This window comes from Tinamus guttatus, unplaced genomic scaffold (assembly GCF_059628265.1).
Source record: "Tinamus guttatus ecotype Peru unplaced genomic scaffold, ASM5962826v1 Tinamus_guttatus_pri_ptg000033l, whole genome shotgun sequence".
NCBI classification, from domain to species: Eukaryota; Metazoa; Chordata; class Aves; order Tinamiformes; family Tinamidae; genus Tinamus; species Tinamus guttatus.
Window position 1 is genome coordinate 5,436,776 of NW_028288567.1, and position 70,453 is coordinate 5,507,228.

Consider the following 70,453-nt stretch of genomic DNA (forward strand, 5'->3'; position numbering starts at 1 on the left):
TATCCCATAACTCATGTGTACCATTCACACACTCTTTGAGTTAATATAATTACTGAGGATCTCTAACAGTTTGAGTATCCAGTTATTATTGCTGATGAATTCACAAAATTATTTACCCTTCACCCATTCGATCACAAAAAGGTATTGTGTGTCATGTGTTATCAGCTGGGAATGAAGAGTTAATTTAGACTGCAAGATGCCTGGATGTCAAAATAACATAGCTACTTCTTTTTTCTGCAAAGATAACGTACATTTGATCTTCACTTCCTCCTGGAAGTCAAGAGCTTTTCTCTAACAGTTCTTATTGTAAATAAGTTCTTTTCACTTTCCCCCATGCCTGCATGATATTCCCTGCTTGACATCAGGGAACCATTCTGAAAACGTAGCATTAATGTGAAAAAAGGCCTCTTACTCCAAGTAAAATATTGTAATAGCTCCTATTTACCTTTACAAGATGGATACTAAATTAAACTTCTATAACTGAGAAATTGTTCATTTGCCCCAAGTAAATATTTGCTCTGGAGGAGAGAAGGCCCTATCCTTAGCACTTTGCCTAACTATGCCGAATGTGACTTACAGAACAAACAGACTGTGTTTCAGTGACCTAAACTCAGCCCACAGAGATGAGCTTTTGAACATCTCAAACCTGCTATACTTCTGGCCTACATCACAGATACACTTTCCAATTAATAGAATTATTACTAAATTATATAAACTATGTTGGGAATTAAAATGAATTGGATGAAGTGTGTCAAGAATCTGGAATAATCCCATCCAAAGGAATAATTTTTACCACAGCCATAAGCTACAATTCTCTCCATAAAAGTATTCAATATTTAAAAACTTTGAACCGCTATTAGTTCTAAAGGTACACTGTAAAACCACTCGATCCTATATCTTTAGAGAAATGGAATCATATACTCTTATAAAATTTCCTAATTATTAAAGACAGAAGAATTCTGCAGAATCTTCAAAAAAAAAAGGAAGGACAAAATCCCATATTTCATAATATTGCTTGACACATCCACAATGCCTCTTTTTCTTCTCATCCACCTAATCAAGCATAAGAAAAATGGAAAAACAGGGATAAACAGGGAAATGTTCATGGACTGCCATGCCATACTCCTAAATCCAAAGCATCTGTCACTGTTTTTGCACCCTTACCTTTAGAACAGTGAGGAATTTATCGGATAACAGCAACTAATAGTCCTGGCCCCAAAAGCCATTATACACAGTTGCTCACAAAATTGTGACTGCCTAAATAAACCCACTGTGGCTGGGAGAGATGAGTGTTTGTCTCCAATTACAGGGTGAGAAAGAATTGGACCCTTTTGGTCCTAAAGCACCAAGTGACAAAACAAGCTAATTCATAGTTAACCAATGTACTCTTAACAGATTTAATGACCTCATCACTAAGATGGCATTTCTTAGCATCCATAGCTTACTTGAAGATAACCATAAGGAATTCCAGTAACATTCAGAGATTTGTATATTAAAAGCTTTCCTGACAGATTTATAAATTCCAGATACTTGGTAACTGAGGCAGACAATTCATTACTCAGCCACAATTTGCTGACAAAATGTTGAACTAAGAGCAATCCTTACATTTGAAGAAAGCACTGGCAAGCTCAATCAATTACACTTTTCTGGCTCTGGTGCTCTCTTGCAGTGGTTGAATTTATATGGTAAAAGTCTGCTGTCTCTTGGAGAAGCACAGTTGAAAAAAATGACTGATGAACATAAATGACCAAAGCCCAAATTCTGACACATTCTAATTACTACTTCTGGAAGTGAAAAAAATCTCCAACTACAGCTGTTTTAAAATGCTGTCAACATCACAGTGAGACACATTTTCTCAATAGTAAGGGTGCTTGTAAAGCAAAACTCCTGTACACACAGTTCAAAAGTAAAAGAAAAAAAAAAATGAGGCTGCAAGTAATTACTAGCGAAGTGTTAACTAGGACCCAGGTAAATACATTTTCCATCCTTTGCACTGATGCAAGTGCTTCCCCCCACCCCAAATGAGATGTGAGCGCAGATTGGTGCTCCAACTGCAGCTTTTTCTGCAGAAAACCACCAGCCCTTTTCTTAAGGCAGATATCTATCCTTATGTACACTAAACTCATACTCAACCAACTACTTAACCAACTTTAAGAAGCCTCCTGCATGAAGTGGAAGTACAGCATACAAAACACTCTGGCTACCACAGGAAATGGCAGAAACATCATTCTGAGCAGAGCTGGCAGCTCATGTTGGAAGCTCCTTGAGCGCGCTCCGCACAGCCCCCCGGCAGCCCAGGCAGCGAACAGGCTGCTCGGATGCAGGGGCCATACCTCCTGCATTGTTCTGCAGCCACCAAAGAGGGGCATTTTAATATCTTAATCTCCAGAACGTATTTACGACCTGCAACTGCAGTGTCAGAGAGGCCCATGACCGCACACACTGAGCCCATTGTTGGCAATCCAGAACACAGAGGGTCCCAAGTGATATCAGGAAGTAACTGGACTACACTGGGCTGCACTGGGGTATGGGTGGAGAGCGATAGCTGTTTGTTTTGTATCAATCAGTTCATTTTGGGCCCTCATCACTTTTGGGCAGTCTTCTAAATTTTAATAGCCCTTAAAACATGGTAAGGGAGAATGGGTGGAATTAATTTCTAGTGGCTTTGGGCTTCCACAGAAAGAGAACTTGAATTGATTAAAAAAGAATTCCCAGGGCAAATATCATTTAAAATGAGCATACATTGTAAGTTATGTGCTAGTTTACTACACAGAGCAAATGTTTGCTTTTGTTCTGCAGCCACTTAAAAGGGACACTCAAGGATCTGAGCAGTGTTATCCCCTCTGTCTCAATCCCACAATCCTTCCCAGAAACGCTCAGATTCCTGTAGAGCAGGCTGAGATGCGGACCTGCCTCTGCTGCTTTCAGCTGAATCACCTGGACTTTTCCAGAATTTTGATGCCTTTCAATCACATTTATCTGCAAAACCAGGAGAGAAGATAACCTTTCATAAATTGAATTTCAGAAAAGGAAAAATCCCTATTTTTCTTCTGCTCTTTGTATGACAGCATACAAACTAACACCAAACTAGTTTAATATTCCAAAGAATTAAAACACTCTGGCATACACCCCTTAGCTAATGGACTTATTATACTGGTGTCATTTGATGGCGTTCAGCAACTTTCTAAAAACCAGGAATACAGTCTGTGCTCTTGACTGAGAGCTGGAATAGTGCAAAACAGAGGGAACAGCAACAGCTTAAATACTGAATCTGCTGACGCTGACATGTCATTTCGAAACCCATGCTATTCCTATCTGTATATTTTATTCCAATTCATATCTTTTTCAGAAATGAAATATCTATGGTTATTAGGAACCCTCATTCCTATTACCCTAGGAATATATAGGTTAAAAGGAGATACCTACTCCTCAGAGTAAATAAAAATGGATGTCTAATACAGAGGGAAAATAATGAGAAGCTACAGAGAGATTTTACTCACCCACACTCTTCTTTCTGAATCTTAGGCATCTCAGTAGATGAACTTTTACCTGATTCTGCTTTCAGCCAAGTCAATGACAAGATGCCCAGGCAGCTCTGTCACTGCCAGTTGAAGTGAACCTCAGAGATAAGGATCCACACTCCAGTGACTTTCAAAGGAACCTGGGCACCGCACTTAATTGTCTCTGGAAATCCCAGCTACAAAAATGAATGTATTCTCTCACTTGTGCAATTGTCATGTATTTTCGGAGTGTGTACCTAGAAATAAATCAAATGACTCACACAAAGCTTCACAAGAAGCCAAAGCTAGAGTTGAAAATTGTCTCCAAGATATTCTGGGATCTGAATTCTGGCATTTCTTTTTTGCCTCTTCACCAGATCAAGAACTGCACTGACACAGTTTAATCAGATGAAAACTATATATTTCAGGAAATATTCTGAATATCCAGGTTGTTTGTACCTTAGATGGGCTTTCATAGTTCTCTGAAAAAGTTCTAGAGTTCTCATTTTATCCAAACTGCTTCAAACCCACTACAATACCAGATCTAAACTTCTGTATGCAGAAACTCTGGTTTTCTGTGAAGAGGAAGGAAAGAATGATGACTACAGTGCTACAGAAGCCATATATTTTCACTGACGCATGTTTCCCAATCTACTATTTTTTTTTTAATCTAGCATAAGAATAAGAGCACAAAAGAAAAATCACTGGTAGGCAATGCAGCAGGAAAGAGCTGCTACACATAACAAAATGACTGAATAGTTTAGAAAGACTGTTCAAAGTACAGATAAAGTTGCTTAGTAAAATAAAATCTTCAAAGCCATAGTGATGTGATCTAATTTAAGGCCAAGCCTGCAATACCTTAAATTCTTACCACATTAGGTAGTCATTGCCTACATGATTAATAATTAATTAATTAATTAATAAAATCAAGTATTCTAGGATTGTGGTTCAAGTTTTATTATGTCAGGCCTCAAAGTTAGGCCCTTAAAAATGCTAAGAATGCACCTGTAAACAATGTTCTCTCATTTTTCAAAGGGTAGCACCACATCCGAGTAGCAACAGTAGTGGGCTACAGCCACAAAAATACATATCCTTCTTTCACGTTCTAAGTGGTGTCAGAAAATGACTTGCACTGCTGAAGCCCTACCATATGTAAACAGTTGTATGAAGGAATCAACAAAAAACAATGTTTATAGAATTGACAACTTTCTGTGGAGAATCCTTCCTCACTCACTTGCTCTCTCGCACATATGTTGTCCTGTGCTGTCAAAGGACTCTGGTGAGACCACAAAACTTCTGAGCATTCAAATTTCTGCAGCAATTAACAAACGCATGCAAAATGTATGATCATATCCCTCTAAATTACAGAAGAAAAGTAAATTACACACCTGACAAATTGTGTGCAAATTGCATGATTCATCTTAAGCAAAAATTAAAATTAAAAATGGCAAAATTATTCTATTTTACTATCCTCACAGCATTGCTAGACAATTAGAAATGACATTAAAAGTCAGCCTAAGTTAACCAAAGGAGTCAGCCACAGCAGAACTCATGCAAGCTCCTCCATAGAGTAGATATTAACAAAATAAAGGCTGAAATTCTCAGCCTATTACTTCAGCTACTGATGGCTAGCGCAGCTCTTACACTTTAAGGACAGCACACAGGAGAAGGAAAGAATAGTTTCTCTGTCCTCTCCTACCAGACTTTTGGTCCTTACTGACTTCTTGTAATTTTAGCATCTACTATCAGATACAGTTACAACAAATATTTACTTCTAAATATCACTTTCTATGAATAGAGAGTAATTTCCCGATCCAGTTATTTCAAATTAATTCTACAGTGAAGTAACACCTCATACTACGCAATTTCTTCACAATACCTCCTTTGAAGATAAATAAAACATCCCCACCATTCCAGCTCTCAGTTTAGACAACACCAGTGTTACTTGATATGACTTGCTCAGGAACAGAAATCATCTTAAATTGACATTGATAGTTCCCCAAGTTGACAAACACAAGCTGCTTGTGTGCTTGATCTTTTCTAGTGAGCTATGTTTGAAACAGGAAAAGGGGGATCAGATTGGAAAGTTGAAGAGATTAGACTTTAATTTTGTTTTCCTTATTTTCAAACTAGCCACTAGGATCAGTCTCGGCCTGCTCTAAATTATGTCCAGCTGTCTATCACCCCCAGGGACAATTCCAGCAGCCAGAATTAGCTGGAGTACAGTGACACTTTGACCACACACAGTCTTCCTTCAGCCTGCCTATTCCTGGGATTTTGAGGACGATAACGGTGGCAGCAGGTTCTTCCAGGAAGAAAAAAATGCAAGCATGTAAGCTGAAAATAAAAGCAAGATAAAGAACGTATGAAAACTGTGTTTTTACAAGAAGCAAAAACTGACATGTAACGAAGAGTTCACTTAAAGGTAGAAAATACAGTGCATCATTTTCCGAAGGAGAAGTAAAGAAGGAAGTAAATCAAAGTAATGAGGAGAGTCTCTCAAGGCTGTTCCCAACAGGGAAACAACATGAGTAACCGTTAGTTGGCCTTAGCTATGCAATATTGTACAGTCAGCAAGAAAGAATGGATTGTTTGACCAACTCTTCAGACATGCTTTAAATATGTAAAATAAGTTATTCTACTGCTGAAAAACTGAGATATCTCAAGTATTTTTCACCATTTCCCAGGGTCTAAATCCTTCTATTCCTACATTAGGCATAAATACAATTGCTTCAGTAGGAAATATCTGAACTACAAAATTATAGCCTTATTCTATTACTTGCATTTAATAATTTAATAAGCCTTGGCAGACTACACTATTCTGGTAAACACATGAAGAGAACTAAAGAACCATTTAAAAAGAAAAACATACTTAATGTATTGTATTTCATAGAGTTATTCTCTGGCCAGTTTGCCAGAGTTCTTTGATTTAGGATAACAATTTTTCAGGATTTTTCAAAGAGATCAGCTTGTCTAAGAGGGGAAGAAAAGATTGATTCAGGCCCTTCACAGGGTTTTTACCATATTAAAAAGGTAAAACTTTTAAAAAAATCAGGGCCTTATGAGTTCAGCTAAGATAGATAGAAGAATGTGGGAGAGCTGCACAACCACAGCACAGCACTTTGACCTAAGTAAAAAGTTGAGGCCTAAAAACTATAGAGATTATCTTTCTATAGAAAGAGTTCTTGGCACAGTTACTCGCTTCTCACCTTAGGCATTCCCACCTACAAGAATTCCTAAATCTCTAATAATACCTATCCATTCCTCCTTCAATCCATCAGCTTTTCTAGTGGGTGAAGAATGGCATACTATAAACAGAAGAAGCTCTTAAAGTAGTGATTATTGAACGCGCATGGTTAAATTTCTCGCCAAGTCTCCTTCTGGAGACTGGAAGGAGATACCTTCCCTATCTTAACTACTGTAGCCTGTTCTCTTCTCTACTTGACTCCCCCAGCCTTAAAGACTGTTTAAATAGCTGCTGCTAATGTCTCTCTCCCTTTGCCATCACTCTTTTAGCATTTCCACGATTCTCCCTCAGTTCTTGAACAAATATGAATATCCTGAATAGGATTTCATATGACCAAAGTAAACCAGTAGCAAAAATCCAAGTAATTTAAGTAGGCACAATCAAATATCCCACCTCTTACTATCACTGACAAAATTCATAACTGAGGACCATCTTATCCCACTGAACACTAAATATCTGAGAAATATTCATTTGTACAATGTGACTGTTCCATATGTGTGTGCTATCTCACCCTCTCCCTGGAAGGGAATCAGGTTCATTAAATATTTTGTTCAATGCTTTCATAATCTAGCTTTATTATACACACAGTTATTTTGTGTCTATCCGAAATAACTGAAGGACTACAAGAAGCAATGGCTATTTATAGCAGAAGGCTCTGATAATCAAATGGATTCCTATATTTTGCATCCAGATGGATCTTCCCATATTCGATTAGATTTTTTTCATTTACCTGGAATCTATTTGTCTCCTTTAGATTATAAACCCTGGCTGCTCTTTAATCATTCCCCCTTTGTAACTGCTCTTTAAAAGGGCATTCCCATCTTAATTAGGATTTCTAACTGCTTTCAGACACACGGTTACTATCAATCACAGAACGTGCTGCTGTGGCAGCCATTCCAACACAAAGGACACCACATAGTTTCTATTTACTGGATTTAGAACAGAGAGAAAAAACACATTACTTGTACTATTTTAAAATTCACATGGATTGCCCAGTCAGATAAACATTCATCATTATTGTTTAAAAAGTCATAGTCCGGCTTAAATTAATATATATATGTATACATGCTTTTTTTAAAAAATAATAATAATAATTCCAAGGAACATGCACAATGCCGTTTAAAGAAGTTGAGCAAAAACTCTACAAAGACTTATTAGCACTCTTAGCTAATAAGTTGACCACTTCAAGAGAAACTCCTCTGGCAAAATAGGATTATACAAAAATTACTTTTGCAATTAACAAAAAAATAGAAGATGAAGAGCTTCCACGGGCACAGCCCTACTTTTGATGCCATGTAGACTGAATTGAAGCTATAGAGGCTAAAGCACCCTACTCACAAATTAAAACATAAAAATAAAATATATAAAAAAAGAGGAAAAGAAAGGAATAAAGCTAATTCACACTTTTTTCCTTACACACTCAGGAAAAGTGAAGAAAAGATGTTGACCCCTTCACTGACCCCACACAAGTGCTGGGCCAGAGCCACCCTGAGGCTCGTCTGCCTGCCACCCCAGTGCGGCCCATCCTCCTCCAGCTCCCAGGAACCACAGGCAGGCGCTCCCCGTTGCCCACACTCGGGGCAACCGTTGGGCACCCCTGGCCGCCACCTGCCATTACGCGCCCGCCGCCACCGCGGAGCCCCTCACGCGGCGCGGCCATCGCGCGCCCAAGATGGCGGCGGGACGCCCGCACCTGCCCGCCCGCTGCCTCCCTGCGCGGAGCGGAGCGGCGCGGCGGGGCCCGCGGCCCCCGGGCCGGCAGCGGCGGCGAGGCCGCGCCCGGGGCGCCCCGCCCAGAGCGCGGAAGGGGCCAGGCGGCCGCGGGGCCGGTAGGGGGCGCCCGGGGCCCCGGCGCAGCCGGGACCGTTTCTATTTATCCGCGGGCACGCGGGGGGAGGCAGTGGCGCCGCAGCGGAGCGGGCGGGCGCAGGCACGGAGGAGCCGAGCCGCCGCCGTGGGGAACCGCCGCCGGGAGCAGCTCCAGTGGGCGCTGCGCGGCGCGGCCCCGCACAGAGCGCCGCGGCCGCAGGTAGGAGCGGGCGGCGCGGGTGCTGCGCCAGGGGCCCCGGGCAGAGCAGGTGCCCGGCGGCTGCGGGCAGCGAGGCGGGGGTCGCGGCCGCCGCCGCCGGGCGTCCTGCGGCATCGCCGCCCCGAAGTGCCCCGAGGTGAGCGGCGCTGGGGGGCCGCAGCGCGTTGTGCTGTGGCTGTTACCTCGCCTTAAAACTTCTTTCCCTCTCTCTCTCTGTCTCTCTTTTTTCCCCCTCCTTCCTTTTCAGCAGAGCAGTCCCGCGGGTAGGACGCGCTGCCCGGCCTCGCCGCTCCCGGCACTCGGAGGGGCTCCGTCCCGGCCTCCGCACGCAGGTAGCGAGCAGCGGGAAGCGGCCCGCGAGCCCTCCCCGCGCTCGGCGGCTGCGCCCGCCCGCCAAGAAGCGCTAAAAGTGCGCCCGGTTTATTTGTTTTTTCTTTTCTTTCTAGGTCCATGATGTTGACAACTATGTTCTTGGCTGCTTTCATTCTTATTACAGTACACTCACAGGAAACTGAGGAAACCATAACGTACACGGTAAGGTTTAATAGCCTTTCAGGTAATTATGGCTTAGCAGGGATGCGGCTCTATGTGACCCTGAAGGAAAACCAAGTTACTTGCCAATATACGACATGCAATACCGCGCTCTCCGACTTTGAACGTTAACTGGAAATTAATCTGTTCCTACAGGGAAACTCTATTTTTAAAACTAAAAGCTTACAAGTTTGGAAAAAAAAATCAGCTCTAACTCCCTGTTATAGCTTACCTAGGTGGGCTTGATGAACTGAACAAGATTCTAAGTTTTGTGGGATTGTTGGTTTTGCTTGTTTGTTTTTTAAAAGAACTTTCCTAGCACTGTCCTTTTAAATATGTGCAACCTGACAAACAATTAGGTCAAGCATTATTTTGTGTTTTCGCCTGGGTATTTCAAGCTGTTTTTTAACAGAATGCAAGTACTTCACGATTCAGTACTCTTAATTAAACATCTAAGTTATGGAGCAATCGGTTTCTGAGCTGCTTTTGAGCAATTTTTATGCATGTCTTGAAATAAATTCTGCTAGAATACTGCTTATAACCAAGAGATGGAGTAAGAGATTTAGAAGGCCTTTTTGTAAGACTTTATTTTCCTTTTTTTTTTTTTTTTTTTTTTTTTTTTCTGCCAGTGTTCACTCTCTGGCTTGCATAATGAATGTCATAGAAGGAGTGGTGGAGTGGCAACTACATCGACTTGGGCCATGTGAAAAGATGCATTTTTACATCTGATTACAGTTGTAATGCCTGCAACTTGCTTCATATGGGTGCATCTCTAAATATGCATACAGCCATATTCTGCTTGTGTGGCATTGCACTAATTCTGCACACATGCAAGAAGTTAGAGAACCACAGCCAAGGACCGAGATTGTGTCTTATACAAGTAATCCCCCTGAAGTCAGCGGGATGGCTCAGTCTAGTAAATAGTGCAGAACTGGACTTAGCATAAAAGACAGACTTCAAAGAAATCTCAAGCAAGCATCAAAAATTCAATCAAAATATTTTAACTCTGTGCTTTAGAAGCAATAGACTTTTAGGTTGTATGTACTTAAACTTACAGACTTGTGGGATTTAAAATCTGTATATACAAAGAGTGGGCACTGAAGACCTAAATGCCTTTTGCAAATATGTTTGAATATAGAGATCCCCTTCTTTTCTGTTTATATTACATATTCTCTTTAAAAACTAAGTATCATTTTTCTCATACACTTATTTAGCCTACACCAATATTGTATTTTTGGCATGTCTGGGTGACTTAATTGCCTATTTTCAGATAGGATTTAGCATTTAGGCTTTTATATGATTATTTTATTTGGGATCATGCAAAATTACTTTTAAACATACCTTTTGGAACCTTTGCTCTTAGAATGCTACCAGTTCTCATAAAGATAATGTATTTGTTTAGGCCAGATTATTTTCTATCATAAAACTCCTTTCTGCTTGAACTTAAGAGTTAAACTTAAATAGATACAACTTCTGTTGTGCATTATTAGGAACTGGGTGATTCGGTAAATGCATGAATTTACTGTTTTCCTTTGGGTTTGTGTTTTCATAGCTACAATAACTTTACTGTTGTCAACTCAGCATGTAGTCATTCCTTTAGAGATTGAGAATTACAATACAATTAGTTGTTCACTTACCCATTCCTAACAGTGGAGGCTTTTACTTCCAACTCACTGCTGCATTTGGCAGATCACTGGTGTCACCTGCAAATGAAAAAAAAATGTTTTTTTTTTTCTATTGCTGAGTCAGTGTCTATTAGTAACAAGTTTCTCAAAATAACTTGAGGATAATGGAACACGGAACAAGTAGATCTCAGCATCAGAAGGGCAAACTTGTCACTTGTAGAATTCTTCTGAAGCAGAGGAGTTTCAAAAGATTTAGTGACTGTGACTAATTATGTTAGTTTAATTCTCTTTTTTTTTTTTTTTTTTTTTTTTTTTTTTTTCCCTGAGGGGCCATTAAAATAATATCCTAAACAGCATAACATGCATATGCACCTACATAGTACAGCTCTATTGGTTCATTGTTAATTTAAATGTCTTCTGTATTTGGTAACATTCTGACAAACAGTTTCTGTGACTGTCATGTGATGAAAATTATGTTCTAGATTAATGCTTTTGGGCAGAAGGAATAGGAAGATACCTATCCAAATTGCAGAGCGTCATATTTAAAATTATTTTAAAGCTGCGAGTTTGCTTTGATGTGAATATTTGCTGAGTATGATCTTGTTTGATTTTTGCGAAGTCTTATTTATAGTACTGCTGCTATAAACTTTTAACAGTTTATTGTATGGCTCACAATATTAATTGTTCTCTCTAAACTGTATTTCCTGAAATCATGTGATTAAAAAGCATGTGAATGAATTTCCAGCAGTCACAGGATCTCTGCCCACTGCTAGAGTGCTAAAGGGAGAGAAGTTGTAGTAGAGGGGGTTAGAGCCTTATTGGTTTCTCTGCCAACTCTGTTCCAGCAATGAAAGGTGTTCACCTCCTGGATGGCAGTGAACCAGATCAAAATTCACAAAAAGTTACTTTCTTTCACAAGGAGATTGATACTGGTAGATCGGGTCATTCCAAAAGTCCACTTATTCTAGTACTCTGTCTCACCCAATGACAGATGCTTTAAAAAATGTGTATAGGAACAAGGCAGAGAAAAAGTGATGCTTTCCTTCCCTTGCCCCATACTCCCAGCAAAGCCTACCTACTCGCAACAACCTCAGGTTAGGAGGTTCCTTAGACGGAGGTTGTCTCTTATATATTCTTTTTATTCTTTCTTCTCAACAGTGTTGCACCTCTACCTTATCAAGATACAGAAACATAGCATTTTCTCTAATGTCGAAGTTTGAGTTCATTGAAACATTCTAAATAAAAATTCTCATTAAATAACATTAAGTAGTCATTTATTGTTTTTTTTTTCTTTCTTTCTTTTCCATATAGCAATGCACAGATGGCTATGAATGGGATCCTGTTAGGCAACGGTGCAAAGGTACAGTAAATCATTTTCAAAAAGAGACTTGTCATTGGTAGTCTTTTAATGTTATCATTACACATCCCTGTTTTGAAAAAAAATGAGTGCTTGCATGTGACTGTATCATTTGTATTAATGGCTGTTGAAGAAGGTTCTACAGTTAAAAGCATGACTTGTGTTGTTGCTAACCGCAGATATTGATGAATGTGAAATAGTCCCAGATGCATGTAAAGGTGGGATGAAATGTGTTAACCACTATGGAGGATACCTCTGTCTACCTAGAACAGCCCAAATTATTGTAAATGAGCAAGAAGAAGCAGCAGCTGAATCTACTAGTGGTCGAAATAATGTAATTCGACGGACTCCTGTAGATCCTCACCGTGCCCCTCCAAACCCAACTCATCAAATACAGTGTGCAGCTGGCTATGAACAAAGTGATCACAATGTGTGCCAAGGTAAGCAAGCTGCTGTATGCTTTACTTTCAGTGTAAGTGGAGAGTATGTGATAACAATCTGTGCCTGGAAAATGACAATGTAAAACTTCTGCATTTATTATGAGTGTATTATTGTGCTATTATATTGGCCATGTCTTTCATGAAGATGTATAAAGTAGGTGCATGTTGTTGTTTAAGGTAACTGAATTTGCACTTTCTTGTACCTTTCCACTTGTTCCATCCTCAGTGAGGTATGTCCAAGACGGGCAGTGCTTTGAAGAAAGTAGGCAACACAGCAGGATGCAACATAGACAAATTCCAAAGACTCGAACTGTATTTTTTCAGTTAGTGAATGCTGAATAGAACAAAAAAAAAACTGTATGAAGTTTGTCTTAGACTAGGACAGTGTTTGTTTGTTTGTTTGTTTGTTTGTTTTTCTTATGCAGATCATAAATTTGTGTGAGGGATATTTCTCAAGTGGTAGGAACCAAGCATCTGCAGAGATCAGGCTCTTCTGACCTCTCTGACAGTAGCCCTACACAGGCCCCATCAGCTTCCTTCCACTTAGTTTACTGAAACTATGGCAATGAAGAGCTTTCATCTGAGTGTACATACAGCACCCAGTGCCAAAATTCTCAGGGTATTAGCAATGTTAATTGTATGCATTCAGGAATCAGACTTGCAAGCACTACTGTAAACTAAGACCGTTTCATTTATTATATAATATAAATAGTTTACTCTTACACATGCTGAAGTAACAAATGCTTCGTCCACTGTGGTTTTTTTCCCTTTCATAAAAATATATTCTACTCCTTGTTCATGAGCTTGGCTTTCAAGCAAGTTAGTAGAGTGGCCATGCAAACATCAGAGGGCAAAGTTTGACCCCACTGTTCATCTTTTCCATTTTGTGGCTCATAACAGTATAATCATATAAAATGGTACTTGAGTGGCTATAATCAGGGCAAGCTGTATTACACAGTGGTAGTTCCATTTTTCCCTGGTATTCATGCATACAGAACATTATTTATCACTAGTAAGTAAATTCCCTGTCATTCTGAAGTATAACTTATCCAGCTTCCATGATGATTACTATTTTTGTAAGCCAGAAATGTAACTCAGAGAATTTGCCTATCTAATAATGTTCAGCATTTCTGTTGCTCTCATTCAAGAATGTCAAGTAATGAGTCACCAAAGGAGGTCAGTACCCTGATCCCCTTAACCTCAAGCTTTCACATGAGAAAATCGATGCAGAATGAGGCTTTTTCCCCAACTTTAACTTTTCAAACTAGTGGCTGAACTGGGGACAGAACACCAGACTCTGGGGTCCAGTCCCCCCATTATATTACACTGTTCTGTGATGCTCATCTTGACTGCTGAATTATGATTTTAAACTGCTTCAAATATAGTATGTAACTATATTTTTACTTTGTAGTATTTGGAATTAATGTGAGAAGATTTTCAAAAATGGAACAGCTCTTACTACAATGTTTTCAGATAAATAAGTGAAAGCATAGGAAAACTAAACAGTTTGTAGTACTAATGCCTTCCTATATTCTAAATAGCAGTTGTGAGTTCAAGTTAACTTTTTAAGACTGATGAGACTGGTTGGGGAATTTTGGTTTTGCTGAGGAGAAGATTGGTGGCAATAATTCCTTTCCTCTTCCTGCCCCCAGCTTTCTGAAACTTGCAGCTAAATATTTGTATACAATTTATGAATATTTGCTTAATTACAACAACAACTAACAGTTGTTATAGTACTAGAATTTCAACTAGGAGACACACAAACTATGGTGAAATATTGGACTTTACTGAGTCAATCAGAGTTTTGCTACTAACTTCCCTGTGCCAAAATTTCATTCTAAATGCAGAAAGTATGGAAATACTAGTGCTTAAAGGCTAAGAGGTATTGCACTGAATGAATTCCAGCTGCAAGAAGGGCAGTGGACAGTGTTCTTGAAAGAAGGGATAAAAGACTTTGGGAGTACTTGTAGTCTGCATTCAACTTCATGATCCTCATGCATTTCACTGCTGAAAATATCTTATAAAAGATAATCTTGATCAGCAATGGTCCCACTGTGGTTTTATTTAATTATGGTTAAAAGACTCGGCTATGATAACTGCTTGAGGCTCCTAGGGAGTGTAACTTACACATATAGTCACACTTAAGCTTGTTTTATTGTTTAGTAAATCAAATATGAAGTCCAGCTCCTTCTAATTGTTTGCAGATGTATGACATTTTCCTTCCAGTCCAGCAGCACTAAGTATTTTATAACCAATGTGAAAGTGTGGAGACCTCTGTTTAAAACAATAACATACTCTGAGGAACTGTATTACTGACATCATGCTGGAGTATGAGGGGCCTTCTGTTTTAATTACAAACGTCCACTCCCTTCATAAACGTCGCACAGTGAGGGTACAGTGAGCCAAACACTCATGTTGGCTCCCGTGTGTGGCGTAAATGGGCACAAATGACGTTAGTCGCGTTTGACTCTAAGTGGTTTCAGTGGGCTGCTGAGCTTAATCTTTGGGTAAGACGTGACACAGTGTGTCCAGATCCTGTTTCAATGGATGTGAATGAGAAACATGCAGGGGAGGTGGGTGCTCCTCTGCACTTTGGAAGCTATATGCCTGACTTAAGAGATATTTAACACTTTTCTAACATCTGACCTGAAGAAAACAAGTGAAAACTAATATTTATAAAGCTTTGTCTGCAATGTATTGTGTTATTTTAACAGAGACCATATAACACATTAATAACAGACATCAAAGTTGATAGCTAAACCTGCTGTCTTGCAGAAGACAGCTCTAGCAAAATGATTGTGATTTTCCATCATATACATGAAAGTCATTTTTATAGCTACTGTCAATCAGAAACATGTTTTTGTATAAATGTTTGTCAGAAGCTTGTGGGAAGCAAAATCTTTCTGGGAAATTCTTAAGGTATTAAGTCTGAATAGTAGGTGAAGGAACCTCCAGAGCAGATGGGAAGATGAAGGGAGAATATTCTGGACGAAGATCTCTTTATGTAGAAAACACATCAAAGCACTGAATTTGACTTTGAGCAAAGCACCTAAATTCAGAACTTAGTCATGGCTAACTTTATATTTTTTTTTCCTCCTGAGTTTTGTATAGTTCCTGCTTCAATTACTTTTATATTTGCCTTTAAAACAAAGTGCTGCTGAATTGGTGACCAAGTACTTTGCTGTGTGTAGCACCAGCCAGCCCTTTCAGGAGGCCACTAAGATGCTCTCGTCTGTTGGTGCGAGAGTATCCCTCCAATTGCGAAAAACTAAAAACGGTATAAAAAATATTTTCTTTGAAGTTGAGTGGAATTTTGATGGACTTTTTTGCCTTGCAGTGAAATTAATGTTTGCACTCTCTATTACATGCATACAAGAAGACTGAATTATGTTTCTGCCATGTAGTTCAGGCACTTGGTGATTTGCAACTGCTCCTACCAAAGTCAAAGTCAAACTGCCTAATTAATTCAATTTTGTCAGACCTAGTCTGTAAGTAACCACTAGCTTTTCTCAGAATGTCATGACATTTAAACAATTTTAGAAAATACCAAGCAAAGGCACCAAAATGCCTGTAGTCTTAAGAAGGGAAAGAACTCTTTTTTCCTTTCTATCACGCTGGTTGTACGAGCATTAAAGTAAATAAGCTAAAACAACCTTCTTTGCTGATCTGCTAAACTCCTAACTTCATTTCCTGTGACTTTTCTGGTCCTGCACACAATCTCTGTACCCCTGTAACCGTACAAGACATGGAAGAGAGGTTGGATGGATGAGAGATCAATTCTTGCTTGTATGAAGAAGTTAAATAAGTTATCTAGATTCTGTGTTTTGGGGGGTGGGGAGGTAAGGGGGAGCAGTTGGTGATGTTTTGTTTCTCACCCAGACATCATTTTGTGTAATACACATCATGTCTGTGCAGCTAGCATGCAAAGGTGGCAAAAATGGTGCAAAGGCAGGGTGCTCAGCAGAAGCCGTTAAGGTGCAGGAGCCTGGGCCCCTCTCCAGGAGCAGGCCTGCACGGACATTCCCACCTGGATGCGGAGTACATCTCCTAAGGAGCTGATGAACTCTGCTTACTGGGCTTCGATTCACATCACACACAAAACAGATTCTATTCAGATGAAGCTAAACCTGAGCTGCTCCGCAGGAGTGTCACTAAGCAGGACTGCACCCTCTGACAAGCGCTCAGGCCTGCAGGCGGCTAGAGAGCATCAGTGGGGCCGCTGCAGCAGCCGCGGGGTCCGTGCCGGGCCCTGCCGTTTGGCAGTACGGACGCCTTGTGCCTAAGCTCCTGAACAGCAAAGCCTGAACACAACTAAGAGCTTCTCGGCCTATACCCAGAACCATTTTATGCAGCCTTTTATAAAATCATACCTGTACTTAGATTGTAGCATCTCAAGTTTGTTTGTTTTTTTTCACTACTTGTACTTTTAGGGGTACTTTTAGGAGTACAATTGAAAAAAAGAGCGAGATGCCAAGCTTAGTCTAAGAGGCATTAAAGCAAGGTATTTTTAGTTTGGTGGTAGGACTGGGGGAGAGGCTGTGGGGAGCAAAAGGAAGGTCTAACTGTCTCTTCTGGGAAGACAACCCAAAGTCTTCTTCTAACTGCCACTGGTTCATCGAACAGCTTATTGAGGCAGAGTTCATATGTTTGCTCCTGTACTTCAGTAAGTGGAAACCCATAGAATTTTGCAGGTCAGAGGGGAAGCCGTGAAAGGATACAAGCTGACATTTTCACAGCTTTTTGTACTAAATGTTCATAGAAGCTAATTAATGTATGTGCATGTGGATCCATCATGCAGAGATCATCTTTCATCAACCCCTCCTGAACTAATTCTTCATGCTGTTGATGTGTGAACTTGCTGCTTTTGTACTGCAAAGAGTCCTTGCTAGAGGATCTCTTTAATTTGTATTGGGAAACCAGGGAGGAGGGAAGGGAAGGGAGGGGAGGTCACCAGAAAACATCTTGTTTTAAGGACCTATTTTTGGGCACTCTTAAAATTTGACCACTCTAAGTTATCTTTCCATCTGTGCTATTTGCACAGCTGTGAGTATCATGTCAAGACCTTGGATAGATAATCTCTGTTCTGTCTGACCATTTTACTGTGAACATCCATCACAAGCATAAATACTAGCAGCTGCTTCACTTCCTTTAGTTACTGCTTTTCCATGATTCTGACTCCTGCAGGAATATGCTCAGGACATTGCCACCAGGGATTTGTAGCACATGCCAGCTGTGCTCAACATTGTGATTCAAGCAAGCTTCAGAAAGTTGTATTACCTTAGCTGCTTGGATTGTGATTATGCAGGCCATCATTAGACTTAAAGTTTACTGCAACAAAATAAAGTTGTTAGCAGTTCTCATGGCTTCTTATTTGAGAACAATGGGAACTCACAGAGGTTATGTTGACTGTTATATCTTCAGATTTGATTTGTTGATTGTAAAGCCTGCTTGCTTAATAGCTCTGATTAAGCAGACAAGTACAGTGAATGTAGTCAGAAGGGTCATGGCATCAAATACAGATATTCATCCTCCTTCAGAACTTCTGTTTCTAAGCTGAAAGTATTTTTCATAATGCAACCAGGAACAACACCGGAGAGCAAAAGGAAGGAACACAGCACTATCTAAGCCTGATTGGGTATTGCAGGATATTTGGCACTGTGCTAAAACACGTGGAGTGTTTATACATGTCTACAAGAAATTCCCTGTGCTTGGCACAGACAGTCAAAAGTTTCCTATAGATCAGTAAAACTTACAAGTGACCACAGTTGCTATCCGTCGTGTTCAACAATGCTGGTAGCATAAAACACGATCAGTAAGAGAACAGGCTGGCTTTTGTTCCAACCATTTAGAAAGCTGCTGTTAATGAATTCTCATCTATAAAGTTACAGTGGCGTGAGAGTCTCCCAGCAGCTGCTCTTGTCACCTTTGTTGGATCATTTTATAGTAATGCTACTGCTACTTTGAGGCAGATTCTTTCTCCTGTTCTTCCATGAAGTATAGTGATTTTCTTAATTTTTGTTTGCTTTAAGCAGATCTGCAGTTATTTCACCCTGGACTACTGCACTGTAGTTCTTTAGCCTGCTGAGAAGGGCTTTGTGTTCCTCCTTTCCCCAGTTGTTTGCTCAAGGTAATTTTCTCTCTAACTAACACCTTTTTTTCTCTATGTTTTCAAACCCGAGACTTGTTTTCGATTATGTAATAAAAATGAAAATGCTGTTATCTGTGTTTCATTTTATTTTCTTCAGCACTGACAAGAATGCTTTCAGTTTGCCTCCTTACAGAGCCATTGCAATTGTAACCAGGTACTGAAAAATCATCCAATGGCTTGATAAGTAGTAGCTTGACGAGTAGTAGCTTTCTAGCTATCACTTCGCCTCCAACCAAGTTGCTATCTATCTGTAGGTTTACATCTTTTCTTCTCGATTATTTTCATCAGTGAGCTACTTCCCTGTATCTTGTTGCCAGCATGTTAATTTTCTGTTCACCCCTAGCACTGAACATAGCCAGATTTCAAAGCTTTAATGTTAGCACCCCAAATAGTTTTGAGTACCAGTCACCCTTCCTAACCCTAAAACATCTCTACATGTTCTCAGCATTACTAATAATCCCGGAGGTCTAAGTGGCTTCTTGCACATTGGCAGTAATGGAATGATAATTTAGCCAGCTGGGTAACTAGTTCAAGAGCTGCAGTTGAAAACTGTTATTTATTTTCTTTCTATTATTCTCTTTCCAAGTGATTTTCTTCATTTCTTTTTCATGCTGGCAAAACAAGATGACAGCTACAGCTTTTATTTGCCTTTCTGTGCATGCCAAAATATTCCTAAAGGAAGAACAAAGTTTCTGACAAATAAGGAAGTGAGCTGTGTGATTCTTCACTATACCATCTAAAGAGGCTTATGTTCCTTTGCATAGGCTTTTCTAAGGAAAAATATTTCCTGCACCACAGCCTTACACTACAGGAATATTTGTCCTCATTTTCCCTCTGTGAGGATGTTTGAGATGTTTTTCTCTGCATTGTTATTATTTATGTTTCTTCTAGAATCCTATGTAGAAAATTTAAATCTCCTTTCAGCTAGAAGGTTTTGATGGAAGGAAGGTTAGCCAAGTGCATTTCATATAGCTCAATTACTTCTACGCATAAGATCCAAAGATTTGAATTTGACTAGTAAGATCTTGGTATATACTTGGTGAGAAGAGTATATGGAAGCGGTAGGTCAGCCATGTAAGGTTCATGGGTAAAAGCATAAAAGTTCACAAAGATTACATCTGTTCTCACCTGTAACTTGCTAAATTTCACTTCCCTAATACCCAGAAAGCGATTATATTGGAGGGAAAACCATTTGTCATAATTTATAATACAGCAAAACTGAATTTGAAAAAACATGTTAAATGCTTAAGGATCTTGTATACACTTTCCTGCTTTTACATTTTAACTTTACTAAACTACAGTAGGGATTTGCAAATTACAGTTATGAAATAGTTTAGTACCCAGATAGTTACTATAAAATACCTTTTATACACATTCACATTTTTGTTTTTTATTCATTGATACAAAGTCATGTTAAAAGTTGGTTCTGTTGCAAGTATAGTGGAGAAATGTCTAATTTTTGTTATGTTAATTATATGGCAAAACCTATAACTTTGAAGTTTAAAAAAAGCTGCAAAGAAAACAGCGTGTATTACACATGCTTTTGTAACTTACAGCACTTAGAAAATATTCTAAGGCATAGAAATTAATTGGACCTTTTCTGGCATCATGAATCCCAATCTTTTAATTAAGCATTTTTAAAACCAGATACTCAAACTCTTATGGGTCAGTGTGACTGAATATATCAGTAAGTAACTTCACCTAACCTAAATATGTGCACTATTCTGACTAATAATTAATTCTGCACTTAAAAGGCTTTATCTTTGCAGCTTTCCTGCTTTAATTGTTCATTTCCTATTTTCATTTCACTTTGCTATCAAAACTTTATTTCTGCAGAGGGAAGTTTGGTTGATGCTTGTTTGGTTAAGGACGGTGGTGGTGACCATAGATGGCTGCCCACAGAAATAATTGAAATTCTAAAATAGGATGATATGGGATGCGGTAGGTGGAGGTGTCTCCTGGGACCACCTGGTTGCTTTGTGAAGCTTTGAATCTCTGTAACCTACTGATTAAAAATTCAACCCTGTAAGTGAACATACATGGGCTTCTTGTATAATGCTGCCTACTTAATGTCATTCTGAAAAGGAGGAGACTTGACTGGGCCTTCTTTTGTAAGTTGAATTTAATGCAGAGTAAATATCTACTCTAATGCATGACCTGGTATGATGTGATATGAGCAAAGCTGACATTGCACTTGAGGGTGTTCAGTCCATGTCTGAACGGATGCTCTGTGTCTGTTTGTCCATACAAACAGAACTCGCTCAAGGATTTTTACATGCATGTGCATGCATGCATGCATGGGATTTCTCTGAACAGGCAACAGGTCTTAATGTGTGCAGTCAAGTCCCAGGAGAAAGTGAAAGCAATGGAGAGAACGGTGATTTCAAAGTTACAAGCCTGAATGGCTGCAGGAATGTATGTTGTCCCTCAGTAACATCTTCAAGCCTGACTTTTCTCAATGTACTTGGTGACTGTTCGCCCATGAATCTTCTATTTTAAAAAGACTGCCTTTAAAAAGGACTGACGTTCTTTTCTGTCTGTAAATGATGAACTCATCTACCTTGATTCATATGAAGTTCACTGGCAATTGTAACTTGCACTAATGGAAGTATTTTGATAAATCAGTTAGCAATATGGCCATATAAAAGTGGTGTTTGTGTAAAGAAGAATTCTTCTCTTATGAGAAGAAAAAAAGGATACCAGAAAAACAGTGAGTAGTATGGACAATCAACTACTGCAGATTTCTTAGCATTAATTATATAAAAAGCATTCCTTTCAAATAGTTGCATGTTTGGATAGAAGTTTAATATTAGAGTTAGAAAATGGATTAGAGTTTTTTAACAGGTAATAATTACAGATAATAATGTGGTTTTAAAGAGCTAAAAAGATGAACATCTAATCACAGGCTTGTATGTAGGAAAAGGAATAAAACATGACAAAGTAAGTAGACCCATAAGTCAGTATTTAGCTCATATGACTTAGCTCACAGAACTAGCTGACTCAGAAAGATAGAGAAAGCCTCTTTCTCTTGTCTAGGCAGTCAAAGGAGAAGTTAGTATATCTGAGATGCACTAGAAAGGAATTGGAGTTAAATACATACTTAGAAGCAGTGTATATATTTTGGTAATTTAAGAACAGTTCACCTAAAATCAATAAAGGTAGCACCATTTTAAGAACCACATATGTCAAATGTTTTAATGAAACAGACTTACACATCACAATTTTGAAACCATTTTGTTAGCCAACATCTGTATTACTAGATCTTACTTGTACTTTTATATCTTGCTTACTTAAAACTCTTTCCCACCTGACGGTCTGAATAGACTTGAATTGATCTAAATAGGCTTTCTGACAAAGTGTAAGTTCTCAATATGTTTTTATATGATACAGATGATACAAAACAATGTATTGGCTTTCACACTTGGGACTAGTTAAAAATAGTGATATTTCAATAGAACCAGTACATTTAGTGCATAGGCAGATGAGAAACTGGCAATACTTTGGAGCACCCACTGATCTGCTCCTACAGGCTGTGGAAGATAAGTTCTTACTTTATTCCTTACATAAGCTGTTGGAAGGTGAGGAAAGTGGAGAATCCAAAGCAGTTCTTTACCAATGGGAAATGGGAAACAAAAGCAAATCATTCTTAACTACAAGTTACCCTGCCTGCCTTTAGTTTGGGTCCTAAATTTCCTCAATCGTACATGGCTTAATTCGGATGACTGGAGCAGATTTTCTTTCCAGGTTACTCCCTGTACTTTACTTGAGTAGACAAGAAGTCAAGCATGTTGGCAGCACCTTAATTGAAGATGGCATGAGCACGTGTAGGCCCAGGATCTCCCTTCTCTTTTATCAGGCGCAGAGAACTTGGCACAGGCTGCTAAAAGTGACAGGCCCAAGTCAGCAACATTGTACTGGGCGAGAACCTCGCTCTGGTAGTCTGTGTAGAAGCAGCAGTGTCACAGCCAAAGGAGCCTTAGTGGCAACAGAGTTGTAACCACATTCCTGACAGGGTTTGTGTACTGTAAAAGTTGGATAACAGGGGAAAAAAAAGCAAAAACAAAAAGCAAAACTGTTTTTCTTCAACATGGCTGGCTTTCATTTTTTCAACAATCCAGAAACTACATTCCCAAATTTCAGCCTGTCATTCTGCATGTGCAAATGGTGAAGTGGGAAGCGGAAATTTTAATTCCAAGCTAATTCCTCTGTCAGAAACTGTGGTTTTCTACTGCAGTAGAAGACAAAAAATCTCAATTTCTAGAAAATAGCTACATGAAAAAGTTGCTTCATTATGTATTTAAATCAAAATGCATTCTCAGTTATGATTAGGCTCAAATTTCAGTGTGCATCGCTAAGAGATTCTCTTCCTTGCTATGTATGCAGATTTATAAGACTCCAGGCACCTTTGAAATAAATTGAAAGCACAACCGTGTAATGAAGCCAAAACCCGACACTAGCCAAGGAGATCCACCCAGCAACACCCTCGAACATGCTCAGCCTCTTCCCCTAAGCGCAGCTTTAGAGCACTTGTCTTGATCTTGTCTCTGCCTTCTCCACCCCGCGAAAGCCCCCTGGGGGATTCCCCGGCTAAGGGAGAAGCCTGGGCGCTGCTAGCGGCTTCACGGCGCAGGAACAGTTTGCTCCATTCCCCTTCCTGCATCCCCCAGGGAAGGCTGCTGTGGGCAGCACTGCTCAGCCCCTTTCGGGGAGAATATCACAAAACGGGAGGAGTTAGCAGCAGGAGAAAGCACCAGGTAGGGGACAAGGAGAGAGAAGAAAACTGCCCAAACTGTTGTGCTCCCCCTTTACAGCACAAGAATTCAAATTGCCATTTGCGAAGTTAAATGTTGCTTTGGTAGGAGGGCCCCCAAAAAGTAAAACTCACTTACAAAACTCACTTAAAACTTCCTGAACTCACTTACAAAACTTAGTTAAACCAAGGACTGAGAATCTAATGCATGTATATATGCTTTAATCTTTAATTATTAACATACATCAGGATGAGGTTAACTATTGGGAGGTAGGTCAGTTTGCACATAATTGGCAATATCCTTATCCTCCTCTGATGTTTCTAGTGCTGCCCAGTTTAGGGAAGGACGGTGGTTTAGGATAACTGCAAATACTCCACTGATCAATTTCCCATCTTACTGCATTTGGTGACACCACCTGTGTGTGAACTGGGCATAAAGCTCGTTTCCCAAAGTCTTGCTCAATCCATCTGGTGAACACCTGATTTTCAGGATCGTAATGGAACCATTTCCTGCCATGTGAGCCACGGAAGGTTGAGGCTTTTTTTAAGAAAACAGGGAGCAAACTCATGTCATTTGTTTGACTATATGAAAATGTATCAGTAATTATGATAAATTTATGTACCGACAATCAGATCTGCGTATTAGTTATCTAATACAACTTAAAACAAATGAAAAGAAGTCAAGAGTCAATACCAGAACATTTTCAACATAGAAATCAGTTTGCTGTTGTGAGGAAACACATGCAATACTGACATTCAGGGACATCACTGTGTACTGCAGTAGCTTTCAGGGACCTTACTCGGGCTCCATTTTTCTGGGCAACATATCATCCATCCTGCTGTGCAAGGTCCTGCCGTTGCATGTACTTGCATACCTCAGCTTGTGCATACTTCATACAAAGTTGTTGCCGTGCTTGGTGTTACGTTTAGGACAAGAGAAGCTGTTTCTTAATATCATCCTTTGTGTTTGACTCTTTGCTCTAATATCTGTCTTGCCACTATAGCCAAAAGGGCCTCAGCACGTTCTGGCTTGTGGAGGCTGCACGAGCCTCCCGGGCTCCACACGTGCCTCCTCTGTGACCAAACTGGCCTTGTCCTCAGGGTGGAGTCACCCTCCAATGACAGTTATGATCAGCAAGCTGAAAGCAGAATACTAAAGAGACCAACGGGGCCGGTAGGGATTTTCACAGACCAAATGGCCATTCTGGGGGTCCAGCCAGTCCTCAGTGTTTAAAAATATGAAAAATGGCAAAGAATATGACACAAAAATATGGAATTTGGCCATATGGTTCCAAGGAGGAGAGCCGTGGGTTCTGCCTGGATCAGCTAGTGGCTGTCTTGCAGAAAGCTGCAGGAGTTCCCGCCGCACACCAACACACACACACGCCAGCTTTAGGGTATAAAGTTATGGAACTGTTTTTGTCACACAAATTCAGCTTCAAGACAGAATTACTGTCCCACTGGGATGCAATTGGGATGGGTTACATAGACAACAACCTTTTAAGACTGGGATAATAATATGCAGGTTTTTCCATGCCTATCATTTGTCCTTAATTTGAAAAATTAAATGCTTATGTTCCACTGTTAACTATTTTTAGCAGCAGTTGCACAATTTAGCCCAGTGATGACCAAATCCTTACAAACTTTTGCTCACAGCTGTCCTGAATTTGTTTAGTTTGGTGCTTATCTTGCATTAAAAATAAAAAATAAAAATATTTCTGACTCATAAATGTTCTAATCAAAAACCTCACCAGACTTAAGTACTGCTTAAAGAGCATTCTATATCTGTAAGAGAGCTGCATCTTAAATTCAGTGAGGGAAAAGTAATACAGTTTTCCATTATGGATATTAGAGTATATTACAGAGTTACAGAATAATTCCAGCGGCAAGGGGCCTCAGGAAGGCTGTAGTCCAGCCTTCTAAAAACAGGGTCAGCTCTGAAATGAAACCCTCAGACCAGAACTTTATCCAGTCAAGTCTTGAAAACTTGAGTAGCACAATTTTGGGGCAGCTTGGAGTAGCACAAACATGTCATTCACAGCCACCTGCAGCCCAACTCTTACTACAGGTGAATCTCTGCACTTTTGATTTTCAGACTGTAAGCATTGAAATATTAATGTTTACTCTCAAAACAGGGAAAAAATATAATCGCAGTTGTCAGTGTCTATACTGAATGTGCTACTCTGAAAGTGCAAAGCACTGAATAAATGAAAAGTTTTAACAGTGAGGGTGACAGAGCCCTGGAACAGGCTGCCCAGAGAGGTTGTGGAGTCTCCTTCTCTGGAGATCTTCCAAACCCACTTGGACGCAGTCCTGTGCCACGTGTTCTAGGTGACCCTGCGTGTGCAGGGGGGTTGGACTAGATGACCTCTAGAGGTCCCTTCCAACCTTAAGCATTCTATGATTCTATGATTGCTCGATAGTTATTACACACCAAACTCTATAAACTTTAATAAACCTACTGGCTGCTTATACTTTAAGGCATCCTATCCTACACATTTATTTGTATTCCAGAATGTAAAGCACATGTTTAGGTCCCTGTAATTTCACTGATACCTCCCCTCTAATCCTTAAATTTAAGCATTTACAGAAAAGCTTTTCTGAATTAGTCCTCCACCATGTTGGTAGGAGTCCTCACTAAAAACTTGGCAAAGCAATCCTACGGTACCAAACGCAGAGCAATCCTATTTACAGGTGGGTAGGAAACACTTGAAAGCAGAGGAAAAAGAATAGCCTTGATCTGAGGGAATGCTGCTGTTTTCTCAGCTTGCAGTGCAATTTCTGGGACATAATTTGAGGATGAAGAATTTCTCTGAGCATCCCAGTTTGTATCATAGCTAACACTGCTGTCCCTTCTAAATATTTTTCATGACATTATTCCATTTGCTTTGAATTCTTTATTCTCTCTCTTTTTTTTTTAAACTTAAACTGGCAATAAGTGTCAAAAATTAACTAGAAACATCAATTCACACTGTGATCCTGGATAAATTACTGTAGAATTAGCAATAATGTGGAATGAGTTTCAAAGTACTAATGAAATAAAGCTGCCACGAGCTGTATGGTATATGATTTATGGTGAATCGGAATAGGTTGTGAACATAGTTTACAGTGCCAGAGAAAAAAATACTGTAACTTTTGCTAACTAGATATTGCATGCCACATTTCTAGGAACTTTGACACTTGGCGTGACTAACATAACCCTCTCCTCAGTATCCTCTCTGTAAAATCTTATCTGTTCTAGAATTTGAATTTCAAATTTGTTTTTATCTGAAAATCACATATAGTTTCTTCATTATGAGAAGCAGAAATGATGCTATAGACATTGTCCCTGAATCATGACTTTTTTTTCTATGTGTTAAGAAGGTTCTTTACTTGACAATAAATTATTACACAAAGATTTTAAAAAAATAAGAGTAATCCATGCTCAAGAAGTTTAGGTAAATATCCAAACTTAACCTATACACTGGGCACTTTGTAGTTAATAGATTGTTGTTCTTTGCTTTGAAAAGATTTTTGTTCTTATTACTTATTCAGCCATTACTTATCTATTATGCTTTGCTTCCTTTTTATTTTCCTTTCATTGAAAATGAGACCTAACTCTTTAAAAATCATTTGGACTTGATCCTAAAGTACACTGAGCCATTTCCAGGCCCTTTGAAAACAATAGAATACAAGAGCTTTCATGATTTAAGTTTTATTTCTCTGAGGTGTTTTTCAAACTTTGAAATCATTTCAGAAGATCCTGTCCCATACAATCTGAGACATTGTATGTCTATTCTTCAACATCAACTTTTCTTGCCTGTCCGTGAAATCTTCAAAAGACAGTATGTTGCATCCTACCAAATTTTAGATACAGATCTAGCTACCAAGGATGTTCAGGAACTGCTAGAAATTTATCATAGTTCTTCCACCAGTGTTTTGCATATTTATGGATACAGTAGTATCTGACTAATGAAAACCATCCCCTAAATAAATATTAAAGTTTCTTACAGCTGTAGAGGCAGTTCTTGAACCACTGTATTTAATCACTGTTGATGTCTTCTGTTACAAAAGAATCAATCTTAGCATAAGTAAGTTATTGTCCATGTCCAGCTGCTTTCTGCTACCAGCCCAGCCTCTTCATCACCTCATGTCCTTTGGTTATCCTGATCACTTGGTTATCCCTGTTGAGGGAAGTCACGCGCCACGGAGCAGCTGGCAGAGGCAGCCGCCAGCCCCAAGGGGAGCGGCGGCGACCACTGCCCTTAGTTTCTCCCCTAGCAGCCAAGAATCAACACGGGGAGCAAAGTATGTACCTGGACAACCAAAAGAGTGGAGTGGTGCTGCTGTTCTGCACCTCTAAGAAGTCAGACCTTTTAATTAGACAGGAGTCCACACTGATATGCTTCAGGTCCTCAAAGCCAAAAGTTGTGGTTTACCTGACTTGCCAGCAGCCCTGTTTTCATATTTAGTAGTACGAGCTACTGATGTGGCCGTTTCTCAGTCACAGTGTTTCACCCTCAGGGTGACAGCAGTCTCTGAACACTCATGCTCAAAGCCTGCTTACGCAAAGATGTTGAACACAAACTCCTTAGAAGGCAGGTGGAGCTGCAGGAATTATACAGTGCTGTGACCCTCACGTGTCTTCTCTGAGGCACAAAGAGATTTACTCAAGTAAAGAAGTTTGGCCGAGATTCCGGTTTCCTAAAAATAAGCCTTTACAGGACATGGGGTTTTGAAGCTTTCTCCCCCTGCCTCCTTTCTCCCCTCACACCTTCCAGGGTTTAAAGACATTTGGCACAAGACATTTGCTTCAACATTTGGCACAAACTTCCAAACTGGAAAGTGAAAATCAAGTAGGGTTTGCATGCTTCATAGTTCTTCCAGTCAAGTAGTATCCACTCACCCAAGGCTTTCATCTTGCTTTCAAACTCTCTTCCAGGGGATTCCTGCAGGGCTGCCCCTAGCACATGCCAGTGACGCTGTACAGCCCTCCAAATACTGCTTCCTGTTCTCTCTGCTCCATGGCACAGTTTGGGGTACTCTGCAGCCCTTTATTTCTGCCAGGAGGATTAGTAATTCAGGGGAGACAGGCTCTTGGCAGGATGAGAATAGGGAGACACATAGTTCAGGTCATGATATAGCTGTTAAGAGTACCTTCAGCAGGGTTATTCAATATTTCAGCATTGCAGCTGTGGCTGTGCCTTGGGCCCAATATATTTACTTTTCCTACCCAGTTATCCTTTTCTTCTAAATCAACAGGGGGCACTTAAAATATTCCCTGAAATACTGGAATTATTTGGATGCTATGTTCAGAGGTTTTCAAACTGGACTCTGGCCTACATTATTTATGGCCTGTAAAGAACCATCCCCTGCTTTTCCTTCAATAGTCAATCTCTGGAAAGCTCATCTTTTCCAAAAGCTTTTTTAAATCCTTAACAGATCTTTACCTACCAGACTATGCTTGCTGTCCTTTGTAATCTTTCACTCTCTCCTCTTCTAAATTGTAAATCACTTGAAGGTCTTTTGTTTCCTACTTTGCGTCTCAGCAGGACAGTGGAATTCTTACGCATCTCAAGGGCTTCTAGATGCTAACAACCTAAAGCAATATAAGTGCAATGTTAGATTTCTTAAGCTTAGACAATAAATTTGAAGTTGTTTAGCCTAGAATAAGGGACCCAATGTTGTGAACAGTAATTTGCGTTTTCAGAGTAAGAAAAATCATAGTAATATGCGTAACAGTAGGATTAGTGAGAATGCTAAAAATCAGGTTTTTTTAATGCTTTAGCTTCAGAATTCCCCCATTTCCTATTTCTAAGAAGCTAACATAGTTGTAGACATTTGCTTCTCTTTTCTTCCACTATACATTAAGCATATCACTAATATTTAGTTACCTATCTCCTTGCTTTGTATTTTAATTCTGTCCTTTACTCTTGGCGTGAATTCTTTCAATATAGGCAGTCTCCTCTAGATTCATTTTCTGTCAGCTCATCTCTTGCCTCATCAGTTATTGGAAAATATCACTGTCACACACACACACACACAAAAAAAAAAAAAAAAAAAAGGCCACTAGTCATTTTTTTTGCCATCCAGCATGTGAATGAGCGTGATGGGGACTTTTTCCCTCAAGTGCACAGCTGCAAAGCCGAGTGGACGATCAATCACACTGGAATGAAATCCATCTGGAAGGCATTTGAAGCAGCAAGACATCTATGAAAAACTTGAAAGTGATTGGCAGCTTTTTCCCATAGCTTTGATGGAAGTTTAAATTGAGAAATCTCCCATCCTGCAAGAAGTTATAAGCAAAATGTATTTTGACCAAGCAATATCAGCCTGTCTTCAAGAGTTTACGAGGCCCTCATGTTCCCCTGTGGGCCTGTACTCATTAGTTAACCTCCCAACGGTCATGGAAAGGCTGGATTAGATCTATGTGAGGCAGGCTATATGTGCCCTTGGCAATTAGCTTATACACTAAATTTGCAAGAAAACAAAAAATGCATGTGATCCCTGATTATAAAAGAGTGAATGTAGTGAACTAAGAAGCCAAATGCCTTCCAAAAGAAAGTTGAAGCACAGAAAGTGCCTCACTGATACCTTTTCAGGAAAAATGGCTAAAGCTTCCCACTCATTTTTTCCCTGAAACCAGGAGTGAGAGAAATATCTCTGGCCACAGAATATTTAAAGGCGTGCCCAGTGGGTCAGTCAGGGTCTGTTTCCTTGCTTCCTCTCCCTGTATTTGCTACAAAGAAGGCTTCTTATTACTCCTGCAGGTCCCTGAAAACCAAAGATCTGTTTTGGATGGGCATCTGTACTCCCAGTTGTCCCACAGCATATTTCCTTGTTCATGCATACTAGGCCTTACACTGCTGCCCTCCCAAGTGCCAGAGGGCACCTAGAGCCAGAAGGACTTATCCGTTGTTGAGGAATTGCTCATGCTAGTGTACCACTTTAAGACTTACATGGTTAATTCCTAGCCATTGGCAGCTATACTACCTATTTTATGTCAACAAGTTCTGGGGAGTACCTACCTCACTTTGTCACAACCACAAATAGTTTCAAAACCAACAGTTTTCCTTAATTCAGTTGTAAATTACCCTTGCTGGAGTTTCATTATCTTGCACAGAGAAGCATGGGTTGTGAGAGGAGTTTCCTGTCCTGTCATGGCCATCTTGCCAAAGCTGACTTTCTCACAGAACTGTATTTTGACAGTGTGTTTCTCAGCGCTCACTTACCTGAGTTCTGTACATTCTAAGATCGTCTTGAGACTTGCACAGTGCCGTACCTATTTTAGAGTGTTTTTATTGGCAACTAATATATACTACCATGCACCCACGTGAACAAAATTACAGAGCCCAGACAACTTTTGTACAGAGTTCCTTTGGCCACAGCTTCTCTGTGGGTTTCATTTGGCAGAAGTGATATCAAGCAGAAGTCTTTCCCTCAGCTTCTGATGTAAATTGAAATACACCTTATAAATAGAAAATACAGGCACTGAGAGCAATGCCTTTAAAGGGGCAGCCAGCCACCTTTGGGCTATGGGAAAAATTCAGCGAGATATGATTCATAAATATAATGAATAGAGTGCCATAAACTTGCTTTGCTCTTCGCAAACAAAGACGCATTCTCTGCCTTGAAGAATTAGAAGGAGAGAACCCAAAGGAATATAGAAAAAAAAAACAGAATAAAGTGGGAAATTTAAGGGGGAGAAAGAAAAATGCGGGCTTGAGTTGACAGAGTGGAAAGTACAATTTTCAAGACCTTCAGTGTATGGAGTAAAACAACTGTGTTATGTACTGAATCTCTGTGCATCTCACTAACTTCTGATGAACTCCAGATTTAATTTTGCAAAATTCAGAGTGTATTATATTTTGAGAAGGAGATAGTTTGTTGTTTAAGCTCTAGTCTACTTGAAGGCTTCTATTGATTACATCTGGAACTGGATCAAGCTTGTACTGACTGTTCTCCTGGCAGCCTTTCATTCGTAAATACCTTTCATCTCATCCAGCAGTGATAATGATGTGCTTAGATGATGTGGCAGCAATTACTTAGTTGCTGTGTTAGGTTTTCTACTTTACATTAGCCAAGTATCCTAAAATGAGACTGTACAAAGGAGTATTCGCGTTTTCATAATATCTTATGATTTCATTGGAAGAAATTATTATAGCTCTAACATAGTTCAAGTAATTATTTCTTTCTTCACTCCTATTGACAAATTTAGAGGAAGAGGGCCCTATTCCACCTTATTTAGCAAGTTTAAACATATTGCAAATAACTCCCTTATCTGATAGCACATCCCAAAGGAAAATCCCTTGAAACTTCCATTTTCCTGTGCGTGCTGTCTACTAACCAAAGATGAAGCAGAAAAAAAGGAGCTGTGTAGGCCCTGGCTACTCTCTGAGTGCATTTACACACTTGCTTAATACCGTGCAAATACTGGAAAATAAAGCATGGTTCTTGTCAAACTTAAGAATTTAGCAAATATAGAGCACTAGAAACAGCAATAATAGCAAATAGAGCTGAAGTGTCTACTGCCAAGTCAGTGAGAGATCCCACGTCCTGCCTGGCGATCAGTCTAAATACATCTTTTCTCCCACTTCATCTGACCTTTTCAGGCCAGCAATGTTGTGTGTTAGCTTAATATTTAAAAACTGGAGCTTTACTGGTATTTGGCCTACTTTTTCCTATTTATTTTCTAAACAACTCCTTTTTAAGCCACTCCTTTTTAAAACTAACCTTTTAAGCTTCGCCAGCAGTCCGTGAAGATCACAAGGTATATAAAATCACAGGCTCAGGCAGAGAAAAGCAGGTTGCCACAGTCCACCCTCCTGACAGCCCTGCAAGGAGACTTGGGCAGGATTCTGCTTTAGGAAATGCTGCAGAAACCTGAGCTTTCAGTGAAAAATGCCACGGTCGTGGTAGCATAGTCTATATGCAGGCAAACCCATGCAATTTCCCTGCCAAAGGGAGGGCAGAGGAGAAGCCTCCTGCCCTTCCAGATCGCTACTTCTCTTTAGCTGAGGCAGCTAGGAAGTCAGATCCCTGGCCTGGGAACAGAGTTGATGCACAGTAGTTTTAGAAGGAAAATACAGTGTGCTCTTTAAAAGACAGAGGTTTCCTTGGGAAACATTAGTTTTTATTTATAATTTGCTCATTGAAAGACCAAAGCATTTTTTACTGTCTGTTTTTGTTCCCAAAAATGGGAAAAAATGTGCATAAACCCCAGAAAATCTTAATTTGAGGCCAAAAATAATGTTCAATTTTAAGACTTTTTTGACAGTTTTCTGGAGAAAAAAAAAAAAAAACATGCTGCTCAAGGACCACGCCAGCTTACAAACTGCAGTAGGCTGCACATCCTCAACTATCATTCAGCCAGCTTTGTTTTCTCTCCCTTTTCTCCACAGCCCATCATATATTCTCCTTTGAGCTCCCACCTCTCTGTATCCCCACCATACACAAACACAGCAGGATACATTTTCCTGCACCCCACAGGATGCACGGCACCACTTCAGCACCTACTGTTTAGTCATTCTGCTGACATTGACATATACTTTGAATCAGAGAAAGGGCAATAAAATACAAATGCTCTTACAACTACTGAGCAGCCTTCCAGGCAGAGAGTAGGTATCCAGAACACCCTGGTCACCAGACCAAATCATGGTGCTAGTCTTAAATCTAGTAGTGTTTAGTAAACAATATTTCCCTAACTGAAAAGCAGTTACATTAGTAATGCTCTTATTTATGTGCCTCTCTTCTCCATTCATTTCTTTAGCCTCTGCTTAATCACCTATATCCTGATCCACTTTTCTAATGTTGATGTTCATCTTCTTCCTTCAAAAATGTTCATTTTGTTTTCTGTTTTTGTTTTTTTTCCCCAATTCCTTCAAAGAATAGATTTCTCTTTCCACAATGCCTGTGCCTCTCTTTATAGGCTTTTGACCCTACTGGACTTCATCTCTCACACCTCTCTCATACCCAACTTTTTGTGACTTTATTTTAAGCCTTATTCTTGTTAAAAATTATTTGGAAAAATAGATTTTCTACTTAAATTTAAACTGAGAGACAGTTAATGTGAATGTGAGGTTCTTAAGACAGACAAACAAATTAAATGACATTTCTGCTGTTTTTGTTAGATCTGTACCATGTAGTCTTGCCCATTTGTAGCATAGTCCAATTAATTTTACCACAAGAATCTTCTGCACATCCATTCCACTTCGCTTGAACTGTGCAACCTGAACATTATGTTTTTCTATCCCAGCTCTTCCAATCCCCTCCCATCCCTAGAGAGTATTTTGGATCAAATCAAGTGATAATGTGTCTTTTTAAAGTATTATTTCCGTAATTTGATTTTATTGCTTTATCACTCGTAGGTTGTAGAAATCACTTTTTTTTTTTTTTAAAGCATTCCCTTTTGCTTCCGTGAGAAGGTAAAATACAGTCCAGTGCCCTTCAATTAGACTTTAGAATAAAATACATTTTGAATACATTTCTTCAAAGCAAAGTATCTGAGTACATACAGAAACATGCTAAAAGTATCGCATAACCATGTAGGAAAAAATCGTAACTAAATAATGCTTTCAAAGGCATTTCTGAAGTTGGAACGACATCAGGAATCTGCTTATTTACGTAGGGAGTTGTGGAGATTGCAGAATGTTGGTACTGCCAACAGATAGGATGATTAGCGCTAAAAACAATATCATCATTTAGATAAGCCTTCTCCTTCTGATAGTTGCTATTGAACTCAACTTGAACTTAAGTGTTCCCGGCCTGGGAACTGTAGTTATAATTCCTAAAACAGCCCATTCACCAAAGGAAGCTAATATCAAAAGAAAAAGAGAAGAAACATTCAAGTGTTCTGACCTGTGCTTCTTAATTAAATTGCTTCTGGCCACCCCGTCTTTTAGCAAGTATTACTAAGGGTATGTACTTGTTTGGTTCAGCCTGCAAAGGTATAAGGATACTGATATTTTACTGATAAAATTGGTTCCCTATATCTAGCATTTTGAGTCCCTTATCTCTTAAGTCCTTTGTTTCTTAAGTTAGTAAAGGAGCAGATATGCACTGACAAGCTGTTTCACTACTAGAAAAAGCAGGCCAGTGTTTTTCAGACTAGGGTTGGATATTATAAAATTTATGCACAGTGCATCAGTTTGCTGGCCATGTTAATGAAATTTTGTTCATAAAACAGTGTATAATTAACTGTCTTTACTAATTCTCAGAGCCACCCAACAGTGCCACACGGCGGGTGAGCTCGCACCAGGCCACGGGCTCCAGGGGCCTGTGGTACCTTTGCCAACAAGGTGCCCATGGAAGCGCCTCCCTCCCTCTAAGGAGGGGCTGTGGGTCCTCACTAGAGAAAAGGTCCAAGGACACCCATCCCATTGGGGGTGGGAGCACCAGTGACCAAGTTAATGCTGCTGACAGGCACCCACAGCAATCTGAACTTGCTGCGCTTTCAGAAGCGGCCACAGGAAAGGAGCCCGGTTTTGAGCAGCGCCGCTGGACCTACAACTCCTGAGTAATGAACACGCGTGCTTAGAAATGGCTTGATAGCTTGCACGTGGCTCCATGGCAGCTATTAAAATTTAACGACAAAAGGTACATTAACTAGTAAAACAAGGAGTGTGTGGGAATAACGCCAACTGCATTTTAAATACTTTTGCTTTGTAGCAGTACTTGATTTTGGTATATAGGCTGTTGACCTGAATAGCTGTCAGTTATCTAAACAGTTACCCAAGAAAAAACAAATGACTTTACAGAAGGCATTATGGACTTGTAATTAGAAATAGAGCCACTGAGAGTTTTCACAATAAAGCAGCTTCTCACGCTGGGGAAAGCATTTCTCCTTAGAGTTACGGGGAAAAAATAAAAGTAATACACCCAAACAGCCAAAAGCCAGTAAGAGCGCTCCCTTCAGAGGCAGAATATGAAGTTTGGAGTTCTTTGTCTAAAACAAGATGAGTAAAGATTTGAACTGACCATACCTGAATGGAATATGCTAGCTACATATTGTATTTAATACTGAATACACAAGCATGCTGATCTTGGGTGACTGGCTTTTTGGAGATCTACTCTTCTAGATCTTAGTGAACACCTTTGAGATTGGTGATGTGCCACTGGAACAGATTGTGCTATTTTGCTTCCTATCCATATTGGAAAAAGTCTTCATATAGAGAACAGCTTCTTGCCAGATGCTACCTAGGAAACGTGGAGTTTGTTCCTGGCTTTGTTACCTGGTGGTGTGCTGCATCACAGCAGCTCACTGAGCAAGTTCGCAGGTCTTTGCAGCTGTTTGCTAACTGCAGTGTGACATTAGGAAGAGCCCTATTTCTGCTGCAAGTTGAGTCAAACCATTTCTGTGCTTGAATATATGATAGTATAAGTCAGAGTGGAGTTGTAGCAGCTCAGATGCACAATATTTGAAATGCTGTATTTTCTTTCTGGGTTAGAAGATTCCTCTTCGTTCGACTCCAGGTACTTCTCGCACTCGATCCACAGTCACACTTGGCTTTGCAGTATTCTCACATTCAGCCCCTTCTGTGTCACCTTCAAATTCTCCTTTTTGTGTACTTCACAACCCAATGCCAGCAAAACTCTTCTACACCTTGCTACAGCAATAGATATTGTATCTATTGTACACATGTAATAGAAAAAATATCTCAAAGCAGAAACTTCAAAAAGAATTGTAAATATTACTGTAATCTGGCAGCCTGTTTACATATTTCATGTCAGCTATTAACAGTTACTAAAAATATATTTTCGAACTTTAAAAGGGGCAACTGAAGATACAGAATCCATCTTTCAAACATACTTTTCAGATAGTTCACTGTAGATATCTGCAATATGCCTGGTTCATGTAAGAAGGAGATATTGGCTAACCTCAAAACAAATAAAAAAGCCTGAAATACCTACTGGTGCTTCTAAATTGATGTAGACACTGAATTTTATTTTAGAGTTTGAAAGTGGGGCTCTAGTTCCTGCAGAAGCTTGCTGTAGTTTTGCAGGTAAAATACTGGAGTTTTCAGTGACTTTGGTGACGGCTCTCTCCTGCCTGGTAGGAGGCAATTCCAGTCTTAGTAGGACTTCCCAGAAAGCCAGCACAGGTGGGCAAGGATTCTCTGCCCTCCACCTCCCACCGGTGAACCCAGAGTGATCCGGGTGTCTGTGCCGACCTCCTGGAGCAGCCAACGGAGCGTCCGGCCCCGCACCACCCCACGGCCACTCTCCTCCACCCTGCCGCGCTGCAACCTGCCGGCATCCCCTATGCCCAGCACTGCCTCCTAGACCTCCTGCCTACGCACGGAGCTGAGCAGTCCTTTGGTTGCAAAACCCTGTGAGGAAAAGGTATTTCAGAGCTGCCCTTGCCTCCCTCCTTCCATCCCTCCCCGAGAAACCCAGGCGCAGCCGGGGCCGGCTCGGTGCCGGGGCTCGCGCAGCATCTGCAGGGCATCAGCGCCCGGAGCAGGCAGGACAGGCCCAGCACCCTGACCCCCTGCTCCCCACACTGCTCCTTGTGCCCAAAAAACGATGGTTGATTTCACGACAAAACTATTTCAAAAATTCCAACATACAGAAAAGGGGGTGTTTTTGTAGAAAAGCTCTATGGTCTTCTCTCAGAATAAAAACAAGATTATTTTTTAATTTTTAGCTTCAAAGCGTGCTCTGAAACACCCTCTCTGTGCAGACTTCCGTTTGTGTTCTCTTTAGCGTGGACAAAGCAAGCGCCAGTATAAGCGCTATTATAGGCTTGCACAGATGTAATGAGTGATTCTTCAACTTCCTAATTAAAAATCACAATAAGCTTTCAGACCTGTATCTCCCTAATGTTACAGGTTGTAGCAGTAGTATTTTGTTCAGTCAAGCCTCGCTAAAGGAAAATGCTTATTAGGTTTCCAAGGAGAGAAATAAACAAAATGGAAATGAGTAGGGAACTTGGAACTTTCAAGTGTATGTAATTAAGAAAAAAAAAATCCTTCAGATAATTCTGGAAACTATTAGGAGATATTCATAATTCATAACCAGTTGTTTGGTTTTCTTTCAAGCAAGGGGGCAGTTTTACATCAAACACTGACTAGTTTTTCCATTAACTTAAATAAACAAAACAGTGTGCCTCAAGTTAAGAGAACATCTTTTTTTTTTTTTTTTAATAACTGGGTGAATTAAAGAATAAGAACAAGACCTTTACTTTTCAAATAGGAAATTAGTTTGCATGCTATTTCTTCATGTTAAAAATACTTTGGAACATTCACAAAAACAATGTTAAGTTGAATTTATGGAAATGTTGCATATCAGTTTTGAAGATGATATGCCAGATGTCGGGGAGAACTCTTTCATCTGCAATAATGGAATAGTTTAATCCACCCTTGTTGTTTTTGAGTATAGTCCAAGTGTATTGGTCATCATGGGTGGGTGATCCTCACTTGTGCTTTTCAGTTCATGCCTGCCTGAGTTGTTAGACCTCTAGCATAAAATCACAAGAAAGCAACAGCAGGAAATACTCAACTGAAAGTAAAAATAAGCTATTGCAATGTAAATCAGAAAGTTTGCCATTATGACAAGTCACATTCAGAAGCACCCTGAGACTGGCTGATACAATCTAAAAGTTTGGTGCAATGTAGCTTGAAAGTAAGTATGGATCAGTTTATGAACCCATTATAAATAAGAAAGCCAAAAATACAAGCTTTAAATTAAAAGGCATCAATAGAGATTAATCAAAGCACAGGGAATATTTGTCTTTTTGATAAGCAGGAAGGCTAATCATTAATATTCTGATCATCCCTGGGGAAAAACAGTGTTCTTTGAGACACACAAACACTACCCCTGGGTTCTTATTTTAAGAACATGCATCTTGAAGTAATAGTGTTAAATGTCTTTACAAGATAGTTTTATAACCTTGTTTTGGGCTAACATCATTGTTATATTAGTCATATTACTTTTAACTGTAACAGTAATTTTAATTACTGCTAATTACTTGAACATTTTTTTCATGAAGTGTTCATTTAATTCATCCTGGTTGTGAATTAGTGATCAAATATATCTTTTTGTCAGACACATTCTTATGCATTTTGTTCAACTATGGAACCATAGAATGCCAAAGAAGTGTAGACCACAATGTAGGAAAAAAAGTTATTATGTAACATTTTGCTTTTTAACCAATGTTCTTAGTATTTCCAGCATGGACAGCTACTGCATAGAAGAAACAGGAGCAAAAAACATGTTTGGGCACTGGTTCAGGTTAAGCATCCTTCTCTTGTAAGCATGAAGTGCTGTCCTGAACTTAAAAAGTATAATGTCTTGTGTTAGGAAACAGGATAGGGGGGAAAAAGCATATTCACTTGTAGATGGCATACCTTATTCTTGTTTTAAGTCAAATAAAAATAATACCAGAACCAAAAGCACTTGACCTTTTCCAGTGTAACATACGCACTATATCGCATACTCTTTGAAGAAGGAAGCTACCATCACAGATGGAGGCAAAGGAGAGGAGAAAGGAAGTAATGCATCAATTCAAAGCTTCATTCATTTTTTTTTCTTTTCAGCTGCCTGCCACTCCCAAGCAAGCATGTGGGAGATGTTTTAGTGCAGAAAGCTGCAACTCACTCCTTTATTTAGCTATTCTATGTGATAAGTCAATTCAGTTTGGACATACACAGACAGTACATAATTGTGACAGAGTAATGCAGTCCAGACTTGGTTAGTACAGCTTCATCCCTTGTTAACTCTGATGAGTAAATACCGGAAGGAGACTTCTTCTATACCTTCATATTCATGAAGTCACAGTAGCTATCCCAAATTCATGGTAGTTGCTAATATTTGTAGGCCACATACAGAATGCAAGAAATTTTGAAGTTGCACCGCATTATTTAGCTTGCTTAGACATTTCTATATCCATATGTTGCATTACTTCTACTGCACTCTGCCGTGATAGCCAGGAGTGCTAAAAGACAAATCTAGAAGGAGCTCACTGCTGTGCTCACACATTTGAGAGAGGAAATGTTTGGGCATACAAAAAAAATTAAAAAAAACACCTTGCTATTTTTCATTTCGATCATATTAATTTAAACATTCTACCTCACCTATTTACTTAACTGCAGGCCTTGGCTCTGACATACACTTTCTCTGTGCAAACAAGTGTTCGTGCAGGTTATATCCCTTAAACGTGAAAACTTGTTCCTAGGGCATTCAGTCCAATATACTTAACATGAAAGGCCCAGAGGAAAATTTAAAAGGGAATAGAAAAAAAAAACAGCAGTAAAGAGCATTTAACTGGCTGTTATACAACATTATGCACCCTACGGGATAGTGACTGCAGTGTACAGGGCAGGACTGTAGTATTAACAGGTTCTGTCGCTACAGAAGCAAGGAACAACTCCCAGTGTTGGTCATTTGGTACCTGCTGAGCTGATGTTATGTAAGAGTTTTTCTGCTGGTATTTACCAGTGCAAAACTCAGGCTCCCAACGCCAATGAGTTAAAAGTTGTCTGGGCATCCAGCCCAGATGAATAACATCCCAAATGTTGAAGGAAGTAGCAAGGGAAATAGAAAAGCCTATGACAGAAATTGTTGATAGCTTGCTAAGGCTGGGGAGGCAACCAGGGAATTTGGAAGGTTGCTGATGTTGTTCCTATGTGCGAGAAAGGATCAGGGAGGATCCAGGAAACAACATAGCTGCAAGATTGACTTCAGTTGCAAGAACAATATAAGAAACATTTATAAATAAGGGACAGAATACTTAATCTGGTAAAATAAAGTAAGGCGATGCTAATGGAAGAACTGTAATCATCTGATTTCTTTCTTCAGAAATTTTTACCCTGAAATGGTCATTCCTGAGAAATACTAATTGGGAAAAAAAAAAAAAAGTTCTTGCAAATGGATAGAAGAGAGTTAATGAACAGCTAGGACAGAAAGTGGAAGGTATTACAGAATTGTGAAGTTAAGGAGACTGTCCCTGATAAATGCAATACTCTCCAGAATGGCTTCACTGGAGTCAATGACAAGTGCATCACTGATGTCAGTGATTTCTTTCTGGATTTAGATTTGCATAAAGCACTCAGACCCTGCTCTGTTGTCACTGTTCAGCAGTGACAGAAGAGTTTGAGCCCCATAAGGTCATTTTAAGACCCCCTTTTGGATCTGGTGGAGTGTCCTTGCTTATGGAGTCGCTGCACAGCCCAGAGCATGGGAAGTGGCCCCCACACGTATGTCATGGTGGGGTCAAGCAGATGAATGTACACACAAACAGAGAGAGCACAAATACGGTGCAGAGCAAATTGCAGCATGTTGAGATGCATTCAGTGGCAAGAAGCCTAGCACATCAGTCCCCAGAATTTCTACAAGAGTTTGAAGCACTAGTGAAATGCATATTGTGAATTTGTGAGTACTTCTCATAATGACACGAAGAAAGTTACAGAGATTAAGCTGTTGCATAAGTGAGCAAGCAGCATGAGTCAGGGGGTTTGGGAAAAGTGAGTCACAGCGTGAAGGGAACGGAGCCAGGTTTGCAGTTCAGAGAGAGACTAGAAAAGAATTTTGTGGATGCAGATAAGAGCCTGACAGAGCAGCTTGCAGGAGAGAACTAGAAAAACTAACCATCTCTAAAAGAAGGAACCAGGCACTAGATTTAGAGAAAGCTATTGCTAAAAGCAGGTCAAGCAAAATTTTTGTACACAACTAGTGGTTGAAATACAGAGAAGTCTGCCAAAGTCAGCAATGGAAGGACATAATTGTGAAAATCACTTCAAGAGGGAGTGTGGGTACATTTTTGGAAAATGAGGGAATCACTGGGTATAGCTATTAGAGAGACTTGTGGAATTAAAACTATGAAATTTAAGTTGATTTATATTTTGAAGGAATGCAAGGACAAACTCTGCCATCCTCAGTGGTTCTCGCGTTATTTCTGTAGCATCCTGCAAACAATAGTTTCATAACCTGCATCTTCCTACAAGTAGTAATCAATAAGAAAACCATCTAGAGGGAATTTTTAAAGAGATCCCTGGAGATTATTGAAAAACGCAGTATTTATATTAGAATGAGTCACAGGGATCTGATGGCCAGGCTTACCATAGCATGTGGCTTACATGTAACTCAGTTGAGACAACAGTGTCCTTAATTTAATGTTTCTTTTCCCCTCCCCCCCGCCTCTCTATTGACATCAATTAAAGGTTTTCATATAGCATTAATCCTTGTAAATCCTAATTCTATTCATTATACAGAGAGAGAGAACAATACCATGCAGCTCATTCTGGGAAGGGTAGGAAGGGAAGGGTGGAAAAAGAGAATAAGAAATTCATATAATTAAAGACTGTGCCATAATGCTTATGTAAAATGGGTCTAAAGACTGTTCAGAGAAGCAGTTCCCAGTTCTGCAGTTCCCAGTTCTCTGAGTGCTTGACTTTGCAACTGTAACTTTCTTTAAAGGTATTTTTTTGGATATAAATAGCTTATAAACGGATGTACTCACTTCCAATACAAATGTTAAAGAAATGTTAAATATTTAGAACTACAAGTAAAACCAAAAGTTTGCTCTCAAGCAGACTATTGAAAGGTACATACTTATCTGAGTTTAATTATTCCAGTGATCTAAGACGCCGAAGATAACTCAATACACACAAAATGTATTGGCCTCACTGGGATCTGGCTAAGTAGCTTGACTAAGAGTTGGTTTGGACCTTGCGTTCACACACAAGTGAATGAATGGAAACTCCATCACAAAACGGACACAGCAACAGCTCTTTCTTTTGTGATGGCTTGCGGGGAAGGCCCAAGGATTTTTATACTCGATGACCAATAACCAGTAAACTCTGGTGGAGAGCCCCTATGAGATCCTGCTCTGGGACCGTTTGTAGAGCACCACGGCTCAGCTTTTTAGCCTTGCAAAAGGGTCATGTTAAAGGAAGATAGCTTTAATCACAGGTTACTAGTATGATTTGAAATAGTCTCCACAGATGAGCAAATGTGTGTAAAACATGTAGAAACAAAGTTTAATTAAGTTACTAAGGAACAAGCTGAGGGTATTTTCAGGTACAACTTGCATGCTTTTTTTTCAGCTACAGCATCAACTACTGAAACATGGAAACAGTATCATGATGACACTAAATTTGGAAAAGAGGATGCAGAGGGGAGAGAGATGCTCAAGAATGAGCTTGTAAAAGCTAATTATTTTCTTTCAAGATCTGTTTCTTATACTGCACTCATCACTGTGGTATCTTGAGTGCTTTCCAGTAGTGCATTAAGCAACATGACAAACATCTGTCACATGTTTGTTCTCTCACCCTCTCCCCAGAGAGACACGTGTGTGCAGTGGAGTGTCTTGTTTTAATTTCTCTAATTATTATAAATACACATGCACGTACACACATTATTAAGCATTCATGCTAGAGAGGAAAGGTCAAACAAATCTATCTTGCTCTTAGAATTAAGTTGGTGAGCTCTGTGATGTTCCTGTACGAGTTTCTGCTCCAGCCTTGCCCCAGCTTGCTGGGTCTTTGCAGATGCCAAATCAATCTGGTCATGGATGTCTGCATCAGGCAGAAACCAAAAGTACTATGAATTCCAAATTTCCTCATTACTGTTCACATTTAATTGCAGGAGTTTTGTTGAGAAAGATCAAATTGAATTAGGTGATAGGGCTTAAGAAAACGTGTTTTATACATAAGCTTTGTGTGACTGCAGTCTCATCCCAGCATATTTTACTTTTGATATAGAGTAAAACTATGAGTAGATGTACCTTGCAGATCAACTGCAAAATCAGGGTGCATTATGCAAGCCATGATCCGTGAGCTAGGAATCTAATGTACCGAAAAAGCCTGATTTAAACTGAAAAAACAACTTCCTAGAATAATGGAATGAAGACCTCAGAGTTGATGAGTTTTCGTGCATATCAGGACATAACTGAAAAACAACCGGAAAGCTTCAGACTAACCACAGTTGAGACAGACTCTAAACAACTGAAGTTAGTCTATTGATCTAAGAACCGGGATCAAACACAGAAGTGGGAGTTCCAGATCAATACTGGCAATGCCATTTTAACACTATGCTATTTCATATGGGGAAGAAAGCCTGTGTGTGTAAAAGCTCACATAATGTTACATTTGCCACACCAGAGAAAAATGGAGCAGATAGGCCTCAGCCCAAGTCAGACCTCAGGCATCCTTGTTGTTTCTTTCCTGCAAGTTCCATCCCTCTTTTGCCTAAGTAGCTTTCAGGACAGCTAGAAAATTGAATGTTGCCCTAATGGAGGATGATTCAGATCACATTTTGTTAAGTACCAAAAAGTTTTGTACTTCTCTGTGGTCCACAGTCACTGAGAGCAGTTCTGTGCAGCAAGATCACATTGCAAAATCCACCAGTGCTTCCTTCCTTACTCCACAAGGGCTGGGCTGCTGGTATCACACCAACAGAATTCACATTTGGCACTGCTTTCACTGCTGAAATCTTCCACTTCTTCCTCACCCTTATATCAGACACAACAGCAGACATATCTATAATTATTGCAATACTAAAGGTCTCAGAACTGAATGTTCCAGCACGGAAACCTTTCTTGCATAGCTGCCCGTTGTCCTCCTCCCACAGAATTTCCCTTGAAGCGCTTAAGAAATACAACTTTCAGACCACCAGCCTTCCTCTAACCTCACTGATTTCTGTGCACAGATGTGAGCAGAGGTGCTCCAAACATGGCAACTACTCTCCATCCCCAGGGAACATTAGAGGCTCCTCCACTAATCACCTTCACTTTCCACCTTGGGCACTACACCATCTTCCATCAAAGATATAGAAAAGCCACAAAAGAGAATTGGAGTTCTCAAAGTAGTCCCACCAATGTTTCTCTCTTTCAGTTTTTTTCCCCTCGTTTGCCTAGCTCAACAGCCACCTTGTTCTATCTCGGTAAAACCCATCCAGGAAAAACAGCCATAATAGCCAAAGGTACCATGACACGAACAGAAACACTAACAGAGGAAGGGCTCATTCCCATAGAGAATACGCCACACGCTCATAAGCATTCTCATGATACCTGAAGGATATCACAGTTGCAGCTAAGAACCAACGCAACTCAGGATACTGAGCTGAGGAAGCAGCCTTGACAGGGGCCTCAGGCTTTTTATGAGCACAGGCTTTTGGGGACAGTATGTCAAGCCCCCCGACAGCTTCCAAGTAAAGAGACTAGCATCAAATCAGACAGGACTTTGGAATATCATTTGACTTTCAAACAGACCATCAGGAAAGTGAAAGTCCCCAAGTTCATAAATGAGTCTAATCTACTTGTTTTTAGCTCAAGTAGCTTGCTATTCTGTAGAGAAAGAAGTTAAATGAAATTCAAGTCATAGGGGGAACTGACTACATAAGGGCTTAATGCTGTTTAATTAATATGCCTTAAAAATTAACTCATATTAAGTTTCCTCATATCTGAATTTCCTGCACACCAATTTCCTGCTGTGTACTGCAACAATATGTATACATAGAAAGTACTTACAACTGTGCAAGTATTATGGCAATTTTATCTACAGCTTTTGTAGGGACTAGCAATAGATGCAAACACCAATGAAGTCTCTGCAAAGACTTGCACTGAGTCCACACTGCTTTAGGTCTAGCATTTAATGATGTGTCTGGTGGGTATGAGGCAGCCAGGACTAGTCCCTCAAAAATCTTTACACCTGAGAATGGGCTTTTCAGCTCTGAGGACCCAGCAATGCAGGCAGTACAGTCTGCATCAGCACTGCAGCTTTAGCACATAAAAGGACTTTTATGTCACGGTTGACATAAAAGGACTTTATTTTTCCTGTCAGATAAAGAGGGAATATATGTAAAATATTTGGATATTTGGGGAAAGAGCAAACACTGAGAATTAATTCAAACTGTTGATGGTTTATTTTTTATTGAATCTTGTGGTCAAAATTGTTTTCATTTGCTATGTGAAAGAATCCATCTTTTTTTCCAAAGCACCACCCAGAATCTGCCACTGGTGATGTTCTAACGTCCCAAGTGCCTATACAAATAGAGAGGTCAGCTGAGATTTGTAAACTAGAGATCATAAGTTTTAAGGAATTTGTTTATTCAGCGTAGAGTCTCCAAATTGTGTAGAATGCCAAAATTACAAAGTCCTTTCACTGTACTGTGTCAGGTTACAATAAAAAGCTCTGTAACATTTTGGATGTTCAGCTGAGAAGAAGAATTGTAATTTCATTACAAGTAACCTATTTGTCAGCACGTGCAGTTTAATTATAATAAAGTAACTCCAGAAGATGCAAGGAATAGGCAAAATCAAAATGTCATTTTTATGCTTGTATAAACCGGCATTCAATATGAATGAAAAGCTGCCTGAATTGCACAGAAAAGCACAGCGCTAGTCTTTGCCTTTTTCACTATAGTGCTTAAATACAAACATATGTAAACTCTTCCCAGAAATTTAGCAGATTGAGTCAATCAAGGAAATTTTCATGGGAAGGATCAGAGACAGCTATATCTCTGATGAAGAGGCCACCACATACTATGTTTATAGTGTCTGTCCAGAGTATGGGGTACAAGAACCTTGAAAAGATGATCACCAGAATCTTTCTAATATTAGCAAAAGAACATATTTCTAACTTGTCTCATTCTTCAGAAAAGCTTATCTGCCCTTTTTGAAATTTTCCCAAATAATTCAGCATGCAACAAAATCAGCATGGAAAAAAGAAAATCAAAGGGTTAAAATGTAAAAAAATTGCAAGAAATTTTTAAAAATTTTCACAGAGAGAAGTGCAGCAGAATTATGGTATCTAACAAATATTTATATCTGCTTGTTTAAAATAATAATCACATGTGAAAATATTTTCAGATGCTGCATATCAGAATTAAAATCCTATAGAAATCTGACAACTTTGCATGTCGTGTAAATGAAAAAAACATTGTGATTCCATCTTTGGAGTACATTTGAACTTTGCCCTTTTCATTTATAGGTATCCTGAAGATGGGTAAAACATATTGCAACAGTTTAAATATTTTAACTAAACTTCATGACTAATGTTGCGTTTGCTATTTTTATAAAGATATAGATGAATGTGCAACAGGAACCCATAACTGTAGAGCTGATCAAGTATGTGTCAATTTAAGAGGATCCTTCAGCTGCCAGTGTCCTCCAGGTTATCAGAAGCGAGGGGACCAGTGTGTGGGTAAGTCTTTCTCTAGACTAAATCATTTTCTTTAGATATAGTTTCAAATTTTACGCTAATTGTATAGTGATTTACATTATTATATATTGAAGGATAGTATGTAAAATCACTGTACAATTTTGAAAGCCAATGGAATAATCACTTTATCACAATTAATCATTAAAACATGTAACTAGGGACTATTTTTAGTCAACACTTGAAGTTGAGCTTCACAAGATTAATTTTCCTAAAAGCTAGCATGGTATTTGCTGTTTGTATTGGGATATTACCTGATGATCCAGATGAGTATAAGCATAGGTGCAGACTAAATTTTCCCCTGACTTCAAGCAGGACTTGAATCTAGATCTGCAGGCCAAAGGAGAGTCTACACACAGACCTACTCCTAATCCCTGCTCTACGGAGCCACCTCGCACAGTCTGATTCAGTTCCAGTTTATGAACAAAAATTAAAGTAGTGGCAATTGTGAATGCAGTGTAAGAGGTTTATGAATTCTTAACAACTGTTCTTAACCCTTTACACTGACATAAACTATCAGCACCCTGGCAACCTATACAAGCACAGTATTAAATTAGATCCATGAGCAATGTAAGCAAGACATCTTTCATATTTCGCCCTCATTTGGGTATATTGCACAAAAGTGTCGTCATTCTGTTTCTTCAGTTCTCCTTTAGCTTTTATTTAACAAGTCTTTAATCATCATTTCAATGGACAAGTTGTTTTTATAGACACTCCAGCCTTCAGTTTTACATTTGGCAGAGATAATGAAAACAACTATGAAATAGCAGAACCTAATGCGTACATCATGAGGTGATAGTCTAGTGCCTAAGATGCAGGACTGGTTTTATGTGGTCCAAGAGCAGCACTTTTTGCCCTCAGCAGAGCAGGAGCAACAGAACTTTTTCTCCTTTGCTTCAAGTTAAGGACACTGCATTTGAAGCCTTTTTTTTTTTTTTTTTTTTTTGACTCTCTTCAGAAAGCCTTGCCAAGGGTACAGGTAATCACTATGTAAGAAAAGGAAGGTAACTGGGGCAATTTCAACACACATTTAGAACAACTTAAACTTCTGGGCATGGCTGAACTTCTTTGTTATGATTCTGAGCTAAGAGTTATAGAAATCAACAGAAAATTCTTATCTCTTTGGCGAGAGCTGTGGATCAGGCTGTGAACTGACAAATGGATGTAAACACAGAGCTCTAATATTTTTTCAGGACTTTGTGCAGAAGTAGGATGAGTAGTTTGGAATGTAGATACAGGAATAGCTTTCACAGGTTGTTGATGTTAAAAAAAATAAGAATTTTGTGCGTTACTGCTATGCAGCAACACTTCTAAGGTCAAGACTCATGGTACTTCTTGAAAACTTTGCAGAACATACATTACTGCATTGAAAATAAAAGCAGCAGTAGAATACACCCCACTGTCTACACATAAATATCCTTGTGCATCTAATTCCTAAATTAAGGTATCTGGGAAGAGATTTTTCCCTTCTCTTATTCAGTCAAAACCATGAATAACACCTGTGTTACAAATTACACACTGACCCAAATTAAAGTGTATCACCACACTTGGCACTGTCAGCACTTCAAAATAAGGGCTGTCTTTGTGGTTTTCATAAGAACTTAGCCAGAAAACGTTCTTAGGGTCAAATCTTGATAGAGATTCTCCATATGGGAGGAAATGGATCTCAAGTTTGAGCAAATTTTTTTGGCTTGAAAACAGAGAGAGAGAAAAGAACTGATTTCTAACAATTAATATTTTTAAAAGATTCACTGTTTTTTTTTTAAATTTGTAACAATTTGCTTGTTTGCCTATTCCAAATTCACCCTTTTCTGAACAAAGAGGCTACAAAAATTGTTTACCAACAGTACTTCAAACAGAAGATTTGGCTGCATTGATTACACTGTGCTTAGCCCTTATATCTGCCTGGAACCCTGTGCACAAGAGTTCTGCTCTAATCCCTCAGGGAAAAATCCCATTGAATTGGAACCTGATCCTGGAAGCACTTATGTGCAGAAATGTGGTTCCTGAAAACCAAAGCATTACTCATATGCCTGTATCATATAATTGGATCTTTAAACAGCAGTTCGCAAGAGTTTCATCCTGTAAAAATCAAGGAAGGTAAAGATATGTTGGGCCTCCTGATTTATTCCATTTCTAGTTCAGAATTCCTCTCTGTAGCAAGAGTTACAGTGACACAGCTGTGACCGTACAGGCACCCAGGAATCTTCAGTCTAACTTCTTCATTCAGAACCATCCAAAATACACCCCTTTTAAGCCTAGTCCCAAACAGTGCCTGCAACATTGACAAAGAAAGGGTTAACATCTAAAGATTGTTTTTTCACTTGATATTAAAACAAACACTTTCCGCATTATTAAAAAAAAAAAAAAAAAAAAAACTTGGCCTCTTTTTAAACACATCTATGGTGGAAACAGCTGGAGGTAGGAAACTCAAGATCTGGCATGGATATGGGAAGTGCCTTTCTTTGTTCCAGTGAAAACTGGTCTTATTTGTCTCCAAGAGATGAGCCTTTGAAATATCACACTGGGCACACGCACAGAACATGGCACAGGTTTCTTTACCAAGCCCATGCAGGCCACAGCTACCATCTGCTCTGTATGTGGCCACAATAACACCGTGGTATCACGGCTGGCGGGACATAAAACAGAGGCAGCATCTCTTCCAGAAGGCAAGGAAAGGTGCTGAGATGAACAGAGGTAAAAAGAACAGGCTGTTGCACATTTGTATGGTGTGCGGGTGAAAACTCTGTTCCAGAGCACATTAGGAATGCTGACACTTGGAAAGGCAGCCTGCTCCGCCTCAAAACTTAGGCTAATCTGCAGGGAGAGTCTGCGGAAAGTTAGTGCTGCTCGAGATAGCACCAGCCCGACTGCCGTTCTCAGAACAGCCTGAAGGTACTGGGACTTGTGCTGCTCTTACGTTGGGAACCTAGTTTCTATTGGATCATTATGGAACCAGAACTATCCATTTCCTCCTTAAACCTGTTTATCTTGCATCCTCACTGATCTCCTGTATTCACAAAAGAGAGAATTCAGACTTTCTTTCTAACTGAGCTGAAAAGATTTAGCATATACCAAATGCACCGTGTGCACACCTTTGAAAAAGAACTGAGTCACATACAGTGTGTTGGTCTGCATTATGTCTCATAATGAAGACTCTTGGTTGAAAACTGAATGAGGCGTTCTGAGTCTTGCCTATATAGAATAGAGAAGAATAAGCAGTATTATGGAACTAAATATAAAACAAGATTCCAATATGTATTGAACACCGAAGCTGGAAGACAATCAGTATAAAACATATAAACAAAAATTACTTAAAGGATACAGCAGTGTTCTCGTTAGCAGAATCTAGCTCGCATAAGCTCCCCATTTTTGCAAACTTCTGTAAGTTTACACTTTCTTTAACCAGCAAACAGTAGCAATGAACTTCTGTGATTCCATATGAACTACTTTTTCCTTTCTAATAACTCAGATGTAGATGAATGCACCCTGCCTCCGTATTGCCACCATCGATGCGTGAACACTCCCGGTTCCTATTTTTGCCAATGCAATGCTGGTTTCCAGTTAGCATCCAACAACCACACCTGTGTGGGTAAGAACTTCTCTGCATGCACCTACTCCTCAGCTCACTTGACACGGCGACAATTCATGACACATGACTAAGTTACCATCATTATAAATTAAGTGCCTTTATCCCAACTTACCCCAGCAAATAAATACCAGCAAGTAAGTCCCACCAGCTGCTGTATTTTGAGGCTCTGCTACAGGTGATCGAAGGGCAAGAGGATTAGACCTAAAATTGGAGACTCATATTGTAAACCTGTTCTCCTCTGCTGGCATAACGGGTTTCTGAAGAACAGCTAGTTTGGTAGTGGGAACACTGGACGTTTATATTATGTCATCTTGGACTTCATTATTCTTTCAGTTATGGTAGATTGCTTTCTAGTACCATTGGCTTTTGTGATATTATTGCCAGTTCATGCAAAACAAGTCTTAAAAGTAGGAACCGGGGGCAGCAATACCATTCCTCTACAGTTAAGTGTAATTATTGTTAGCACATGATAAATATAGTGATGAAAGAAAACATCTGTGCATTCCAGTGTGAATCACTGGGAAATAATGTTAAAATGAGGGTCACTATGGAAGACTCACATTCATGCCTTTGAAAGCAAACCACTGATGGAAGGGTGGTTAAGCTATAAGACCGCTGCTGAGTTTGAGAACATAAGATTTATACTAGAAGGATTGGAGCGATAAAGAAATAAAAAAAGACCATGCCTGCTGAAGTTCAAGGTACTGAAAAATCATGTTAAATGTAAATATTTGGTAAATAGAAAGATACTATTTCTTAAGCAAAGTTGGTAAGAGTTCACCAGGATTCACAAAGGCATGTATTTTAGCATATTGCAGAAACTTCTGAGTAATACTTCTAAAAGTGTAAGACTGTTAAAACATTCATAAAGAACAAAATGTTTGTTTCCATTTCATGTCCTGCTATTTTTGGAATTAAACTAAGAAGCAGGAAATCAGAAAATCTGTTTTCTCTGACTATGGCAAACAAGACATAGGAATAACCATATAGCCATACTGAGTCTGAAAAAAAGCCTTACTTAGCCCAGTATCCTTCTTCCAAAATTCCTACAGAGGGCATCCAGGAAAAGCGTAAGAAACAACGTAAGGAGCCTAAAGGTTAACAAATTAGGGTAGGTCAAATGCTCCTCTGTTCTGAGTAGGTAAGGGGAGGGCAGACTTTCATTTTCTGAGATACTTCCATTCTCAGGCAACAAGCTGTGTTGGAGCTGAAATTCCAGCTGCTTGGAAGTCAGCAGAAGTTTGGCTGCTGGATTTAACAGAACTAGGATCTCATCTAAGAATAGAAGGACAGCAACCATGGAGGAAAAAAAAAAATCAAGAGATTGGTGTCAGAGATAGCCAGGAGTCACTGAGCCGCTCTATGGCTACGATTACTATTGCTGTGGGTTCCCAGGTGCCAGGGTTGCTTCCAGCCACTGCGGCATCCTGTCAAGTGCTCTGGTTTACTGCATGGTTCCTGAGCAACACCGAGGACCCTGTATTGCCGGTCAATAAATGATACAATTAAGAACTGCACATAGGCTCAACATGCAGCTGTTATTCATTTGGCCCTTTCCATGGCTCAAGTACAAGGTATATTCTCTCAGTTATAATTACAAACCCATACGACAGCTCAACATTTGCTAGAAGCTTTTCCTAAGAAAGCCCTTCTCTGACCCTTGCTGGCCTCCCACTATAACAAAACACACTCTCAGAAAAGGTAAAACACATCTCAACAAAAAAATTGCAAATGAATGGATGCCATTTAAAGATAGACTTTCACATTTGCATCAGTCAACCTGCCAGGAACAATACTGTACAGCTGTACAGATTACATTTATATTACAACTTGTGAATATATTGAAAGTGGGTCAATAGTTTTTAAAAGAAAATAGCCAGAATTTTGGCTTGAGCTTGCTTATTTTATTCCATAGGGTGGCTTTGTCATGATGTACATTCTTGGCCCCTTTGCCAGAAATTAGCTGGTGCCCGGAAGGTGGCAGGGTAGGAGAGTCCTAATCAGTTCTCACATATTGCCTCTTGTGCAGAGCTGGAAGTTCATCCTACTGAGAACTTGCCCTCATCACCCCCTCACTTTGTGACTCTTTGTGAACAGCTGATCTTAACAGACATTGTCAGCTTTGTTAGCTGTATCTGTAAATGACTGAGTGTTGCTGACATTATTTATAAGCATTTGCAATAGCCAAGAACTCAGAAGTTATTTAAAACACAGCTCCCTGCTATTGGTTATATTTGATAGACATGTAAAAATACAGATAGAAGATAAGGAGGGAAGGAATTTAAGAGAAAATACACTAAAATCTACGAAGTGATAGAGAAGCAACAGTCAACAGCATATGAAAAATAAGCGTTATAGATTCCAGAGGTAGTTATGTTAATATAAACTTTCCATTAAAATTGCTTCTATTCTCAGATTTCTGCATCCTCACATACGTTCTTAAGATGGGCACATCATCGAAAAAATCCAGCACAGAGAAATACTTTACCCCAGAAGGGTCCTTAGATCACTGCAGATTTCTCCACTGGTCTCAAAGGTTCATGTTATAATTGTAATGGAATTTAAAAGAAAGATTTTAGGAGTAATAAATAGTTCAGATAAATCTTAACCACTGCATGCTGAGAGGTCTTATCAGTATGTGTTCCTTATATCAATTATTTATAGACTTGGCACTTCATACCTGAGAAAAAGATCCTGGAATGTGGAATTTAATAGCAGCACTAAACATTTTTGGAAGGACTCATTACATATTAGAATAACTCTCATTCCTACAAAAATATGCTTTTGCTATATGGAATGAAAAGCATAGGTCTGTCCCTGTTCCAGTGATGGCAGCTCTGTACTGATATAGTCAGACGAGGTTCAGTGGACCCAGACTAAGAACTAAGACACTTAGCTTAATTACCACCTGCAGGAGATAAATACCTGTATTTTTTCCTTTCAGACATAAATGAATGTGATGCCAATAATCCATGTGCACAGCAATGTTACAATATACTTGGTTCTTTCATCTGTCAGTGTAATCCAGGATTTGAATTAAGCAGTGACAGAATCAACTGTGAAGGTAAAGAGTTTTGTTCTTGGAAGCAATATCATTGCTGATTTATTTTCCCAAAAATCTTTGTATGAATTTAAGGGGTATAATTTATTGGGTGCCACACTGTTTGTAGGTGCAGTCTCTAAGGACAAGCTTTAAAACTCTTATTTCTTATATTGCAAGTGTAGTCACTGACAGAGATACACACCTTAGTAATTGCAGCTGCCTTCACGTACGTGTAGATGTGAGTAGCCTCACTGTAGGGGTAAGCGCAAAACAGGGCAGGCGTTACTGTTCAGGTCACAGCTGGGGAGAGCCAGGCTCCTCAATGCTTACTGCACAAAATCACTCGAATTGTGTGTGGTCTAATTCTGATGACCACAAAGAGAAATGGAAAGGAATGCAAATCAAAAACAAGTGCAATTCTGTGTTGCTCTGAACATAATACCTTAAATTTGTGATTGTTAGGAAATGGCAGTTGTGCTTTGGAGGTGCTTTCAAGCCTGTGTATGCAAACAGCACGTCTCCTGATGATTATACAATCGACACTTTATTTCCTCTGCCAGAGCCTCTGCAGGGGTCCTCTAATCTCCTTTTGGAGGCAGGATGATCTCACCCTTAAAGCCCATATCCTTTCTCCTGGACTCGGAGCCAGAGAGGTCTCTCTGGTTTACACCACTGCCCTCCTCCGCAAGCCAGCAGAGCTATCGCAGATGCTCCTCACAGAGCTGCTTTAGCGATTCCTCTGTGCAAGGGAGGAGACTGGGGAGCGTAAGCACGCAGCCTCTAAGGAGAGTCTTGGCATCAAACTGGGAACTGGGCTCAGGTCTCAGAGTAGAAGCGCCTTGCCCTGCTTTTCAAGTTGCTCCTTAGTTTTTCGTTCATTCAATTTAATCTTGGGGGTAACAACATACATTGTTATATTCAGTTTCATGCTGCATTTCCCTGGCAGAGGATTGATGGTTACACAAAGATGCAAAAAGCAAAAAAGGATGATCATTTACACACAGAAGAGTTCTTACCGTCTTTCCCAAAGAGCTACTCCATTGACCTGGCACACAAATAAAAAGACAATATTTTTGCCTTACTAGTTAATCTCAAATCTGTGGGGCTTTTTGGAGGGAATTTTGGAATAATAAAAGTGCAGATTCTATCTACAGTTATTTTAGAGAACCTGTTCTGAAGTCTTATGAATTTAATTTTTGCTTCCTCAGAATAAATGTAGTTCTCATTTTTGAAGATTATTGATAAAACACAAATACGATTAGCCTTAAAAAAAAAAAAACACACACACACACACACACTTTGAGATGTTAAGCTATGCATTTCAGATTTTGGAGACCATGTTCCTTTCAGATGGAATAATTTTCTTCTGTCAAAGCTAGCATTTCATTCTGTACCAAGTTGGATCCTAAAAACAATAACCTTAAGGCATTTTGCTACTCTGCAGATACTGATGAATGCAGAACGTCGAGTTACATATGTCAATATCAGTGCGTCAATGAACCAGGAAAATTCTCATGCGTCTGCCCCGAAGGATACCAGGTAGTAGGAGGCAGAACGTGTCAGGGTAAGTGCCCTCACCTTAACAATTTAAATAATGCAGCATTAATAACATTTTAAGCAAGGAATGCTTGCCATCTGTGCGTTTACATTTCATGACAGCGTTATCATTATGCTACAGAAAGACATGTTGATAATGCATTTGATGATTGATTGTGTACTTTACATTAATTCCTTTATTTGAATCCTTCAGCTCAACCTAAATCCTTCAGATTCTGAGGACAAAACATTCAATCTTGGGACCATAAACTTAAACTTGTCTTGGATGTGTAGGTAGGGAGTCTAAATTTCAGAGATAAATATCTCTGAAATAAAGTCAGGCCATTTGTTATAGATGCTAAACATAGCTTTATATCATCTGTTTTATTTTACAGTTTCCTAAATCCTGCCACACCAGAAATGAAAGACATATGTTCTCTCTGATAACAGGAAAAAAAAAGTGTGAGACTGTTGAGCAGCATATTAAATTTGTACTGTGTTTAGAAAATAAGTGTTTGGTTCTGGCTAGGTGCCAGAGAATGCCAGCATCATGGTTTTAAAACCTATGTGTTTTTTCTCACCAAGGCTGGATGTCTCTTGGCCTCTGCTTATGAAGCACTACAGGGTGCCATAGGTATTACAAGGACCATTGTTTTTGTAATGCAGAACCTGATTTAACAGTGTACTTGTAGAAATAAATAGATGTGCTAATTATCATGAAGGGATGAAGAAATAACTCAATTGGTTTATGAAAAATGGCTATGTCTAGAAAAGTCAAATAATTTCCATTCAGTTCCTAAAAATAGTAGCTGATGCTGAATGTTTATGGTGGCTATACTGGCATTCTAAAAATCTATGTTTGTGCCTTCCCAGAGATTACAGCTGAGTAAATCCTTTCTGTGGCTGGGCTAGTTTCAGGAGGGTACACAAGTAGATAATAGTTGCCTTCTAGCAAGGAAGGGATAATAGAGCATTGATAGAAAAGGAGTGTGATAGCCCCTATCTCTGCTCAAGGTTATTTTCCAGGAATATAGATAGATAGATAGATAGATAGATAGATAGATAGATATAGATAGATAGATATTAAAGTATTAGTTAAAATGTAACCATTAACTACACTGTAACTAAACATTTTAACTATACTTTGCAACCCAGACAATTAGATTCTGCAAAAGCCAAATTGCATTTCTTTCTCAGGCATCTTTATTCCATCTACCACATGCCTTTTGCTACAAAATGATTCAGCAAGGCATCTCTTTGCTGATTAGAAACCTTACACTACTCCTATAGTTGCTTATATCTAGGATCATTAATGTGTTTGAGTCAACTAAGTAGACTTTATTAACACTCAAAAACCAGATGTGTTCAGTTTTTGCATAGAGTAATGCTTTATAGCCAAGCCCTAGAAAAGCAGACAAAGAAGGCAAGGACCTGTGTGGTTTCAGCAGATAAGCAGGTGGCTTCTTGTTTGTTCCATTTGTTTTAAGACATTCCTTGTGCCTCGTTCTTTGTAGCAAACTTTAATTTCATCTGCTTGCCTTGGGCTGGGAATTGACACATCCCTTTCCCTTCCTCTTAGATATAAACGAATGTGAGACTACTAATGAATGCAGAGAGGATGAAATTTGCTGGAACTATCATGGAGGCTTTCGTTGTTACCCAAGAAATCCTTGTCAAGAACCCTATGTCCTTACGTCTGAGAAGTAAGAGAACCAACTTAGCTTTTCTAGGGTTATCCTCAAAAGGCAACATGATCAGTGATCTTGTACTGCTCCCAGCTTCTTGAGCTTCTAAAGAGGGTCCAGCGGAGAGCCACAAAGATGATTAAGAGACTGGAGCATTTGTCTCATGAGGAAAGACTAGGCGGGCTGGGCCTGTTTAGTCTGGAGAAGAGAAGGCTGAGAGGAGATTTGATCAACATGTTCAAGTACCTGAGGGGTGATTGTACGGGGGATGGGGCCAGACTCTTCTCCCTGGTGGCCTGTGACAGGATGAGGGGTAATGGGTGTAAGTTGAAACACAGGAAGTTTAATGTCCATATAAGGAAGAACTTCCTTCCTGTGAGGGTGACAGCCCTGGAACAGGCTGCCCAGAGAGGTTGTGGAGTCTCCTTCTCTGGAGATCTTCAAAACCCTCTTGGACGCAGTCCTGTGCCACGTGCTTTAGGTGACCCTGCGTGTGCAGGGGGGTTGGACTAGATGACCTCTAGAGGTCTCTTCCAAGCTTAAGCATTCTGTGATTCTGTGAAAACCAACAGAATGCAAATATCACTTATTCGCAAGTATCAAGGGTTTCATCTATTTTTGTTTGTTTTTCAGCCGCTGTGTCTGCCCTGTATCAAATACCATTTGCCGAGAGCTGCCTTACTCTGTTGTATACAAGTACATGAGCATCCGTTCAGACAGAACGGTGCCCTCCGATATCTTCCAGATTCAGGCAACCACTATTTATCCTAATACTATTAACACGTTCCGGATCAAGTCTGGAAATGAAAATGGAGAATTTTATCTGAGAGTGAGTATCAGTGGGAGGCAGATCCTGAGCAGGGTGTGAGAACTATCAGCACTACCAAAGCATTACAGCAACCAGCTAGTTTTTGCAAAGCCATCACATGTTCCCATCAGAGCAATTGCCAGGCATCCAAAGTTTATCAGCTTTTTAGTATTTCCTTACTAAGGACACTTGGTTCACAGATTTTTAAAAGTTTTTTTCTACATTATGACTCTGTAAATGGAGAATCAAACTGTTTCTTTCAACTGAGTATAATACCAGTAATCATCAGGAGGGCCTAGCACGCCTGTGAGCCCTGTCAGAGGGTCAGATGAGGCTGCTGTGCTTCGTGCTCTCAGTACCAACACCGCTTGTATCTATGTAGGAGGAAGATTATACAGAGATTCCTTATGCTCTTGACCTTGATTTCTACAAAGTGTCTCCTATTTTGTGAGAAAATGCAAAAGCCAAAGAAGTCAGAATTTGGGATGAGGCACTGATTTCTGGAGTGCAGAAAGTTCAGGCCACTTGCAACAAATGTTGTGTTGAGGGATAAACTTTTGCTTTTCACACAGTGCTGCAGCTATTTCTGAACAAAACATACAAGATTAAATGACCTATGACAACAATATTTCCTGTTGGTATAATGCAGTTTAAGTTGATTCACTTTTGTACATGGGTATATTATCTGCTTAAGATTTTTTGAAAGAGATATCTGATTTTTATAGCATTTATTTATTGGAAAATTTATTGGAAAAATTTTTGCTTCAATCATTATTTTACACAGACTAAAAGACAACTGGCACAAAGCTTCACTCAGAAGGATTATATGAATTGGAAGGTTTCCATCTTTCTCTGTTTTTCCTTCAAACCTGAAGGCTGGGCAGTTAAGAGTACATCACAAAAGCATATTGGTACATGATGTTGCCTACTTATCACTGAAGTTTTCTAAGACGGGAACAAGGAACTCCTCATCTGATTAACTTACAATACAATGCTTTTTCCTAGACTTATTGCACATGGAAAAATATCTGCAACTACTCCCACATTATGGACAGCTGTCATGTACCAACTGGTATTTGCTTAAAAAAAGTCAACCATGATTATGAACAAGATCACTCCAACTCTAGCTAGAATTAGGCTCCAGTGTAGTATTCAAAGTGACTTTCTTACATCCTGTAATTAGATTTACTGTTCCAGTCTTTTTTTGCCACCCCACATGAAATCACAGGCCTTAATAAGAAAGTTTGCATTTATTCCTTTCAAAGGACTGCAGCAAACATGCACTTAGCAGTTGTTCCTATTGCTTTAATAATAAAGTCTGAGCTAGGTAGTAGGCTTGGATTAGTGTGTATAACCTATGCAGGCACTCAATGAGAAAATATTTAAAATAGGTTAAGGAAGAGATGGAGAGCATCACCTTCTAGCATCACCTGTAAGTTACAGAGCAGTTTAGCAAGCTAAAGCTTGCTAAAGGAGCGTGCCAAGCTGGATTTCCACAAGCAGGTCCTGTGGATGTCCCACAGCAACATGGCCCAGGCCTGGGAAGTGCTTCACAGTGGTTCAAGAACTGGCACACAAGTCACAAAAGTCCTAATGCTTACAAAGGGGACAATAATCTTCTAGAGAACGAGCCACAGTGCAGACTTAAAAGTTTCCCTTGGTTGACACACTACGTCGCTGCTGCTAAATACGTCACCTTTCTCGTGGTTAACTTATTCCCTGTATATTTTTAAAGCTGATAGAAGGGAATAAAAACAAAAACCATCCTGGGATATATTACCACTTTTCACGTCCTTTAGGAGAGGTCAGCGTAACCAGAAACAGTGCAGTTTATTCCTCTGAGCCCTCGTCAGGTAAAGCTTTCCCTCCAGCAAAGCCAGGTGTGAGATTAGTCATGGCCATTTAAAAATGTTAAAAATAATACTTGCATTGTGTATCTCTCTGGGCTCGAGACAGAGTGTTTTTACAGCGTAGTAACACACTAGCAGAGTCTTGAAGCAGCTAGGGAATCATTTTTAGATTTGACAACTGATTTTTTTTCCCCCTCTTCTTTCAGCAAACAAGCGCAGTGAGTGCAATGCTTGTACTGGTGAAATCACTATCAGGACCAAGAGAACACATCGTAGATCTGGAGATGATAACAGTCAACAGTCTGAATTATCGTACAAGCTCAGTGTTAAGATTAACAATAATAGTGGGACCTTACGCATTTTAATGGTTTTTAATAACCCTTCACTGGCACTTAAGGCAGCCAAAGAATATTATCTTTAAAAAAAGCACTTACTATTTTATTTATAGATTTTGCTCTTTTTTTTTTTTAAAAAAAAAAAAAAAAAGGATTTGTTTAGTAAATTGATATCTGTAATCCACACATTACACCTGAAATTCAAAATTAGTAGATGTGTTCCATATTATGTGGGCCTTGTCACTTTCTGTATAGAGATTTAAGCCTTTTTTATTACCTTACTTGGACTAGATACATACTACACTTTCGTATGAAAACTGTATGTTCATACTATCCTGTAAAGCTTCACACGCTTCTCCTAGCCAAGTAGGTCATGCAATTAAAAGGTGATCTTCTGTGTTGTTTCTATGTTAAATTCTAATGCAGCTACACTGACAATCTCAAAAGAAAAAAATATATAGTATCAATGATATACAAAGTTACAGTTAGCTGATAAGCTAAAGTATATTTGTTCTTTTTAACTACTTTGTAACAAAAGTTAACAGTCAATAAAGACCTATTTCTTTAGACATTTATGTGCTATCAGTTTTTTTTTCTAATCTGGGTTGGGGTTAGATTTACATTGTGAGAAATATTTCACCTTGGGTTCTTATATGCAGATTATGTTAAGCATCCCATGGAATAACATGCTGTCTCCTCCAAGAAAAATAGACCATAGTAAGAGAATTTCTCCCGACAATGAAAGAAACTTCAAATGGAAAATCCTCATGCTGGGCACATGAATATCAGTGCTTTCTTCTGAGAACACTGTTTGTAGTTATTGGTCAGAGGAGAACAGCATTTGCAAACAGAAATTAACATGTCTTTTTTCCATAAATATTATGTTGCATACTAAGAACAGAGTGCATTTGCTTATTAAGTTATATATTTTCAGGCACATAGTCCTATTTCTGTTCTTCTAATTCAGATTGTCATGTACAGTGTTCATACATTTATACTAATGCAAGAACTGATAACATCTTTTGTAATATGTAAAATCTTTTATTTCTTGTTTAAAATGTAGCAGTTATTCCTCTGATGTACAAAATTTTTAATAAAGAAAGCTATCTCTTATCACCGTGTATTTATTTTTTTTCTTTTTGAGATATTTTAATAGCAGTATTAGAAGGCCAAATTACTACAGAAGTCAGGAAAGCTCAGGGAGTTCTGTAGAATCAGACTGACCCAGAGTATCTCAATCGACATCACATGTTACTTCAGATAAAGAATAACAAATTTTAATTAAAAGAGACAAACATACTCTCTAGTAAGCTATACTGAAAAAGATTTAAAAAATAAAAATGAAGAGGAAAAATATCCGTATACCAACACACATGTTGCTAGTTAGTTACCTAGTATAAAGGAAAGAGACCTTTTAACATTCATTTTCCATCTAAAATAACTGTGTTCTGTACATTATATACAAAAAGCCTTGCGGGGCGCAGACCCACAGATTCAGGTTTATGGAGTAGGTTAATGACACTCGGTGATTGCTTTCAAACAGATGGGCCCGAAGAGCAGCACCAAGCGCGGCTGCAGGACTTGGCGCCCAGAGGTCGCCATGAGGCAAACGGCAAACCCCAGCCCAGACGTAATTTTGAACAGGCCACCACCGCTTTGGTTCAGGACAACATCCCCCACACTCAGACAAATTGCAGATCAGGACCCCGTTATCCAGGGATCATTCTTTCAGGGAGTCATTTGTGGTTTTAAGCAAATACTACCTCTGCCAGAATGGTCAGAGCTCGTGTTTGTGGCATAGGCCAAAAAATAAATAGCGCTGGCTCCATGTGGAGGCCTTCTGCTTGCCCAGGGCCGTGGGGTGAAACCCCAGCCAGCCCCTGTGCCTCTCCAGGGAGGAGTTCAGCATCACAAACCCAGTAGCTTTCTACAGAGAACTACAAGCATTTTCTGTGGTGATCACAACCTATTAAAAATATTTTTTTTCATGCTCTCTTCCTTAGACATTTCATATCCATTGATTGAGCAGATGTGGATCTCTGACAATCATTAACCCATAGGGTGCTGGCAATAGCTTCCCCCTTCCATTACCCAACTCCTCTGAAATCCTAATGCTGAGGCGCTCCAAGTCCTCCTTGCTTGCTGAGGTCTCCGATTCACAGAGCTTGTTGCAGCTGGCAGAGAAATCTCCTTCCTCTTGACAGAGGGTTTCCTCCCCACTCCCTGTTAGGATCCACTTGATCCTCATTCTGCCTGTCTGCAAGGCAGCCTGCTCCTGGACACAGGCACAGAGCTGACCACCTTGGTGCTCCCTCTCTCCCAGGCTGTCCTCGCAACCGGCAGTGCACACCTTGCTTGGCAGTTAACATCTCTCACCGCAGCCTGTCCTCAAAAAAATAAAGGAACTGCACTGGCTACAGACGTCCAAAATGTCTTTGCCCTCCAGCAGCCACTACATCTACAGAGCAGCAGAATGGTCCCTGTGGGGAAACACACGTCCGCAGAGCAAACCCAATGCACACCGAGCTGCCGGCCTCTGCCTCTGTCACTGATTGCACCTGCCGCAGTCTCCCAGCACAAACAGGTTCCTTAGTTGCAGGAATTTTATTATCAGCACTCTGCTTTCTCAAGCACCACAGAGGTAGAGGAATATTTGTGGCAACCCTGCAACTGACGAGTTTCACAGTAGTGAGGGCCCTTTGGGCAGAGTAACACAGGAAATCTTTAGGTAAGAGCACAACCAAAGGTGGGTGCTCACTGGAAGGACTGAGACTACAGTATCCAGTTCAAGTTCATAACTTCAATAAAAGCAGCAGCAAACATGGTCTTTTCATTCACCTCCATAGTCATAATGCTTTTGGAATATAATTGGCATGTTGCACGTTTGAGTTTTCTAACTAAGTCTCTGCTTATCCGACAGCAATACAAAATTGCTTTGTTGATCCCCAAATCCAGAGAAGTTGGAATGTGCTGCAGTAACCATATGAACCATGCACACTTGGATTCATATTGCAGATATCAGAGGGCATAAACAGCAGAAGCAGCTGTAGCTCTTACCTTTCCCCTAACCATAAACAGTCAGCTAGTTCCTTCACATCTCATCGTACCTATAGACCTGGCCTAACACACTCCATTTTTGCACAAGTTGTACTGCCAGCCACCCCCTACCTCCATCTGACTGCAATATTCAGGTATATATAAGACCACTCCTTAAGGCCAGAACTAGGTAAATCACAGAGACTGCTGTACAGCTCCAGAGCGCTGATTAGGCCACTTGCCATTATATTGTTACAGGTTGCTGGAAATCTAAGCCAAATGCTGGGTGTGGGCACCACTCTGCACCCAAGACATTAATCACAGCCCTCTTTTATGGAGGCAGGGAACTGAAAGAACAGCAGCCCCTCCAAAACAAAACACAGGCAGGCTAGCAGACCGAAATGAAGACAAATATAAGGCTGTTCAGGAATTTGAGTGGGGGAAGCAGGGGCTTGGCTGGTATTGTTTTGGATAGGGGCGTGGTAGGTGACTGAGTATATGCACGTCTGAAAGAGCTCCATAAGCAAAAGGAGAAGATAGCTCCAGTGCAAGCCAGAGCCTGACCAATGAGAGCTTTCATATGCACTGCCATGCCAAGAAACCTGGGCTCCCTTAGGAAGGAAACTCCTGGGTTCATCCAATTCTTCCTGCTTTCAGGAAGACAGAACTTCATACATTCTTTCCAAGGTAAGTGGAGCTGACCAAAAACAGTAGAAGGCTTTGAATAGCTACTCGAGTTAAAGGGATTGATAATATCCAAAGAAGATGAGAGCAAGGCCTTCTTTCAACATTTAAATCAGAAAGATGCAGTGAAGGCTATCAGCAACACAAACTCTGACACAAATATCTGTTATCACTTTGAGAGAAGAAACTAAATTGGGATCACATGCAAAGTTTACTATCTTCTCACAAATAGAAAAAAAAAAGCAGAAAAAAATTTAAAAAATAGAGTAAACAGAACTTAAGGAAATAGAAACTCAAGTTCATTCACTTCTCCTAGACCACCTGAACATAGTGCAGTGGGATTATTTTGTTTGGAACTCTCACAAATGCAAGTTTATTGTTGAATCCTGTTTCCATGACTGCAAAGAGTTGCTTATGTTTTGAATGATCATACATGTTTCTAACTTTATAACTTTCCTATTAAAATATAGAACAGCTGCTGCCCCAGTCAGATGCTAGGCATATGGAGCCCACCAGGGACAAAGCCCACTGTTAACACGTAGAATTATTTTTAACGCCCTCACATTTCTAAACCTAACCATCATCTCAGTAAAATGGCAAGTTTCCATACTTCCCAGCTGGGGGAACACCTGCGTAATACAAAACTAAACTGTGCTGCATCTGGTATAAAATTTTATTTCATCTATATTTATTTCATCTGGCCAGCAAAAAAAAAAAAAAAAAAAAAAAAAAAAGTTATCAGCACTGGTGAAGAGAAACAGGGCAAAAAGTTAACTGTGTTTTATATTTAGGTAAAGGCAGATGGCTGCTTAAGTTGTTTATACTGCAAACATTTCTGTATACATTACGAGGAAAGAGAGCTGTTTAATAAAATGGAGTCGGATTATAGTTGCAGAAAAAATGGTGAAGGACAGAATGCAACGGTTCAGCCCTTCTCATTTTTGCATGGTAGAAGTGATCAGTTCCACTTCATATTGACACGACTATGTACATAAATAGTAAATTTTCTGGAGAAAATGCATAATCTCAGAGTTAATTCTCTAAAGCTTCCCATTAATTGTGTTAGTTTACTCAGAACTAAAAGCAGCCAATATTACAACTACTGTTGCACCACACCAACACAGCAGAAAAAAAGTACTAAGAGCTTCACCTGATTTATTCTCTGGTATCTCAGTGAATAGGTAGATACCAAGATGATAGAATGCGTAAGGTTGGAAGGGACCTCTAGAGGTCATCTAGTCCAACCTCCCTGCACACACAGGGTCACCTAGAGCACGTGGCACAGGACTGCCTCCAAGCGGGTTTTGAAGATCTCCAGAGAAGGAGACTCCACAACCTCTGGGCAACCTGTGCCAGTGCTCTGTCACCCTCAAATAATTTGTGTTCTAAAATTCCTGCAAGTCCAACATCAGAGGCTGCTGCTCCAGATGACTGGACACAGATGAGCTTGTGGTTATGTTTGCAAAGGGTCATACCAGTCTCTTAACATTCTCAGTTAAGTCAGAACAATCTAGCGTCTTGGTCCTGCAACCCAGCAGTCCAGAAAGGGGAGTCAGTGCTCAGCATCTCAGGTCATTACCAGACCAGAGTCCTCCGATATTTTTGCAATTTCTAAATAACCATTCCCATTAATGCTAACATCCTTTGAGTTAAACATTTAGGAGGTAAAGGTGCAGTTTTCAGCACACAGCATGGTCTGCTTTTGCTCTTGCAGAAGTCTCTCGGACCAGCTAGCTTCAACAACAGAGTAGCATCACACCAACTCTAAAACCTTTAAAATTCATACATTCAATTTCTTTCCCCCCTTCCTTGCCTTCTGAGTTTTTTTTTTCTGTTTTTAAGCACAGCTTTAATGAACCAGTCACTTCCTTCCCTTGTCAAAGATACCCACTAAACCCTCTGCAGTTCTAATCTAGAAAACCTTGCTCCACGCAAGGCACGTGCCACCCCTGCACATCTAAACACGCCCACAGAAAGGCCTTTGAACTTCACAAGCTGCAGCCCAGCTGATAGAAGTAACATTTTACACTTTAAACTCTCCAAAGTCCCAATCACAAAAGTTGTACAGGCACCTGGAGGGCTAAATTCTTCTGGCATTACTCTAGAACAAGATGTCTGAACCCATAATTACCTAATCTTGAGGGCCACATTTTCTTCTCATTTTTTATGTTTCTAGAGTATCTACGCTCAATATATAGGAATGTTTTCTGAGCACAATATATATAGCAAACACCCAAGTGGGAAGTCAGAAGAGTAAATTCTTGCAAACGGCATGGAAACTATGAAAACAAACATATTTTAGACGCTCAGAGTAAGAGCTGCAGAAAGACCAAAAGGAAGCCAGCATACCTAAACAGCAGGGTAAAAGACATTATTAAAATCAATAAGTCATCCTCCAGGAAACTAAAGCTGTATACAAATGAGGAGAATAGACGTGGTCACAAAGACCAGAAGGCTGCATGTGAAAACAAACAAGGCAGGCCAAGCGAGCAGCTCGCAAAAGGCTGCACTAACAAACCTATTTCAAATGTCTCAGAAATAGAAAGCCTCAAAGTGCTGATGGGGCCAAAAAGAGACCAGCATACTAGAAGAATGATCAAGATAACACCACAGTAGAAAAATTAAATGAGATTTTCTATCATGTTCACAAAGAAGGAATTTGGCAAGGCTACCGTGCCAGAACTTTTTTCCTCCTCTTTCCCTTCAGGCAACATATCAAAGAATCTGTCTCAAATCAAAGAGTAGATAGAAGAGGTTACAATATAAATAGACGAAACAAGGCATCAGGAATTGCCACAACCAAGTCCTGCAGTCTGTCACGGAGCTCAGTGGTGCAAGCCCTGAGCCTCTGCAGCAAGGGCAGCCCCTCAGGCACCTTTCCAGCCCTGCCAGGAGGCAGGTAAGCCTAGCACCAGAGGACATGGAACAACATGGAACACGCAGCAGCTGCACTGGTGAACATGAGGCACAGAGGAAGAGCAGCAGGGCACTTGCACAGGAGGTCAGGCTCCACAGATCTTTGTGGACATTACCAAGCAGGTGGTGGCCTGCCTGACATCAGTGCTGTGATAGCTTCTTAAAGGAGATGGCAAAATAATCCAGAGGGACAACCACTGGGCTTTAGTTAGTTGATCTCACTCACCAGCACAACATGTTTGTGACAACAACACCCACCATTACCTGCCAGGACTGCTATAGGGGTCAGCTTATCAATTAGCAATTGGCAAAACTAAACGGAGCACAGTGCTTGCTCCAGTAAAACACTCTAACGTTTCTTCACCCTGAACGCGCAGGGGCCTCTCCACCTCTCAAGGAGTTACCTCAGCCCAGCTCCCAGGCAAGGCGAAGGGAGGGAGACTCGCAGTCCAGCTATGGGAGTTGCTCAGGTGTCGCTCCCGATCCCTGCCCAGCTCAGCAGTGCCGCACTCTGCCCTTTCCACCCTTAGGGGAGGGGTGTGTGACAGCGCTACGGCCGCCCTTATGAGGTAACACTTCCAGAACCTTCGGGAGATCCCCAGGGGTGTCTGCTCTTCGCCCATCAGTGAAACAGATCTTGTGAAGGCATCAGCCTGGCGGCGCTGCAGTTCTTAGCGGCGCGAGACCACCATGCCTGCAGGAGGCTGCCCGCTTCTCTGCCTCGCACCTGGGGACACGGCCCATGGCTTCCCATCGTGTTCCTGCTGCACCAGCAGGGCTCCTGCACTTCTGCGGTTTCGCTGTTAACTCTACTTGCCCATCAGTCATCGACTCAGATTTTTCAGAAGGTCACCGGCAAGGTCCCTTACTAAAGCACTGCCATGAAAGGAGGATGTGCGTAGACATGTGCATAGACAATCTGGAAAGTGGATGGGTAAATGTGGATAATGAAAAGCAAAGCACATCGAGAAAAAATAATCCCAGCTTTACTTACACCATGAAGAGCCCTGAACTGACAGCAACCTCTTCAGCATGCTGTCAATGTCATAAGGAGTAATTTGATGGAAAAGGTAGCTCCAGAAAGCTATCCAGCACCAGGACCTGCAAAGGACAGAGCTGGGAACAACGGCCGACACCATTAGGCTGCTGCATAAGTCCAGTCTTGAACACAGCATGCAGTTTGGGTCCCATATCTCATCCTTTATACAACAGAATATCCTGAATGTTAGAAGCACTTATCAGTCTAAAAAAGTAACTAAACAGCTCACACATCCCCCTGAGAGCCACTAGACAGCACAGTCTTGTCCCTCACGCAGGAAGTCCCCAACACCTGCGTTCCCAAGAAGGGACACCAGGAAGGTATTCTGGGTCTGAGTGGGGACCATCACGAAGGTGCTTGTATTGGTCTTGACTCTGCCCTGCAGCTGCTTTCAGATGCCAGCTCAACATGGGCATCAGGCCTGACAGGCCTTCAGACTGTTGTGATATGGTCATTGCTGGGCTCTTGTGCTTCCTCTGTAGATAACCAACAGCGAACCTAGGGCAGTGGAGTTGGCAGCTAACGGTTATGCCTCACAGACCCTAGCCCAGCAGGGAAAAATCTGGAGCAGATGGATCACGTTTTGTCATTTCAGTTTCCTTTCACCTCCCCCTGCTTCCAGCTCAGCACAGCAGCGAGGCAGCACCAGCCAGCCTAGCGGGCAGGAAGGCCTGAGTCTGCTCCCAACCCTGGCTTGGCAGAGATGCACAGGCCAAAGCAGGAGCAGGGCCAGTCACAGGGGACACCAGGGACTGAGTGAGCAGGGCTATAGCACCAGGCAGGCAACAGGCTCAGGGGAGAGAACAACATACTTCAAATCACACTGACACATCGCCAGTGTCAAAAACTGATCCACATTAAGTCTTTTCCAGTCCTTGGATGAACATGGGCAGACAGAAAATACATCAGGGATGCATTGGGGTGGCGAGTAAATTACTATAAGGCATAAAGAGATAGGGATGACAAATGACAGAATAAACAAATACACAACCATTTAACCACACCCTAGGACAAGCAAATCCTGTGAATACAAAATGAATGACTGAAGGGCTGTTGCTGTTAATTGCTGCTTCTACTAATGACAACATTCTGCTTTTGAAGCCTCATGGTTCAGGAGCAACCTGCTTTATTTCTGCTGTAGGTCTTCTGGCTCGTTGACAAATGATTTTGGAGAAGCCTAGAGATAATGCTTTTAGCTGCACCATCCTTCAGAGCTTACAGCTTCATTCCAAGGAAACAGTCATTTTTATGCAATTTTTTGTGTGTCAGACATGCAGGTATTAAATCCACTGATCAAAAAGCCTGGGAGCATAACATTGCTCGGGCCTCTCTCCATTTCCCAGGCATCATCACTGGCAAAGGAAACACTTTCAGCAGACACAAGGCACTTCCACCCTTTGTTAGTTACAAAACAGTCTTAGTAAGGGAGTAACTCTGAACAGAGATATGTAGACATAGGTTGCCAACATCAACTTCTCAGCTATGGCTGAGCACATGTAAAAATATGCCTGAACACTCTGTATTCAGAAACCATACCAAATAAATGCAGCTGGGATCTACTGCTACCAATGTTATAAAAACTATTTAGCACAGAGGGTGGAGTGCAAGAAAACATATATGTTTCCATCAGAAGCCTTTCTCCCAGATTCATGCAACATAGAATATGTTGCCACAGAAGACAATGAATACTCAGGGTCTGGATTTTGATTCAGTTTGACTGAACGTAAAGACAATAGTAGTTAAAGCCTGATGTTTCACAGCAGTGAGATCTACTGCAGGTTTATTTCTGGTGCAGGCTGGTTCAGGAGAGAGGTGCCCAGAGGTGGCTGCTGACAGCTCCAACACTATGATCCCCTGGAGAACAAGCACCTCCCATGCCCAGTAGACTACATCTTTCAAGAGAAGTACTTTTGTCTTTGTCGGCACTCCAGAAGAGAGTTATTGCTCATTACAACTAAAAGCAACACTACATGGTTCTATTGAAAAAAGTACATATACTTTCAAATAGCTTGGAGACGCCTCTCTCTCCTTTCTCCCCAACCCCTTCTTCATAGGATCACAAAACTCTTTTGGTTGGAAGGGACCTCAGCATCACTGTGGCCCCCTGCCTGCTTGAAAGAAGGCCATCATCAAAAGTCACATTATATTGCCCAGGGCCTCATCCAGGCACATTCCCACTTAGCTCCATAAGACGGGAGCGAGAGGTGGTCCTGCACTTCGGGTGCTGTCACTTCCCCTCTCCCCCCCCCGATCATTCGGCACATGAGGCCAAAATAAAATTCTAGCTTTGAATTGAGCTGTCTTTTATGGGAGATATGAATATGTACCTGTATGTCCATGAAATAAATTGCACAGTTGCACTCATTTCTATAGAGAATAAGATTAAACGTATTTCAGATTCAGACACTCCTCCCAGATTGTTGACATTCAAAATCTGTGTTTTGCAACCTAGGGCCATCTTTACCCTGAATATTTAGTGAGGCGATTTTATTTCATGAGAGCTTTAAGAACTGGCAAAGGTAGATAGTTAGTGGAAAACATGAAGCAACATGCTGAGCACTCACTGTGAGGCAGGCTATTTTATACTTAAAACCAAGTCATGAGGATCAAAATAGTAACATGAAACCTTAACGGGGTAGGAAGAATTCTGTCTTTGCTCTGGTATGCTAAAGAGGAAAGACCCAAATTGCACAGTGAACATCTTCAATAAAGCACTAAGGTTTCATGGAACACAATATCAAGTAGTAGTTGTTTTCTCCGCCATATTACACAAAGGCCACACAGTTTCTCCTCCTCTGTTTTCTGCAAACACATAGCTGGGCTCAGCCTGACGTTCACTCATGCCTTATTGCAGGCCAGACGCATGTATCAGTTTCCCCCCTCATGCTAATAAATGTCATCAGACTGAAACCACAGCGAAACCTTTACAAGAGCATAACATTTTACAAGACAGCCCACTTTAAATGTACTGGCAACAGTGCTGCTTCCCGCTTTTATTAGAAAGCCGTTCTCACAAACAACTGATTTTTGTCAGGCTCTTGTAGCGACACAGTAGAGACGCTGCTGTACTACCATTTACAATCATCCCATGTTGAAATTTACCCTTGATTATATCAAACAAACGTATTCTCCAGGACTGCTTTCTCTTGTTCAATTTAGAACAGTTT

General features: G+C 40.2%; 1 protein-coding gene across 2 annotated transcripts; it reads left to right on the forward strand.

Moving 5' to 3' along the window:
- The first annotated feature begins 8,669 nt into the window (after positions 1-8,669).
- Positions 8,670-60,724, forward strand: EFEMP1 (EGF-like fibulin extracellular matrix protein 1). 2 transcript variants are annotated; one of them, XM_088532222.1, is made up of 12 exons: positions 8,670-8,776; positions 9,024-9,108; positions 9,223-9,310; positions 12,244-12,292; positions 12,469-12,729; positions 46,625-46,747; positions 50,235-50,354; positions 53,299-53,418; positions 54,842-54,961; positions 56,513-56,636; positions 57,252-57,447; positions 59,483-60,724. In XM_088532222.1, exons 3-12 carry the CDS (start codon positions 9,227-9,229, stop codon positions 59,639-59,641), a joined length of 1,356 nt encoding a protein of 451 aa, XP_088388348.1. In that variant the 5' UTR covers positions 8,670-8,776; positions 9,024-9,108; positions 9,223-9,226; the 3' UTR covers positions 59,642-60,724. The 2 variants fall into 2 exon arrangements, with proteins under 2 accessions (XP_088388348.1, XP_088388353.1); XM_088532227.1 differs by lacking the exon at positions 50,235-50,354.
- Positions 60,725-70,453: the final 9,729 nt, after the last annotated feature.

Bases quoted from the DNA above. Each gene is read 5' to 3' on its own strand.
- EFEMP1 (XM_088532222.1), top strand. From the start codon at position 9,227: ATGATGTTGACAACTATGTTCTTGGCTGCTTTCATTCTTATTACAGTA. The intron at 12,730-46,624 runs GTAAGCAAGCTG...ATTTTTATAAAG, and splicing joins TGATCACAATGTGTGCCAAG to ATATAGATGAATGTGCAACA. The intron at 50,355-53,298 runs GTAAGAACTTCT...TTTTCCTTTCAG, and splicing joins CAACAACCACACCTGTGTGG to ACATAAATGAATGTGATGCC.